The sequence below is a fragment of the Mobula birostris genome, chromosome 18, assembly GCF_030028105.1.
Source record: "Mobula birostris isolate sMobBir1 chromosome 18, sMobBir1.hap1, whole genome shotgun sequence".
In the NCBI taxonomy this organism is placed as follows: Eukaryota; Metazoa; Chordata; class Chondrichthyes; order Myliobatiformes; family Myliobatidae; genus Mobula; species Mobula birostris.
The window spans coordinates 32,241,852-32,313,940 of record NC_092387.1 but is presented as its reverse complement, the minus strand read 5'-3'; the positions used below and the strand labels follow the sequence as shown (position 1 = coordinate 32,313,940).

The following is a 72,089-nucleotide window of genomic DNA, read 5'->3' as shown; positions in this document are numbered from 1 at the left end:
ATTCTAATCTTCCTCTGGATAAGGAAATGCCTCCTGAATTTCTTATCCGTTCTCCTACCTTTATGATCCTGAAGATTCTTTTCAAACTTCTTCATAATTTCAAAGACCAAACTTTTGCTTTCTCTTTTCTAAAGGGTTGCAGCCTACTCTGCCCTTCCTAATTATCTTCTTTGGAACAGAATCCTTGTGGAACCAAATCCCTCTCCAGACTTCACATTTTGGTGTCAGTACAGCTGAGTCCACATCCTCACTTTGAACCGAAACTTCAGCGTCACCTTCTACAACATTACAATGCGTCCGTGCCATTGCTGAGGAGAGCAAATCATTAGAGCGGCAGTTTCACTTGTAGGGTTTGATCATTTGTAATTTGAAGTTCTATGCTTGGTGTCTGAGCAGCTGCGATAGGCCAATGGTTTGATGCCATGTCGACGCAGTACTAGGGAGAGATATGGTAGGGCCCAGTGGAAGGGCTGCCACTGGGCAAGTCACTAAATCCAAATCTTTCGTCCCAATTCAAATTCTCAACTAAACTGAGTGATCATACTTCTCTGTCCAGTTTTCCTAACTTCACTAACAAGATCTTGGTACAAGTTAATGGCTTTTATATGCCATTAATTTTTGTAAAATCTTTCTTCAAGCAAAATAGTAACTTCATTTTTTTCTATTTATGAATAACACTGTACTAGACTGAGATATTCACTGTGTAAAACAATTAGAGATTAGCTAGGTAACTTAACCTGTCCTGCTGAGTACAAACTTGGTGTGATTCTTTCTCACCCCACTTTACTTTTAATTGATTTTAAATTACCTACAATAAGTAAAAACCGCTGAATAACAGGACAATTATTTTAGCTCTAAAAGCTGCCTTTGAGTGAAGACAGATATAACTTGATCATTTTTTTGTTGCTGAATTGGACACCACTCTGCTCCAAGAGGGAGAATGACCCAGGGCTTTTCTATCAGCTTCTGACACAAGACAAATAGCACCTGACCCACAGGCCTTAAAAGGTGAGGAACCTCACAGGCAACAGCAAAGCGGACATTAGAAGCTCTTCCTGTCCATGATTCATCAAAGCAAGCCATCTGACTCCTGGGGCACACTACCCACCAGGGAAAGAACTGCAATCTTGATTTAGTGCAGTTTAAAGGATTAGGTGTCAACTTTACACCATAAACATGCCAGGAGCTATTGAACAAGACTTGATGTCTCACTGTATCAGTTCTGTTGTTTGAAAAATCCTGTATAAAAAATGAGTACAAGTGTTCTTGATTCTGTGTCTATTTAACGTTTAAACGTTGATGTTCCACTGGGTTTAAACATGTGAGGCTCTTGCAACATGGGGCACACTACAGCGGAAGTGTTATGAATTTAATCCTCATCCACTCCCGGGGAGTGGTGCACTGAGACAATCTATAGTAGAACCAGAGTCTATTGGGTTTTCTGACTGTGAAGTTATAAATGCAATCAAAGATGCTAAGCCCTATCCGATATAGATAGCTATGGGTACCCTCACTAAAAGGAGGTTATACTCTAGCTGTCTACTCTTCAAAGATCGGTTCTCTTTCCTGTGTATCTTTCACAGTGAGTTGAACTGCCAATACCCACTGCTTGAGTGGTTCATCCCCCCTCCCTACCAAGGAGGAGGTACTTGCTGCTAACAAAGTAGTTCAAATACAGTTAATTTATTTTTAATGATACACATCTAAATTTAGATAAAATTCTTAGAATACATTTAAAACTCACAGAGGTTTTTTATTTTATAAACGATTTTGAAATTACAAACCAGTTCTAAAACACAAAGGATTTCTAAAATTCAGGTACAATTCCTATAAGCTAAAAATACATATCAACGAGTTGTAGATGAAAAAGTCATGCGTCACAGAAACTGAAAGCAGAGGAATGGACTTTAGTTCAACCCATGCTTCTGTCATTCTTGCTGTTCCTTGACCATTCCTAAGCCTTACTGTTCTCTTAAATCTATACATCAATAATCTATAAATAAATGTAGAAGGTATGATTAGTAAAATCATGGATGATGCAAAGACTGCTGTTGTTGAGAGTGAGGAGACTGTCCTTTGTGCATTTTCTGTCATTGAATAAGATGAATAATTGAATACACAAGGAAGATTAATTTCCAAAACCTATCCACCTCTGTATTCAATGATTGAACAGATTTGGGCAGAGGGATAGGATACAAAAAGGATATAAATAGATCGGGTTTCTGGGCAAAATCATGGCTGGTTGATCATAATTTAGGAAAATGTGACTTATTTACTCTGACAGAAAAAATAGAAAACAGAAGTAGAGAGGGATATGCTGCAGAGGGGTGGAAATGTCATAATATAAAATCCACAGCAAGTTAGTATGAAGGTCCAGCATATACAAATAGGATTGATTGTAAAGGAGATTGTTCTTAAAATGAATGCTGCATCAATGAGAACAACCCTGGAGTGCTGCAATGCCTTTGACCTCCATATCTGAGGAAGGATCTGTTTATACTGGAGGCAGCTCAGAGAAAGCTCACCAGGCTGATTCCTGTTATGAAGAAAGGAGTTCATTGGAGTTCAGAGTAACGTGATCTTATTGGAACTTACAAGTCTTGGAAGAGATTCATCAGGGTAGATGCTGAGACCATTACCCTGAGGAGGAATGCAGGACTACAGGACATAATTTAGAATTTGGGTTGCTTATTCCTGATGGGATATAGAAGATATTTCTTCTGAGGGTCCTGAAATGTTTGAGTTCTCCATCTCGAACACTTGAAATATTGAGGACTTCAGGTTTAGTTTTCTATAGGGAATGAAGGGTTGTGAAGATGATTTCCAGATATGCTGCGAAATACTCAGATTGTGTACGCCTAATCTGCCTGTATATCCACGTATCCTCAAGGTGAAATCACATACCATTTCAGGATTACTTGTTCACTCTGCATCAATGGTTGTTGAAAATTTCAACATCAACACCATTGCCCCTACACATGGCTTGGTGGCATCATGGCATGGGACAATGATTCAATACACAGGAACATAAGAAGCTGCAGAGGCTAGTGTACTCAGCCAAATCGTTGGTATGTATTTCCCTTCTCTTGGAAGCATCTACAGGAGGTGCTGCCTCAAGAAGGCAACATTATCATCAAAGTTTCGCACCAACTGGGCCATGCGATCTTCTCTCAGCTACCTTTAGGCAGGAGGCACAGAAACCTGAAGTTTTGTATCACCAGGTTCAAGAATAGCTAGTTTCCTTCAACAATTCAGTTCATGGTCCAACCAGCTCAACCCTAATCACTATCTAAGTATAACAGCACTATGACCGCTATGACCATTATGCACTTCAACAGACTTAGTAGTTTTCTGCTCTAATTGTATGAATTTGTATAATTTATGTTTTTTCTGAATGTTCTATCTTTGATGCTATATTCCTGTGATGCTGCTGCACGTATGTTTTTTAATTGCACATGTGCATGCATTTACTTGCTCATTTGACAACAAACTCAACTTTTAAAGTTTGCAACTTAACTTTGACTGCAGATTTCTGTGGGCCCAGCCAGGGTTTTTTTTGTTGACTTCTATGTCAAAAGTCATGAGTGTTTATATTTGTTTATTTGTGTTCAATGCTACAAAATATCAGTCTGTGGCAGATTCTTGAAAATTCTCTTTCAAAGCATTTTTTTCTTTAAGAGATGATGGACAATAATCTTAATTTTGTTGACTGCCTTCATCACCAGTTGGGGTGTATTGGGAGGTGTTCTGTGTGGATAGATTGTAGGGCTGGTGAATATTTTGAACATGCTTGAACTCTGCAGCCATCATGAGTACATATGTCAACTCATACGGTTGTCATTACATCACACTCATGTCTCATTACATACTTACATACAAGTATACCACACTGCTGGATCAAATCTCCCAGGTCCAGGTGGTATAGCCCTTGAACTTCCATCCCAATTGAAAGCTGAAGGGGACAAATTTATTTGGTCTACGAGGAGTCAATGGCACTCAGAGGATGAGTAGCAACAGCACTACAGTTTTGCACAAAATTTCATGTTGCTCATTAATATTACTATCCAAGTAGCCAATGAGGTGTGTCAGAAATAGAGGTGGAGTATCTGAGAAAAGGAGTGGCTATCCATTTATGCATTCTTAATTTCAGGTAGGCAAGTGGAGAATTACACTTCAAAGATAGGGAAAAGAAAGACCAGCTGATGCCACTGCCATACAGCAGAGTGCTGGACAGAGGGTGACTATAAGATCTCATTGACTGAATTAGTGACACTTTCTATGTAAGCTCCCATATAAAATCACCAGTTTTGTCAAAGATGCCGAGGAGGAATGAAACATCATAAGTGTTGTTAAAGAATCTCGGATTAGGGAAACTCATAGGGCTAAAAGCTGATAAGATGGCTCAGGTGGGATACATCACAGAATCATAAGAAATGTGGCTGACAATATAGTGGATATAATTAGTTACATTTTTCCCAAAATCCCTAAATTCTGAAGATATGCCTGAAGATTGGAAAATGCAAAGGTGGCAGCCCTATTTTTAAAGGGAAGAAAGTTTAAAAAAACAGAAACCTCTAGGCTGAATAACCTAACATCTATTGTTGACAAAATTGGAATCAATTACTAAGGATCTGTACTGGAATATTATATTTACAATGTGCATAAGTGACTTGAATGAAGGAAGCAAATGTATCGGAAACAGATTTGCAAATGATACAGAAGTAGCTAGGAAGGCAAGTTACACAAAGGATCCAATGAGAGATTAATAGGTTGGGTTAGTGGGCAGAAAATTGGCAAATTAAATAAAATGTGAAAAAAAACATGAAGCTGTTCATTTCAGAAGGAACAGCAAAATATCAGGGTATTAATTAAACGAAGGAGAATTTCTTACTGCACAGAAAGCTAGAACAAAAGTGCAGCAAGTAACAGGAACAAATTCTAGAAAGTTGGCACGTATTTCAAAGAGAATTGGACTGCAAAAGCTATAAAATCTTTTCCCAATAAGTGAAAACTAAAAAAAAATAACTGCAGATGCTTTAAATCTGAAATAAAAATTAGGAATGCTGGAAAACTTCAGCAGGTCAGGCAGCGTTTATTAAAAGAGAGTAGAGTTAACATTTCAGATCAAAATCATCCCTACGTTCACAGTCCAAACCCTTTGAAATGTTACTGTTCCAAATAAAACAGCATTTTCTGTTTTTCTTTAGGTCTTAATTCAACTTACAAAGCACCAGTGAGACCAGATCTAGTGTGATCGGCCCCCTATTTGAGGAGAGATATGATTTCACTGAAGGCAATTCAGAGGCTTATTAGAATAACTCCTACTATAGATTGATTGCCCTATGAGCAAAGTTTAAACAGGTTAAGACACAAATTGCTACAATTTCAAAGAAGGAGAGACTAAATTATTAAAATCTTTCAAGGATTAGACACGTACTCGAAGTGCTGAGATGTTCCCTCTCATGGGGGATCCTAGAGCCAGCGGCTATGGCCACAGATAAGGGGCTCCTATTTAGGACTGGGATAATGAAGAACTTTTTCACTCAGTGTGTTGTGGCCTTTGGAGCTCCTTGTCACAGAGATCTGTGAGACGGAATACTTGAGCACACTTAAGCAGGATAGAGAGATTTCTAATCAGAAAGGAAATAAAGATGTTCTGAGGGGGGTAGGGAGCAGGAAAGTTGATTTAAGGAATGTCAGATCTTCCACGGTCATACTGAATAATGGAGCAAGCTCAAGGGATCAAATGGCCGACTGTACCAAGGGCAGCTCGTAAATAGGAGAAAATGAGGATGATCAATTTTGAAACAATAGAAAATCTGCAGATGCTGGAAATCCAAGCAATACACACAAAATGCTGGAGGACCTCAGCAGGCCAGGCAGCATCAATGGAAAAAAGCACAGTCAATGTTTCAGACTGAAACCCTTTGGCAGGACTAGAGAAAAAAAAGCTGAGGAGTTGATTTGAAAGGTAGGGGAAGGGGAGAGAGAAGCACCAGGCAAAAGGTGAAACTTAGAGGGAGAAGGATAAAGCAAAGAGTAGGAAGTTGATTGGTGAAAGAAACAGAAGGCCATGGAAGAAAGAAAAAAATGGGGAGGAGCACTAGACAGAGACAATGGGTGGGCAAGGAGGTGACATGACAGGGGGAAAAGGGGATAAGAAATGGTGAAGGGGATGAAGGGGAGGTCTTACTGGAAGTATGAGAAATCAATGTTCATGCCATCAGGTTGGAGGCTACCCAAACGGAATATAAGTTGTTGTTCCTTCAACCTAAGTGTGGTCTTTTCCAGACAGTGGAGGAGGCCATGGATGGACATATCAGAATGGGAATGGGAAGTGATATTAACATAGGTGGCCACTGGGAGATCTTGTTTGTTCTGGCGGAAGGAGTGTAGATGCTCGGAGAAGCAGTCTCTCAACCTACATTGGGTCTCACCAATTTACAGGAGGCCATACTAGGAGCATCGAACGCAGTATATGACCCCAACAGACTCACAGATGAAGTGTTGCCTCACCTGGAAGGTCTGTTTGGGGAAATGCAGAGTACTCCCACGGATGGAGAAGCACTGCTCTTGGCATCTTCTGGATGTGTTGTCATCCAGAACAGTGCATGGTAAGTTGCTCAATCTGCTAATCTACCCCAGGCCACTAGACAAAGTTTTGAGCCAGCACATTAATTTTGCCCACACCCAGATGACCACCATATAGCTCCTCCAGGACTTTAGCTCTCATCTTAGATGGTACATCAACTCTCAATCCCAACATATGGCCCTTCATCTTGTGCTGGTAAAAGTGTAGGAACTGGAACTTTTGCTGCACATTCCAGCCATTTTGGGTGGTCATGTAGACCTGAGACCGTGTGGGGTCTTTTCTGGTTTCCCTCTGGATCATCTCTGCCATAGTAGGGAGTCTTTCAATTTGGCATGAGGGAGAATATGCCAGGAGGAATGTCCTCTTTTGTAAATTTTTCAGATATTTCCTTTTCCAAGGGTAAACTGGACAATCCATCAGCATTTCCATGATTTGTTGTCCTCTTGAATTCAATCTTGTAATTGTGTCCTCCAAGAAACAGAGACCATCACTTCCATTGTGCTGCTGCTGATAGTGGAACACCCTTCTGTGGATTGAAAATGGACACTCGTAGTTGATAATTTGATAGGGACAAAGTAAAGTCTGATGTAGCAGTATTTCAGTGGAGTAAAGGCTGATTTATACTTCTGTGTCAACTCGAAGCCGTAACCTACGCAAGTGGCCTATGCGCGTTGTGAGCATTTATACTTGTGAGTTGGTGTGTCTGTGTCGCTCTGCAATTCGCGCACGTCACACATGCGCACACACCTGCCCATGCAAGGCTACATGGTCATGGTAGTCTTTCTCAGGGTAAACAAGTTTAAAGTGAGCATCTTTTTTTGTAAAAGCGAAATGTGTCCTCCATAATTTCGGAGGTCTGTAAAGCTTTATGGAAAGCATTGCAGCCAGAGTTCCTTCCCTGCCCTTCAGTCGCCCAATGGGAAGCTACTGCAGCGTAGGAGGAAATGCGATGCTACCAAGCGGACCAATCCAATCACAGTTGTTCTGTCTGCGTTGCTGCGATGTGTAGTTACATTTTGGGAGAGGTTCGCGTCAGGCTACGGCATAGGGATCCACGTAGGCTCTGCGTAGGGTTCACGGTGACACCGTACCTACGGCGTCGAGTTGATGCAGAAGTATAAATCAGCCTTAAGGGAAATTACAGCGGTATGAGAGAGGAGTTCAAAAGTCAAAGTCTGTCCCAAGCCTTTGTGGCCCATCAGGCTGGTGCTTATGCCGGTTTCTGTGGCATGAAGCGACTGAGAGTACGAGACTCCCCCCCCCCCCCCCGATAGGACGCCAGTCTATCGTGAGGTTAACCCCCAGCATTTGCCCGTACGCATTTTCAGCTGGGTGGACTGGAGCCTTGCTCAAAGACACAACACACTGCCTTGGCCGAGACTCGAACCCAAGACCTTCAGATCGTGAGCCCAATGCCCTAACCACTTGGCTATGCACCACAAATGAGAGAGGATTTAGGCAAAGTAAATTGGAAGGAGCTGTTGGCAGGGATGTCAGCAGAGCAGCAACGTGTGTGTTTCTGGGAATAATGAGGAAGGGCAGGGCACGTATATTCCAAAAACAAAGAAATACTCAGATGGCAAAATAGTACAACTGTGGCTGACAAGGGAAGTCAAAGCTAATGTACAAACAAAAGAGAGGGCATATGACGATATATAGGTGATTCTGTGGACGCAGTCTCCCGGATGGTAGTTTGCCTCCCTGGTGCCAGGGTCCAGGATATCTCTGATCGTGTCCAAGATATCCTGAAGTGGGAGGGTGAGGAGCCAGAGGTCGTGGTACATATAGGTACCAATGACATAGGTAGGAAAAGGGAAGAGGTCCTGAAAGGAGAATATAGGGAGCTAGGAAGGGAGTTGAGAAAAAGGACCGCAAAGGTAGTAATCTCGGGCTTACTGCCTGTGCCACACGACAGTGACAGTAGGAATGCGATGAGGTGGAGGATAAATGCATGGCTGAGGGATTGGAGCAGGAGGCAGGGATTCAAGTTTTTGGATCATTGGGACCTCTTTTGGCGCAGGTGTGACCTGTACAAAAAGGACGGGTTACACTTGAATCCTAGCGGGACCAATATCCTGGCAGGGAGATTAGCGAGGGCTACTGAGGTGACTTTAAACTAGAATGGTTGGGGGGTGGGAATCAAATTAAAGAGGCTAGGCGAGAGGAGGTTAGTTCACAACAGGGGGATGGGAACCAGTGCAGAGAGACAGAGGAGTGTAAAGTGAGCGTAGAAGCAAAAAGTAGTAAGGAGAAAAGTAAAAGTGGCAGGCTGACAAATCCAGGGCAAGCATCAAAAAGGGCCACTTTTCAACATAATTGTATAAGGGCTAAGAGTGTTGTAAAACAGCGCCTGAAGGCTTTGTGTGTCAATGCAAGGAGCATTCGTAACAAGGTGGATGAATTGAAAGTGCAGATTGTTATTAATGATTATGATATAGTTGGGATCACAGAGGCATGGCTCCAGGGTGACCAAGGATGGGAGCTCAACGTTCAGGGATATTCAATATTCAGGAGGGATAGACATGAAAGAAAAGGAGGTGGGGTGGCGTTGCTGGTTAAAGAGGAGATTAATGCAATAGAAAGGAAGGACATAAGCCGGGAAGATGTGGAATCGATATGGGTAGAGCTGCATAACACTAAGGGGCAGATAACACCGGTGGGAGTTGTGTACAGGCCACCTAACAGTAGTAGTGAGGTCAGGGGATGGTATTAAACAGGAAATTAGAAATGTGTGCAATAAAGGAACAGCAGTTATAATGGGTGACTTCAATCTACATGTAGATTGGGTGAACCAAATTGGTAAAGGTGCTGAGGAAGAGGATTTCTTGGAATGTATGCGGGATGGTTTTTTGAACCAACATGTCGAGGAACCAACTAGAGAGCAGGCTATTCTAGACTGGGTTTTGAGCAATGAGGAAGGGTTAATTAGCAATCTTGTCGTGAGAGGCCCCTTGGGTAAGAGTGACCATAATATGGTGGAATTCTTCATTAAGATGGAGAGTGACATAGTTAATTCAGAAACAAAGGTTCTGAACTTAAAGAGGGGTAACTTTGAAGATATGAGTCGTGAATTAGCTAAGATAGACTGGCAAATGACACTTAAAGGATTGACAGTGGATACGCAATGGCAAGCATTTAAAGACTGCATGGATGAACTACAACAATTGTTCATCCCAGTTTGGCAAAAGAATAAATCAAGGAAGGTAGTGCACCCGTGGCTGACAAGAGAAATTAGGGATAGTATCAATTTCAAAGAAGAAGCATACAAATTAGCCAGAGAAAGTGGCTCACCTGAGGACTGGGAGAAATTCAGAGTTCAGCAGAGGAGGACAAAGGGCTTAATTAGGAAGTGGAAAAAAGATTATGAGAGAAAACTGGCAGGAAACATAAAAACGGACTGTAAAAGCTTTTATAGATATGTGAAAAGGAAAAGACTGGTAAAGACAAATGTAGGTCCCCTGCAGACAGAAACAGGTGAATTGATTATGGGGAGCAAGGACATGGCAGACCAATTGAATAATTACTTTGGTTCTGTCTTCACTAAGGAGGACATAAATAATCTTCCAGAAATAGTAGGGGACAGAGGGTCCAGTGAGATGGAGGAACTGAGCAAAATACATGTTAGTAGGGAAGTGGTGTTAGGTAAATTGAAGGGATTAAAGGCAGATAAATCCCCAGGGCCAGATGGTCTGCATCCCAGAGTGCTTAAGGAAGTAGCCCAAGAAATAGTGGATGCATTAGTGATAATTTTTCAAAACTCGTTAGATTCTGGACTAGTTCCTGAGGATTGGAGGGTGGCTAGTGTGACCCCACTTTTTAAAAAAGGAGGGGGAGAGAAACCGGGGAATTATAGACCGGTTAGCCTAATGTCAGTGGTAGGGAAACTGCTGGAGTCAGTTATCAAAGATGTGATAACAGCACATTCGGAAAGCGGTGAAATCATCGGACAAAGTCAGCATGGATTTGTGAAAGGAAAATCATGTCTGACGATTCTCATAGAATTTTTTGAGGATGGAACTAGTAGAGTGGATAGGGGAGAACCAGTGGATGTGGTATACTTGGATTTTCAAAAGGCTTTTGACAAGGTCCCACACAGAAGATTAGTGTGCAAACTTAAAGCACACGGTATTGGGGGTAAGGTATTGATGTGGATAGAGAATTGGTTGACAGGCAGGAAGCAAAGAGTGGGAATAAACGGGACCTTTTCAGAAAAATCCTAAAGGAATTGGACAGGCTAGATGCAGGAAGATTGTTCCCGATGTTGGGGAAGTCCAGAACGAGGGGTCACAGTTTGAGGATAAAGGCGAAGCCTTTTAGGACTGAGATTAGGAAAAACTTCTTCACACAGAGAGCGGTGTATCTGTGGAATTCTCTGCCACAGGAAACAGTTGAGGCCAGTTCATTGGCTATATTTAAGAGGGAGTTAGATATGGCCCTTGTGGCTAGGGGGAATCAGAGGGTATGGAGGGAAGGCTGGTGCATGGTTCTGAGTTGGATGATCAGCCATGATCATAATAAATGGTGGTGCAGGCTCGAAGGGCCGAATGGCCTACTCCTGCACCTATTTTCTATGTTTTCTATGACAAAGCAAAACTTAGTGGGAAGATAGAGGATTGGGAAGGTCTTAAAAACCTGCATAGAGCAATTAAAAGAATCATTAGAAAGGAAAAGATGAAATACAAAAGCAAGTTAGCATATAATATCAAAGTGGATAGTAAAAGCTTTTTCAAGTATGTAAAAAATAAATGAGAAATGAGAGTGGATATAGGACCGCTAGAAATGAGGCAGGAGAAATAATAATGGGGGACAAGGAGATGGCAGATGAACTAAATGAGTATTTTGTGTCAGTCTTCACTGTGGAAGACACTAACAGTGTGCCAGATGTTGTAGTGTGTGAAGGAAGAGAAGTGGGTGCAGTTACTATTACAAGGAAGAAGTTGCTCAAAAAGCTGAGAGACCTAAAATTAAGTAAGTCACCCGGACCAGATGAACTGCACTTTAGGGGTCTGAAAGAGGTAGCATTAGAGATTGTGGTGGCTTTAGTAATGATCTTTCAAAATTCATTGGACTCTGGCATGGTATCAGAGGACTGGAAAATTGCAAATGTCATTCTACTCTTTAAGAAAGAAGGAAGGCAGCAGAAAGGAAATTATAGGCTAGTTAGCCCGACCTCAGTGGTTGGAAAGGTGTTAGAGTCAATTGTTAAGGATGAGGTGATGGAATACTTGGTGACACAGGACACGATAGGACAAAGTCAGCATGGTTTCCTTAAGGAAAAATCCTGCCTTACAAACCTGTTGGAATTCTTTAAGGAGATTACAAGTAGGATAAATAAAGGGGGTGCAGTGGATATTGAATATTTGGATTTTCAGAAGGCCTTTGACAAGGTGCCAAACATGAGGCTGTTTACCAAGTTAAGAGCCCCTGATATTAGAGAAAAGTTACTAAGATGGTTAGAGCATTGGCTGATTGGAAGAAGGCAGTGAGTGGGAAGAAAAGGATCCTTTTCTGTTTGGCTGCCAGTGACCAGTGGTGTTGCGCAGGGTCGGTCTTGGGACCACTTCTTTTTATGATGTATATAAATGATTTAGATGATGAAATAGATGGCTTTGTTGCCAAGTTTGCAGATGATATAAAGATTGGTGGAGGGCAAGTAGTGTTGGCGAAACAGGTAGCATGCAAAAGGACAGACAGATTAGGAAAATGGGCAAGAAAGTGGCAAATGAAATATAGTGTTGGAAAATGCATGGCCATGCACTTTGGTAGTAGAAATAAATGTGTGGACTATTTTCTAAATATGGAGAAAATCCAAAAATCTGAGATGCAAGGAGACCTGGGAGTCCTTGTGCAGAACACCCTAAAAGTTAACTTGCATGTTGTGTCGATGGTGAGGAAGGCAAATGCAATGTTAGCTTTCATTTCAAGAGGTCTAGAATACAAGACTAGGGATGTGATGCTGAGGGTTTATAAGGCACTGATGAGGCCTCATCTTGAGTATTATGTACAATTTTGGGCTCCTCATCTTTGAAGAGATGTTCTGGCATTGGAGAGGATCCCAAGGAGGTTCACAAGGATGATTCCAGGAATGAAAGGTTTATCATACGAGGAACGTTTGATGGCTCTGGGTCTGTACTCACTGGCATTTAGAAGGATGAGGGGGTATGTCATTGAAACCTTTCAAATGTTGAAAGGCTTAGACAGAGTAGATGTGGAAAGGATGTTTCCCATGTTGGGGGAGTATAGGACAAGTGGGCACAGTCTCAAGATAGAGGGGCATCCATTCAAAACCGAGATGCGGAGACATTCCTTTAGCCAAAGGGTTGTGAATTTGTGGAATTTGTTGCCATGTGCAGCTGTGGAGGCCAGGTCATTGGATGTATTTAAGGCAGAGATAGATAGCTTCTTGATTGGACATGGCATCAAAGGTTATGGGGAGAAAGCCAGGAAATGGGGTTGAGGATGAGAGAAAAAAAGGATTAGCCATGATTGAATGGCAGAGCAGACTTGATGGGTCAAATGGCCTAATCCTGCTCCTATGTATTATGGTCTTATGATCAGTAATAAGGGTAAACTCTCTCCTGTACAAGTTCTGGTTGAAATGTTTTACACCCCAAATCAGTGTGTACTTTTTCTCTGCAGCAGTAGGGGAACATAATGTAAAGGCTCTGGGGCATTCACTTCCATCACTAACATCATGTGACATTTCTACACCTATACCATAAGGAGAGGCATGACAGGCAAGCTTCGATGGACGGTATGGGTCATAATGTGTGAGTACCATGTCTGTCACTACTATTTTCTGGGGAAAGGGAGGACATTAGAAATTGGAGACCCACCTCTCTCCTGAATGTGGATTACAAGATCCTGTCCAAGGCTATCGCCAACAGGGTCAAGTCTGCTCTAGGACAAGTGATTCACCCAGACCAAACCTGTGCTGTACCGGGCAGGAAGATCTCAGACAGCCTTGCGCTGCTGAGGGACACCATCGCCTACATGCGGGACAGGGGGGTGGACGCCTGCCTGGTCAGCCTGGACCAGGAGAAAGCCATCGACAGGATATCACACACGTACATGGCAGACGTGCTCTCCAAAATGGGATTTGGGGAGGAAATCCGGAATTGGATTAGACTGCTCTACACAAACATCCGTAGTGCAGTCCAGGTCAACGGGTGGGAAACAGACAGCTTCCCCATCAGGTCTGGAGTCAGGCAGGGCTGTCCCCTCTCCCCTGTCTTGTTTGTCTGCTGCATAGAACCCTTTGCGGAAGCCATCAGGAGGGATGAGGGCATAAGAGGGGTGACGCTGCCAGGCAGTGGAGGGACCCAAGTGAAAACCTCCCTGTACATGGACGACATCACCGTCTTCTGCTCTGATCCGAGGTCAGTTCGCAGGTTGATTGGCACCTGCGAACAGTTTGAGCTAGCGTCGGGGGCCAGGGTCAACCGCACGAAGAGCGAAGCCATGCTCTTCAGCAACTGGCCCGACCAATCCAGCGTCCCCTTCACCATCAGGTCTGACCACATAAAAGTGTTGGGGATCTGGTTCGGAGAGGCTGAGGCGTGCAACAAGAACTGGCAGGAGCGGACTGCCAATGTGAAACAGAAACTGGGACTGTGGGGAGGGCGCTCCCTGTCGATAACGGGCAAGAACCTGGTCATCAGGTGTGAGGTGCTCTCAGGGCTGCTGTACTTGGCGCAGGTCTGGCCCTTCCCCCGCTGCTACAGTTCGGAAATCACCCGGGCTGTCTTCAGATTCGTCTGGGGATCCAAGATGGAGCAGGTGAGACGGACCGTCATGCACAAGTCCCTGGACAACGGGGGCAAGAACGTCCCCAATGTCACCCTCACCCTGATGGCCAGCTTCGTATGTGGCTGCATCAGGTTGTGTGTAGAACCCAGGTATGTGGGCACCAAGTACCACTATGTGCCCAGGTTCTACCTGTCGCCCTGGCTACGAAGGATGGGTCTGGCCCCACTCCCGCGCAACGCCCCAGTCAGCTGGTCGTTGCCGGCATACCTGTCCTACATAGCAAAGTTCTTCCAGGAGAACGCCTTTGACCACAGGGCCATCAGGCAGTGGTCGTCACATAGTGTCCTGCAAGCACTGCAGGAGAAGGACGTGATGGACACAGTGGGGTGGTTCCCTGAGCAGACTGTCCAATTCATCTGGCAAAATGCCTCATCGCCAGATCTCACCAACAGGCACCAAGACCTCACCTGGCTGGCGGTGAGAGGGGCCCTCCCAGTCAGAGCCCTCCTGTACGCCCGGAATGTCGTCTCCGCACCCCATTGCCCACGGGAGGACTGCAGTGAGGAGGAGTCTGTGACCCACCTCTTTGCACACTGCCAGTTCGCAAAGAGGGTTGTGGAGGAGGATGGACGGGCTAGTGTCATGTTTTATCCCCAGCAGCTGCATAACAGAGGACTCTCTGATCTACGGGCTGTTCCCGGGGACGCACACGGAGACCAACAACCGGTGCTGCTGGCAGATCATCAACTCGGTGAAAGACGCTCTTTGGTTGGCCCGAAACTTGATGATCTACCAGCACATGGAGATGTCCGTGGGAGAATGCTGCCGACTGGCACATTCTCGGCTGCAGGAGTACGTGCTGAGGGATGCACTGAAACTCGGTGCAGCCACCGCAAGAGCCCGGTGGGGAAGGATCACAGTATAGGTTTCTCCACCCGTGGGAGTGGGAGGGGTCGGGGGGTGGGGAGTATAGCCCTCAACAATGATGTGGTAAGCTGAACTACTGGAGTGCCACGTGGGTGGCTATAAATACGGATATGTACTGACTATAATGGAAACGTATGTAAAGGATGAAAAGTTATTGAATGGTTTATTGTATATATTTATTTTTGAATAAAGTATATTTTGAAATTTAAAAAAAAATTTTCTTTGTCTTTTGGAAAGCCACCTCAACAGCTTTGTTCATTGCCATTTCTTTTCGATCTGTAGCAATGAGTTCAAGCGGTGGAGCACAGTGGCCAGGTTTGTCTGGAACCTGGTATAATAATTGGCAAATCCTAAAAAGCTCTACAACTATGACATGTCCTTTGGCCTTGGGGCATCCGCTACCACTTGAATTTTTTTCAGTACACTTGTGTAATCCTTGTGAGTCAATGGCGCAACTACAGTAAGTGATGCTTGGTTTAAAGAGTTTATACTTGTGTCATGCTCTGACCATAAGACCATAAGACAAAGGAGCAGAAGTCGGCCATTCGGCCCATCGAGTCTGCTCCGCCATTTTATCGTGAGCTGATCCATTCTCCCATTTACTCCCACTCACCCGCCTTCTCACCATAACCTTTGATGCCCTGGCTACTCAGATACCTATCAATCTCTGCCTTAAATACACCCAATGACTTGGCCTCCACTGCTGCCCTTGGCAACAAATTCCATAGATTCACCACCCTCTGACTAAAAAAATTTCTTCGCATTTCTGTTCTGAATGGGCGGCCTTCAATCCTTAAGTCATGCCCTCTCGTACTGGACTCCCCCATCAAGGGAAACAACTTTGCCATGTCCACTCAGTCCATGCCTTTCAACATTCGAAATGTTTCTATGAGGTCTCGCCTCATTCTTCTAAACTCCAAGGAATACAGCAAATGTTCCTCATATGTTAACCTCTCATTCCAGGAATCATTCTAGTGAATCTTCTCTGTACCCTCTCCAATGTCAGCACATCCTTTCTTAAATAAGGAGACCAAAACTGCCCACAGTACTCCAAGTGAGGTCTTACCAGTGCCTCACAGAGCCTCAACATCACATCCCTGCTCCTATACTCTATTCCTCTAGAAATGAATGCCAACATTGCATTTGCCTTCTTCACCACCGACTCAGCCTGGAGGTTAACCTTAAGGGTATCCTGTACGAGGACTTCCAAGTCCCTTTGCATCTCAGAACTTTGAATTCTTTCACCATTTAAATAATAGTCTGCCTGTTTATTTCTTCTGCCAAAGTGCACAACCATACACTTTCCAACATTGTATTTCATTTACCACTTCTTTGTCCATTCTTCCAATCTATCCAAGTCTGTCTGCAGACTCTCCGTTTCCTTAGCACTACCGGCCCCTCCACCTACCTTCATATCGTCAGCAAACTTAGCCACAAAGCCATCTATTCCATAATCCAAATCGTTGATGTACAATGTAAAAAGAAGCGGCCCCAACACAGACCCCTGTGGAACACCACTAGTAACCAGCAGCCAACCAGAATGGGATCCCTTTATTCCCACTCTCTGTTTCCTGCCAATCAGCCAACGCTCTATCCACGTATGTAACTTTCCCATAATTCCATGGGCTTTTATCTTGTTAAGTAGCCTCATGTGTGGCACCTTGTCAAAGGCCTCCTGAAAGTCCAAATATGCAACATCCACTGCATCTCCCTTGTCTAGCCTACTTGTAATTTCCTCAAAAAATTGTAATAGGTTTGTCAGGCAGGATTTTTCCTTTAAGGAATCCATGCTGAGTTCTGCCTATCTTGTCATATACCTCCAGGTACCCCATAACCTCATCCTTGACAATCGATTCCAACAACTTCCCAACCACCGATGTCAAGCTAACAGGTCTATAATTTCCTTTTTGCTTCCTTGCCCCCTTCTTAAATAACAGAGTGACATTTGCAATCTTCCAGTCCTCCAGAACCATGCCAGAATCTATCGAATTTTGAAAGATCATCGCTAATGCCTCTGCAATCTCCACAGCTACTTCCTTCAGAACACGAGGGTGCATTCCATCTGGTCCAGGGGATTTATCTACCTTTAGACTATTCAGCTTCCTGAGTACTTTCTCTCTCGTAATTGTGACTGTGCACACTTCTCTTCCCTGCCACCCTTGAGTGTCCGGTATACTGCTGATGTCTTCCTCAGTGAAGACTGATGCAAAATACTCGTTCAGCTCCTCCGCCATCTCCTTATCTCCCATTACAATTTCCCCAGCATCATTTTCTATCGGTCCTATATCTACTCTCACCTGTCTTTTACTCTTTATATACTTGAAAAAGCTTTTAGTATCCTCTTTGATATTATTTGCTAGCTTCCTTTCATAGTTAATCTTTTCCCTCTTAATGATCTACTTAGTTTCCTTTTGTAAGCTTTTAAAAACTTCCCAATCCTCTGTCTTCCCACTAATTTTTGCTTCCTTGTATGCCCTCTCCTTTGCTTTAACTTTGGCTTTGACTTCTCTTGTCAACCATGGTTGCATTCTTTTTCCATTCGAAAATTTCTTCTTTTTTGGAACATACTTGTCTTGCACCTTCCGCACTTCTAGCATAAACTCCAGCCACTGCTGCTCTGCCGTCTTTCCCGCCAGTGTCCCTTTCCAGTCAACTTTGGCCAGTTCCTCTCTCATGCCACTGTAATTTCCTTTACTCCACTGAAACACTGACACATCAGATTTCGGCTTCTCTTTTTCAAATTTCACAGTGAACCCAATCATGTTATGATCACTGCCTCCTGAGGGTTCCTTCACCTCAATCTCTCTAATCACCTCCGATTCATTACACAATACCCAATCCAGTACAGCCGATCCCCTAGTGGGCTCAACAACAAGCTGTTCTAAAAAGCCATCTCGCAGACATTCTATGAATTATCTCTCTTGAGATCCAGTGCCGACCTGACTTTCCCAATCCACTCTCATGTTAAAATCCCCCACAATTATCATAACACTGCCCTTCTGATAAGCCTTTTCTATTTCCTGTTGTAATTTGTAGTCCACGTCACTGCAGCTGTTTGGAAGCCTATGAATAACTGCCATCAGGGTCCTTTTACCCCTCTGATTTCTTAGCTCAACCCATAAAGATTCTATACCTTCCAATCCTATATCACTTCTTTCTAATCATTTAATATCATTTCTTACCAATAAAGCCATGCCTCCCCCTCTGACTACCTTCCTATCCTTCTGATACATCGTGTATCCTTGGACGTTCAGCTCCCAGAGACATGCATCCTTTAGCCACGTCTCAGTGATGGCCACAATATTATACCTGCCAATCTGTAGCTGTACGACAAGATCATCCACCTTATTCCTTATGCTGCGTACTTTTTGCTTTGATTTCATTGCAACTTTATTGCACTGCAACTCATCCCAATGGCTACAAATTTGCCCCATCACCTGCCTGTCTTTCCTGACATCTTTACTGCTCGCTATCTTCGATTTATTTCTGTTTTCCCCTTCATCCGCTCTATCATTCCGGTTCCCATCCCCCTGCCAAATTAGTTTAAACCCTCCCTAACAGCTCTATTAAACTTTCCCGCCAGGATGTTGGTCCCCTTCGGGTTTAGGTGTAACCTGTCCATTTTGAACAGGTCATACTTCCCTCAGAAGAGATCCCAATTATCCAAGAATCTGAAGCCCTGCCTCCTGCACCAGTCTCTCAGCCACACATTCATCTACCTGATCCTACCATTCTTGCCCTCGCTGGCACGTGGCACAGGTAGCAATCCCTGTCTTTTAACACTGTCTTGAGATTTTGGAGATGCTCCTTGTCATTCTGACCAGTAGCATTGAACTCATCCAGGTAACGCATTTCCTGGACAGCCTTACAGCTCCTGGCTACTTTACCACAGATGGTATTATAAGCCTAGTCCTCAGCTAAGTCTATTTTGCTGAAGTGCTTCCCTCCAGAAAGGTTTGCAAAGATATCCTTTATCCTGGTCAGAGGGTATTGATCTACAGTGCTTGCAGTTTTGGGTTGATGGTGACATTAATATCACCACAGATCCTGACAGACCCATTCTTCTTCATTAGTGGAACCACTAGATTTGCCCTTGGAATCTACTCAAACTTGCAAATTATTCCTTTGTAAAACTTGGATGTAGAATTTTTACTAAACACTATTTTACCCTTGATTTGTTTGTTTTCCAATGTCATCCTAAATCTTTCTTAATTCACTTTCAGTTGACTCCATCGCAGGGGATGTGGCATGTAAATGGTGGATGAATTTCCAATCAAGTTGTAGTTCTCTCAGCCACTCATGCCACACAATGCTGCCACCCCACTCCCGTTTTTACTCCATACAAGGCCAAGGTGGCTTTTTGGTTGTTGTATTTCATTGTTATGAATGATATTCTCAGAAGGATTATCTGCTCTCCTGCCTAAGTTGTCAATTGGATATATTTCAGTTTATCTGAAATGTTATTAAAACTCATTTTGTGGAATGACTGAAACAACTGAGACAATGTCCAATTCTATTTTAGAATTTGTTGTTCACTTCTGGTGTAAGCCATATTGCTTGTCTCCCGTTGGTTTTCACATTGTTAATCTTAAGGCTTCTCAGTCCTGTCTCATTCTCATCATTATCAGATTTTTCATCAACAGCATGCAAATTAGTGCTCTTTTTGAAACTGCAATTTGATTTTATCTTTTTCTCTTTCCCATGCAGTCTATTTGCTTTTGTGTGCCCAAGATGCGCTTAGTATGTATCTACTTTGTTGCACTTTTTGTAAGTTTCACTTTTAAATCTGCATTGGTCTGGTGAATACGCACCCCTGCCATAATAGTAGCACCATTTGTTCAGACAGAAAGACGTCTGTCTAGACCAAGGATTCCCAACCTTTTTTTTATGCCATGGACCAATACAATTAAGCAAAGGGTCTGTGTACTCCAGGTTGAGAACCCCTGGTCTAGACACTGCAATGCTTTTCATTCTCACTTTCATTCCTGACTACAACTGAAATGCACCTTTAGCTGCCACTTGCATTGATACAATTTCAACTGCTCTTTTAAATATGAGTAGTGCTTCATTCAGGAGACAATTTTGAATGCTTTCATATATGATTCCACAAGCTAAATGATCCCTCAGTGCATTAATAACCCCATCACTGAACTTACAGTGTTCAGACAAACTCTTTTATTCAGTCACCTATGAAATGAACTCCGCTTCCTTTTGATTGCATTTATAAAACGTGAAGCATTCTGCAATCAGCAATGGTTTGATTCTAAATACTCCTGCATTACTTTCATGATATCAGCAAAGTTCATTTCAGCTGGTTTCGTTGAGCAGTTAAGCAGACTGGATGCCTTTCCACCTATTGCACTCAGCAAAACTGGCATTCACTTTTCATTGGCCATTCCATTTGCTTCAAAATACTGCTTAATTTGCTCAGTATACAATAACTCTTGAGCAATCAAAAGCACTTATCTTTCTGATGTAGCTAGCCATTTCTGCGTTTTTTGAAAAATTTACCATTATTATCACCTGGTACTCACTCTTTATGAATCTGTGAATTTTACCTATTTTCTGCCTTTTTTTAAAACTCAACCATCTCTGCACCTTCCCGAAGAAGCAAGTGGTGTGCTTCTATTGTTACTTGAATGTCTTGCTGCACTTCAACAAGTAGATAGTTATCTCGGATTTGTATAATACTTCCTTGTCAACACCCCAAAACATAAAACTAATTGAATGAAAAAGACAGAAGCCCAGGAGAATATTTGAGTTTAGTTTTGTTTTACTTATGCTATGGTGGTGTAATGACGTATGTCATTCACATACTTTTACATATAACCCATAATGAATTATTTATACAAACAAATAATGCTTAAATTTTCAGTGCTCAGTGTCTCCACATTGCAAGTAACATAGGCCCATCTAAATTACAATTTCCTGCTGCCGAATTGTCATTTGTTAAGACAAATTTTTGTGAGTAAAAAGCAGGTTTTATTTTGTAATCATTAATTTAATAAGACTACTGCTACTGTAGTGTGATTGTGTATTCATCAATGTGTTTACAATATTACTCAAATATTTCTGAAATATTAAAAACATGAGTTCTTCCTGCAGTTTGTGTGTGTTGCTTTGTTATTCGGTCTGATCCAAATTTGCCATCTCATTCCAACTTCCTCCCCATTTCTCTAAGAACAATTAGATCTAAGAACGATATCTTAACTTTTCTTGAATATACTCAATGATTTGGCTTCAGTTGCCTCCTATGTTAGAGACAGAGAATGCTGCAGGTTCGCATCTCACTCAGTTAAGACGTTTCTCCTTTTGATAATGCTTTATCATTCATCAGTGAGCCCAGTCCTCGAATCCCTTGTCACTGAAAAGATTTTTCTGCTGGTTCCTGTTCGGATTTCTTCGGTTTCTATGAGCTCCCCTCTCATTCTTCTAAACCCCAGTGAATAGAAGGCTAATCAACCAGATCTCTCTAATCCATCATCCTTGCTCTCCCAGGAATCAGTCTGGAGAGTCTTTGCTGCATATTCCCTGTAGATGAACACCTTTCCTCAGATAATGAGAGTATATCTGCACACAAAACTTAAGGTGAGATCTTTTCAACCTCCTGTATACCTGCAGAAAGACACCTCTGCTCCTGTGGTCTCAACTTCACGGTCAGAAGACTGACATACAATTTGCCGCCTTACCTGCCTGCTTAACTTTCATGTTTACTTTCAGTGACTGGTGATCAAAGGCATCATGTCTTGTGGCACTCCATCCCCACTTCCTAAACAATTAGATAAATATATAAGAGTTCAGATCTCAGATTTTGAGGGAGGACATAGCTTTGTCTAAAGTTTACAAGTACCTGCCATAGTGGTGAGATACTGGTGCAGATGAGCAGCAGTTGAAATGGCTAGTTGATGTGGGTGAAGGGCATGTGATGCTTTGCCATTGACCAATTGTACTGATAATAGAGAAAGTGATTAAGCCTAGTGAGAGCTTGGCTGTGGTGCTTTCATCTGGTCCCTACATCTCATTCTGAGAGCTCCATCAAACCAAACCTTGAATACACAAAGTACAATTCAAGTGCTATAGCTGTAATATATCCTTGCATAGGTCTGGCCCCAAGACAATTTATTTCACAACCGCTATGTCTTGGGGTTATGATTACCCTAATAAACCCTACTGACAGGGATTTGGTGTCAGTGAAATTGACCATAAATTTCTTTGTGTTGTAAAGCTTCCCCCTCCTCTTGATATTGCATGCACAAAAATGCTGAAGAAACTTAACAAAGCAGGCAGTATCTATGGAGGAGAATAAACAGTAAATGATTTAGACCAATTCGGGTAAAATGTCTCAGCCCAAAACATCGACTGACTATTCCCCTCCAAAAATGCTGCCGAGCTTGCTGAGTTCCTCCAACATTTTATGTGTGTTTCTCAAGGTTTCCAGCATCTGCAGAATCCCATGTTCCCCCTTTATATTCTCATTCACTATTCTAAAACATGTTGCACTTTACTTTAGCACCTTTCCTTTGTGAATGTGAAGCAAATAGCCAGATAAGGCCCAAGGTTTTCAATCTTATGAAGAACTTTCAAATCTTCTTGCCATTGGCAACTCAGCTGGATGTGGGGAGGTCCAGAGGGAGCATAAACACCAACTCCATCTAACTAAATGAGGACAATATCTTAGGGGCCTGACATGCCCACTCTCATCCTCACTACCCCTACTGGGTTTACAAAAGCCTCACAGAGCAATGACAATATAAGCTGCTAAACTTTAAAACTTGTATTTACTCCCTATAGATCTTTACTGTGGATCTTGCTCCGTCTTAAAATCTTAGCTCTTCAACCAAACTTTTGATCAGCTGCGCAATCTTTGTTTGGTAATTCCCTCGTGAAGGCCTTGGGACATGTTACTAAGATAAAGGCACTATGTAAATACATTCTTGTGTTTGCCAGTAGGCGCAAGAGGTATCTGCTACAGTATACCTTTCAAGTAACGAGAGGAACAGTATCTGATCCACAGCTGAGCTTGAGCAGTTTCAGAACTGGTTGGTGTTAAACAATTGCTTTCCCATTCAGTTAAAACATAGCCAGAGGCAAAATCACATCACCAATAATGGAGCTCAGTTCATTACAGCTTAACATAAAAAGATCAGCCACTATTGATCCATAATTCAGACAAGTGCCACATTTATTCACAGGAAGACTAAGTATGTAAGTCTAGCAATGTTTCAAAACTTCTGATTGTCCGTTCAATCAGGAAACACAAATTGCCCTGCATGTGTTATTAATGCACTGTGTTTTCATTGCTGAGTGAAATCAATGGTGATGCAAAGTGAGTTTGTCCTGCAGAACATTTTAATCTTCTAGCTTTTAAACCATGTGTGTTGTCCCTGTGGAAAATTTCGAACCACAGTGGCTTGCAGGATTCCAGCTCTCGCTTCCAGGCTGAAACTATCCTTATCAAAGGCAAGGCAAGTATCATTTCCTGCAGGGTGAAAGATGAGTTTGAAGTCCATGATGACACCAGCTGACAGTCATGTTCAAGGCATGTTCAAAGGTTCAAAGGTCCATCTTATTGTCAAAGTATGCATGTACAATACAATACTGATATTCGTCTTCTCCAGGTAGCCATGAAATACAGAAAAACTATGGGAGTTGTTGAAAAAAAAGATATCAATCCCACCCCTGTATGAAAAAGTAAAAGAAACAAATTTCGCAAACGTCAAATCCCCACCCCCAATACCCTCCCTCACACAAAACAGCACAGATCACCCACACAGAAAACAGCAGCTAGGACATCAAATCCCAACCTCCAACCCCCTCCCTCGCACGGAAACTAGCAGATTGCACACCCAGAAAACAGCAGCTAGAACATCAAAAATCACGAGCCTCCAAACCTTCCCTCGTAGAAAACAGCAATAATAACATCAAACCCCAACCCCTCCTTCACAAAAAAGAACAGTGACAATAGCATCAAACTCCCAACCCGTCTCTCACACAGAAAAACTAACAGATTGCCCACACAGAAAAACACTAACAAGAACATCAGACCCCAAATCCCCAACCCCTCCCTCGCACAAAAAGGAATATATTGCCCACCTGCCGATCAGCAACAGGAAAGCAGACACAAAAAACTAAAGGAGAGCAAGATAAACCACAGTCTAAGAATGACACAAATCTCAGAATTTCAAAAACATCCTTCCAACAGCATCGAGCAGAGTGGCCACAGAAACCCTCAGTCCTTCCGTGAAGAGCAATGGACATACTGGGTCCAAACGCTGTCGACCGCATGGTCTCCGTGGAGACTGACCGCCATCGACCCCATGGTCTCCGTGGAGACCGACCGCCGTCGACCCCATGGTCTCCGTGGAGACCGACCGCCGTCGACCCCATGGTCTCCGTGGAGACCGACCGCCATCGACCCCACGGTCTCCGTGGAGGCCGACCGCCGTCGACCCCATGGTCTCTGTGGAGGCCGACCGCTGACCTCCTCCGCATTCACGTTGATGCTTCCTCTTCAAAATATTCGAACTGATCGGACTGGACTTCCTCCTCACAATGCCATGCTGACTACCTTTGTTCATTCTCTGCATTTTCGAGTGTAGATTAATCATGTTCCTGAGAACACTCGCCAATAATTTCCCCACCACTCTTGTCAGATTCACCAGCCTGCATTTACTTCATTTAACCCTACTGTTCTTCTTGAATAAAAGTACCTCATTGACTGTCCTCATTTAGCACTCTGAGGCGAGAAGAGATTTCAAAATTTCTTTCAGCATTCTCCTCCCACGTCTCCTCACTTGTATTCCAGTCTGGAATGCACCTCAACTGAAAGTCCTAGTCTAAAGTCAGAAAAATGGGATTAGTTTGGAAAGGCATCTTGGAGGGCACGAACCAGCTTGGTCAAAGTGCCTGTTACCAAACTGTACAACTATATCTGTCTATCTGTCCCAGGTGATTTAATCACCTTTAAGCCCACTAAGACATCTAATAACTTTTCATTTTTAATGATGGAATTTGACCATTCCCCTTCCTCACATCTGAACTCTCTGATTACATTGTCCTTCTCAGTGAACACAGATTCATTTGAAACCTAATCTACGACCTCCACTACTATAGACAGATTGTTACCCCCAAAGCTAATAGGGCCTACCCTTTCTCTGATACACACTTGCTATTAATATACATTAAGTGCTCTAGGATCAGAAAAAGCTGCAGAGGACTGCGAACTCAGCCAGCTCCATCATGGATACTAGCCTCCCCACCATTGAGGACATCTTCAAAAGACAATGCTTCAAAAATGCAAAATAATCATTAAGAACCCCAGTCACCTAAGGCATGCCCTTTTCTCATTGCTACTATCAGGGAGGAGGTGCAGGAGCCGAAAGATACACACTCAGTGTTTTAAAGAACAGTTTCTAAATAGCTTACGTTCAGATTTCTGAATGGACAATGAACCAACCCATGAACATCACCTCACTATTTTTGCTCTCTTTTTGCACTACTTATTTAATTTATTTTTATAGTATATATATTTCTTATTGTAATTTATATTTTTATGTAATGCACTGTACTGCATCAGCAAAATAATAAATTGTGCAACCTATGTCCTTGATGTTAAACCTGATTCTGATTCTGATAGGATTTCCCTTAATGATATCCACCAGTGATATTTTATGCATCCTCTTTATCCTTCCAAATTTTACATCCCTTTCTATCCCAATAAGTATACCATTTTGGATACTGTTGAAGGGAATGAACTATAGGGGGAACCACAGAGACTAGGCCTCTGGCACTGGGTCTGGTGCTGTGTTTCAGAAGGGAAGAGGGAACAAGAGGACTGCCAAGGTGATAGGGAATTCCATAGTTAAGGGAGTGGGCATGAGATTCTGTGGACACAATAGGGACACTGGGATTGTATGTATGTTTCCTCCCAGGAGCCAGGGAGATGGAAGTCTTGGATCAGATCCGTGCCATCCTAAAGGGGGAGGGTGAGCAGCAAAAGTCTTGCTACATATTGATACCAACAACATAGGTAAGAAAAGCAAAGAGGTCCTGAAAATAGAATTTAGGGAGCAGGAGCCTCAGGGTAGCAATCTCTGGATTGATGCCCGTGCCACACATCTGTGAGGGTAAGAATAGGATGATTTGGCAGAAGAACGCAGGATTGAGAAACTGGTGCAGGGGCAGGGGTTCAGATTTATGGATCATTACGATCTCTTCTGGGAAATGTATGAGCTGTACTAAAGGGACGGGTTACACATGAACCTGAGGGGACCAATATCCTTGTAGACAGGTTTGCTAGAGCTTTTAGTGATGGTTTAAAATAATTTGGCAAGGGAATGGGAATTGGTACGATAAAGCTGCGGACAGGGCTATTGGATTACAAGCAGAGTGAGTGTGTAATGAAACTGTCAGGGACAGGCAGATAATAGAGCAAAATTGCAGTCAATGGGTGAGTTGCAGTGAAAAAGGAGGATAAAATAGAAAAGGGAAATGGATGTAGGACTGAAGATGTTATATCTGAATGCTTGCAGTATGCAGAATAAGGTAGGTGATCTATTTTTGTAGCACAGTTAGAGATTGGCAGGCATGACGTTGTGGGCTCCACTGAGTCATGGCTGAAAGAAGATCATAGTTGGGAGCTTAACATCCAACGATACACATTGTAACAAATGGACAGGCAGGTAGGCAGAGGCAGTGGTGTGGCTCTATTTGTAAAAAATGAAACCAAATCCATAGAAAGAGGTGATAGGATCAGATGATGTAGAATCCTTGTGGGTAGGTATGAGAAAATGCAGGGCTAAAAAGACACTGATAGGAGTTATATACAGGCCTCCAAACAGTATCTAAACAGACTAAACATTACAATGGGAGATAGAAAAGGCATGCCAAAAGGAAAATGTTATGATAGTCATGGGTGATTTCAATATGCAGTTACTTTGGGAAAATCAGGTTGGTGCTGTATCCCAAGAGGTGAAATTTCTAGAATGCCTATGAGAAGGCTTTTTAGAACAGCTTGTGGTTGAGTCCACTAGAAGAAGGGCAATTCTGGACTGGGTGTCGTGTAATGAGCCACATTTGATTAGGGAGCTTAAGGTAAAGGAACCCTTAGGGGTGAGTGACCATAATACGATAGAATTCATCCTGCAACTTGAGACAGAGGAGCTAAAGACATATGTATCCCTATTACAGTGGAGTAAAGGGAATTACACAGACATGATAGTGCAGCCGGCCAAAGTTGATTGGAAGGGGACATGATCAGGGATGATGGAATAACAGCTATGGCTGGAGATTCTGTGAGCAACTCAGAAGGCACAAGTTAGATACATTCCAAAGAAGAAGTACTCTAAAGGCAGGAAAACACATTCATGGCTGACAAGGGAAGTCAAAGCCAACATAAAAGCAAAAGCGAGGGCTCAAAATAGAGCAAAAATTAGTAGGAAGTTGGATAGGTGGTGGGTGGCCCTGATGGTGGATGCAGCTACATTAAGTTTTGAAATCTATTGGAATTTTTCGGAGTCTTCGTGCAGGAATCCCTAAAGATTAATTTGCAGGTTGCCATGGTGGTGAGGAAGGCCAATGTAATGTTAGCAGTCGTTTTGAGTGAGCTAGAATATAAAAGCAACAATGTACTGCTGGGGCTTTATAAGGCACTGGTGAAGCCTCACTTGGAGTATTGTGTGCCATTTTGGGCCCCCTACTTAAGAATGGATGTGCTGACGTTGAAGAGGGTTCAGAGGAGGTTCGCAAGAATGATTCTGGAAAAGAAACACTTTTCGTATGAGGAGCAATTGATGGCTCTGGCCCTGTACTCACTAGAATTAGGAAGAGAGGGAATCTCATTGAAATCTATGGAATGTTGAAAAGCCTAGATAGAGTAGATGTGGAGAGGATGTTTCTTATGCTGGGGGAGTCTAGGACCAGATGTCACAGCCTCAGAATATAGGGGTGTCCATTTCAAATGGAGATGAGAAGGAATTTCTTTAGCCAGAGGGTAGTAAGTCTGTGGAATCTGTTACCACAGGCAACTGTGGAGGCCAAGTCACTGGGTGTTTTTAAGGTGGAGTTTGACAGGTTCTTGATTAGTCAGGGCATGAAAGGTTAAAGAGAAAAGGCAGCAGATGGAGTTGAGAGGGAAATGAATCAGCCATGATGAAATGCCAGAGCAGACTTGATGGGCCAAATGGTCTAATTCTGCTCTTATGTCTTCTGATTTCATACTTTCTATACTGTTGCTCGGTCTCCCCTGTTTTCAGTTTTCTACCTCATGAGCTTCTTTCTTTTATCCTTTAACCAAACTTTACTATCCCTGGACATACAGAGTTCCTTGAACTTGTATCCTTAACTCTCTTGCATATGGGAATACTTTGACCCCATAATGACTACTATTCCTCGGAAGTAGACTTACCTGTAAGTAGCTGATCCAAGATGAACCTCTCTTTTCTTGAATAAACTAACTTAGGCCTCTAATTTCTCAGAAGGGTAAAGAAATGTGGCATGTGCCTGAAGATACTAATTTTTAATGATGTACCATATCCTATCCAGATGCGTCACAACCTAGTATGGCAACTGCTCTACCTAGGACCATAACAAAATTACAGAGAGTTTTGAACATAGCCCAGCACACCACGCAAACCAGCATCTCCTCCAGTGACTGTGTCTACACTTCCTGTTGGCTCGGGAAAGCAGCAAATATAATCAAGGCCCCTTCCCGTTCCCGTCACTCTCTTCTCCCTCTCCCATCAGATAGAAGATGCAAAAGTTTGAAGACATGTACCACCAGACTCAAGAACAGCTTATCCTGCCAGATTCTTGAATGGATATCTCATACACTAAAGATGAATTATTGACCTCCCAATTTACCTCAGCATGGCCCCTGAGTTTTATTTGTTTATCTGTGCTGTATGTTCTCAGTAACTGCTACACTGTGTTCTGCACTCTGTTTCCGTGTCACTCCTTACTTATGACATGATCTGCCTGATCCATGCAAACATCCCGTATCCAAGACAAAAATAAACCAATGTTCCAAAGTCTAAATATTTCATCTCATTTGAAGAGCCTTATTCAATATCATCCCTCTTACAGAAGTAATAGACTCCTTAATCATTGTTGCAGTGCCACAGGAAAAAATTACAAGGGTGCTGCTAAGTCTTGAGAACTTGAGTTGTAGGGAAAGGTTGAATAGGGTAGGATTTTACTCACTATAAGGAGAATAGGAATGTAGGAGAATGAGGGGAGATTTGATAGAGGTATACAAGTTGAAGGGTATAGATAGGGTAAATGCAAGCAGGCTTTTATTACTGAGGTTGGTTGAGAGCAGAACTAGAGGTCATTGGTTAAGGGTGAAAAGTGATGTTCCCCCCTTCATTCAGAGTGTGGTGAGAGTGTGAAACGAGCTGTCTGCAGAAGCGTTGGATACCAGTTTGATTTCAACACTTCAGAGAAGTTTGGACAAGTGCAGGCAATCCAGGCGCAGGTCAATAGGATGAGGCAGAATAGTTTGGCACGGACTAGATGGGCCAAAGTGCCTGTTTCTGTGCTGTGTTCCATGATTCTATGACACCCTCTCAGGAGATTCTATGCCCTGAAGTGCTGCGTTGCCAGTCCCAAACTTCTTTTAACCATGTGTGTACAATAGCAAGCATATCATATTCTTATGTACAGATTGATGTTTGGATGAAGTTCATCTCACTTACTAATTAGACTCCTTGCATTAAAAAAAAATTAATTTAGCTTCAGCAACATAGCACTGAGTGGCCCTTATGATAAGGTCAAAGGTACCTTGTGAAGGAGCAGTTTGGCATTTAATGAAGTATAACTCCATAAGGACAATTCTGACATATTGTTACTTGATTAGTCTGTGGCATCATTTCCCCAATGTAGCCACTACCCTCATAAAAAGAACAAACAATTGCAGCCGGGTGGCACAGCTGGTAGAGCTTCTGTCTCACAGCTTCTGGTACTTTGGCTTGATTGTAACTGGTAACACCTTCTACATGAAGTTTGCACATTCTCTCACATGGATTCTCCTGGGTGTTCCAGTTTTCAAAGAACTGAGGACTGGCAGATTAACTGGCCACTGTAGATGATTCCTTCTGTGCAGACGAGTGGTTGAATCTGGAAGGACTTGAGTGGAATGTGGAGAGAATAAAATGGAATTTACCTGGGCTTTGCTGTGTCCACATTTGTTGACTCAGTTGATGCCAGGTGGTCTGTCCAGTTGTATTTGTTCTCTGCTTTGGCGTAGCCATTTACTTCACAACTCAAAAGTGTGCCAAGCCTTTTCAGTTTTATCCATGCCAGTGGGTCTAGAGTCACATGAGGCAAAGTGAGCTCAATTGGTTTTGACAAGCAATCCAATACTTCTGTGATTATTGCAATAGAATGATGATAAATTTGAACTTGAACCTGAACTCTTGCTTCCAAACTTCCACTGCTGCTGTGGTGGGATTTGAAAGTCGGGCCATCCACAGATGCCAGAGCAAAGTTCCAAAGATCCACCATCCTCAAATGATAAAATTTCACATTTCAGTCTTAAATGGCTGATTCCGACAGGAGTAGTTCATAAAATTATAGGCCGGTGAACCTCACATCAGTCGTAAGGGCACTATTGGAAAAGATTCCGAGTGACAAGATTTACTGATATTTGGAAAAGCACGGACTCGTTAGGAAAAGTCAGCATAGATTTGTGTGAGAAATATCCTATCTCACAAATCTGATTGAGTTTTTTGAGGAAGTAATAACAATGATTAAGGAGGGTAAACTGCCTGATTAGTAAATATACAGACAACAGGAACATTGATGAAATAATTCATGTGAGGAAGGTTGTCAAGGGATACCAAAAGATTTTAATCAGTTAGAAATATGGGCAGAGAATGGGCAGATGAAGTTAATCCAAACAAGTGTGAGGCAGAGCATTTGGGAGAACCAAAGCAAGAGCAAAGAATACAGTAAATGAAAGATGTTTGAAAAGCATCAATGTACCAAGGGGTCTTGGGGTACATGTCCATGGCTCCTTGAAAGTTGTGAGACAAATGCATAGAGAGGTAAAGAAGCCATGAGGCATGCTTTCCTCTGTTGTTCAGGGTGACATGCATAAAAGTTGGAAAGTCATGTTACAAGAGTATAAAACTTCAATTAAGTTACATTTAGAACATTGGGTGCAGGACCAGAAATGACCATCACATTTTAAGAAAGATGTAGGAGCTACAGAAGAGGCTTACTAGGATACTGTTTGCATTGGAATGTATTATCTATAAGGAAAGGCCAGTCAAACTTGGATTGTTTTCTCCGAAGCATTGAAGACTGAAGGGCAACCTCAGAAAAGTGTATACAATTATGAGAGATATAGATAGGATAATATTCAGTCTTCTACTCCCAAAGTGGAACTGTCAACACTGTCAGAGTTAAGATGAAGGGAGAAAGAGCAAGACAGGTTTTTCACACAGAGTAATAGGAACCACACACCGCTAGAAGCAGATATGATTGTGTTTAAGGGCATTTAAACAGGCACGTGAACAGGCAGGGAATAGAGGGGTATGGACTATGTGCAGACAGATGGGATTAGTTAGATTGCCATTGTGGTCGGCACAGACATGGTGGGCCAAAATATCTTTTCCTAAGAAGTAGGCTCTTTTACCAGAAGAAATATCCTTCCTGCAATCATTTGTAAATTTCACCAGTGCAATGTCTCATTCTTCTCAACTCTAAACAATAATTCTGTTCATCTGAGAATTCCACATTCCAACACTCAGTCCAGAGGATCATTGCTACATTCTTTTAATACCAAGTTTGTTTAGTTAAGGAGATAAAAATTGTACACAATGCAGGAAGTCTAGCCTCACCAGGATCCTGTATAACTGCAGTAAACTTATTTGTTGTTGCACACTTTATTGTTCTTGCACTCAAAGCTAACAGAGCAGATGGTGTGGCAAGTGACCGACAACTGTGACACGTGTGGCTGCTTCAACACTGTCATAGCCATCTACAGACCAAATACTAATCCTCCACCACACAAAAGACAGATAACAAAGGTGAATGTGTCAAGGGCAGGGAGACAGTGATCACCTTCAGGAAGAGGTAGATGAGCACAGAAAAAGATTCAAGGATTAGTCATTAGTCTTCTGAATAGAAGCATCCTCACTGACTCCAGGGAATCCTTAGCACTGACCCCTCACCATGGTGGAGATGTCAGGGTGATATTGAGGATTTCGAGTATATACGTGTATTCGGTGCGCAGGAGCTCAGCATAAAAAGTGAAAAGAGCAGATCATCTCCCACTGTTCTTATTGGACACTTTTTGCCCTGTCAGTGAAAGAGCTGGTGGTTCCCACAAAGACCTGACCAGTTGCCTCAGAACCCAGAAATTGGAGCAGAAGCAAGTCACCTCTGATTGAGGGGTAAGTGCCTGAGATGACAACATCAGGTTGCGGTGTATCAATCAGACACCGGCCACGAGAGTCAACGTAACTGGGATCGGTACTGAGCCCAATATTTTGCATTTATTCTACCCTTGATTTGGTTTTGCTACTCACTTTGTTTTGAATGATTCATAAATCAGATATTGGTCGAATCAGGAAGCAAGACTAAAGCCTTTGAATTTCTACATACAAGTCAATACTCATATCTTTTTCCCAGGGTTGAATGTCCAACAGTAGAGGGCATGCATTTAAGGTGAGAGAGGGTACGTTCAAAGTAGATGGGGGGTGGGGGCAGGTTTTTTACACACAAAGTAGTGGGTGCCTGGAATGTGCTGCCGGTGGGGGGGGGGGTGGTGGTAGTGGAGGCAAGTATGATGGAGGTATTTAGATAAGCGTACGGACATGCAGAGAATTGAGGGATATGCACCTTATTTAAGCAGAAGGGATTTAGCTTGACATTTAATTACTAGTCCTAATAAAGGGCCTTCTCGGCCAAAAATATCGACTGCTTACTCTTTTCCATAGATGCTGAATTCCTCCAGCATTTTGTGTGTGTTGTTTGGATTCCCGGCATCTGCAGATTTCCTCTTGTTTGCAATTACTAGTTTAATTAGTTTGGTATAACATAGTGGGACGAAGGGCCTGTTCCTGTACTGTACTGTTATCTGTTCTATATTAATTATAACGTCCTGACTATAGGCTTTTCAGTGACTAAGAGTCCTGAGAAGTCACACAACAGGATACCAACAGATGTTATCAGAAGATGCAAGTTCCCAACGTTCAATCATTCTACTGCGTGGAAAACTCACAAACAGCAGGGCACAGCAACAAAGGTGAACTTTGTGATCTTGTGGAAGGTGCGAGGTTTGTTAACCTGGAGGAAGAGGGTTCTCCTCCAAAGGTTTTATTTGCTTTGCCTTGTGCCTTGAACTTTGGAACCTATTTGTCATGCTTCTTCAAGCAAAAAATAATTCCTATTGTAAGAGTAAGAGGCAGCATAAATATGTAAATGAAGGTAGACATAAAGAACTCTACAAGTTAAATTATATGGGACGAATCTTGAAAACCACACAGAGCAGTGTCATGTAAAACGGTGAAAGCTTACCACCACCACCAAAATAGTGGCTCATTTTTATGCTATGAAGTTGTTTTTAAGTAGAATAGAAATTAGTACACATTGATATCATTTTAAACAGCATAGTGTTCAAGGATCTCGAACAGCCAATGGAAGCTGAACTTTGTTCCCTTACATCCATCTGACTGATCACCCTGTATTGTGGGGGGTGGCTGCTCAACTCTTGTTGACTTTTAATGTCATCCCTCGATATTTCCCAGTGGGCTTTCAGCATTCACTCCATAGTAATAGAAGGACCCCAACCACGTGTGCATGAGTCACAAACCAATTTGGATTCTATATAAAAATATGTACGTACATACATACATGAAATGATAGAAGAACAGAGTGTTTCTGATCAGCACAGCTATTAAATAGTCCGCCTCCATGCTTTGTGGTCACTGCGAGGAGCTTATTGCAAATCAACAGTGACATCTAGAGTTCATTAAGGGTAAAATTGTACCAAGGCGAAGCTGAAAATGCAGCTCCAGTCACTGAGATGATTTTGTTTACTTGCTAAAAATTTCTGTTGTTTTGAAAAGATTCAGCAGGGATGAGATACATCTGCCAAAAGCGGAACTTTCCGGTGGCCAAACATTTTAATTTTGGTTTCCATTCCTCTTCCGACATGTCGGTCCATGGCCTCTTCTTGTGCCAAGATGAGGCCACCCTTAGGGTGGAGGAGCAACACCTTATATTCTGTCTGGGTAGCCTCCAAACTGATAGCATGAATATCAATTTCATAAATAAAAGATATTTTCCCTCTCCCTCCCTCTTCTTCTATTCCCCACCCCGTCCCCTTACCTCTTCTCACCCGCCTGTCACCTTCCTCCTGGGTCCATGGCCCACCTCTCATCAGATTCCTTCTTTTCCAGCCCTTTACCTTTCCCACACACTTGCTCCACCTATTACATTCTAGCTCGCCTCTTTCTCCTCCCCCCATCTTTTTATTCTGGCATCATCCCCCCTTCCTTCTCGGTCCTGAAGAAGGGTCTCAGCCCAAACATCGACTATCTGTTCATTTCCATAGATGCTGCCTGACCTGTTGAGCTCCTCCAGCATTTTGTGTGTGTTGTTTTGGGTTTCCAGCATCTGCAGATTTTCTTGAGTTTATGACATCCTTTTTTTGCCTGTCTGAGTTCACAAACAAAACTAAAGACAACTCAGACTAGCATTTTAAACACACACACTGTTAGCATTCACAAGTGAGAGGGGAGAGAAAATAAAACCTATTCCAATAAAGAAATTAACCGTCATTTACGGTTAGCTGTATTCTGGCCCGCATTTTACACTCGTCCTCAGAATCAGAATCAAGTTTAATATCACTGGCATATGTTGTGAAATTTGATATCTTTGCAGCAACAGTACAATGCAACATACTGTAATAATAGAAAAACAACTGTGACTTCAATAAAAACTATGTTTTTATTAAATAGTTAAATATGCAGTGCAAAAATAGAAATAAAAAGGTAGTGAGGTAGTGTTCATGGGTTCAATGTCCATTCAGAAATCGGATGGCAGAGGGGAAGAAGTTGTTACTGAATTGCTGAGTATGTGTCTTCATGCTTCTGTACCTCCTTCTTGATGGTAGCAATGAGAACAAGGCATGCCCCAGGTGATGGGGCCCTTAATGGTGGACACCGCATTCCTGAGGCATCGCTCCTCGAAGATGTCCTGGATACTACAGAGGTTGCTCATGATGGAGCTGACTGAGTTCACAGCTCTCTGCAGCTTATTTCGATCCTGTGCAGTGCCCCCACCCCAATACCAGACTGTGATGCAGACAGTTAAAATGCTGTCCTTGGATTCTTCAGTCAGGTGAATGGGCTACAGCATGAAATAAACAAGTTCAGGAATATCACCCTCAGACAGGATGAGATAGATTATGGTGGAGTATGAAATTGTGGGAATAATATTAATGGATTAGTAATTCAGGGAGTAGAAATCGCAATCGCTTCATCAGTTTGAGAACATAACTTCAGTTTAGAAGTAAGTCCGGAAAATGAAATCTTGGACTAAATCAACTGCAGATTCTGTAAATCTGAAGAATAAACAGAAATACTGGAAACACTCAGCAGGTAGGGCAGCATCTGTGGAGAGAAAAACAGATAATGTTACAGGTCTGAGATCTCTCAGCAGAGCTGACTCACTCATTTGAGTCGAGCAACTCCTTATCTGTCAGGACTACGTGTGAATCAATCTTACTCCAACATGTTTGGCTTTTGTTTTTCTGCTGAAATGTTATGGGATGCCAGCTGTCATTATGCATTGCAGTGGTACAATGTGATACATCACGAAATGCAAGAGCAACATGCTTGCATAATACTAGCCAATTTTGCCAACTATACCCTAAACTTGAGAGTGAATAGTTTAACTGAATCACCAACATGAACTAGGAAGCACAAAACCTGTTTCATCACCACAGAATTCACTTCTCAAGGGTTTATGTGTCAGATGATTACAGAGATTACTGAAAGGAAAAACAACTGGTTGGGAGTTGGGAGCAGCAGCTGTGGAAAACAGTGTCGTCTATCTTATCTCCATTAGCAACCCTTAATCCAGAGTAAAACATTTCTCTGCCTTCCCTCCATCCTTTCTCTCAGTATGGATTAGGGTGACGATCCTGTGTGAAACTCTCACTCTACTTTTGTTCTTCTTTTTACTGCATTGACAGAGCACCAGATTTCCAGGATTTCAGTACAGGGTCTAGGGCACTAAAACAGCCCATCAAGTCCAATTAGTCAAATCCACTCTTTATGCTTTACCCAATCCAATTATCTCTGTTATTTCGCCATATTCTCTCCTTTTCACTTTGGGGATTAATCCCCAGCAAACAAGTGTCAGTTTGATAAGTACCTGATGGTCAGCATAGATGGAGTGGGTTGAAGGGCCTGTTACTGAATTGCATGACTCTATGACTCTTCTCTACATCCATATGATATGTGCCAACCACTCACTGTAGATAGAAATTCCTTCTGAATACAGAGAGACCTTGAAGTGTTACAGACTAAGTGAACTAGAGATTGTAAATGGGGAAGAAAATGTGAGATCCTCATCTTCCTTGAAAAACATGGAGACCTTTTGTCTAAATGGTGAGGGATTGAAAATTCTGATGAAAGGCCTTTGGCTTAATATATTAGCTCTGATTCTCATCCCACAGATGCTGCCTAACCTGTTAAGTGTTTTAAGCATTAGCTAGCATCTGAAGTTTTTTGACAGTTTTGAGAGGATATCTAGCATCTGAAGTTTTTTGACAGTTTTGAGAAATTTACGGAGTCATCTGGATAACCTCATAAATAGATCACTAAAAACCCAAGAATAACAAACATGAGGATGACCAACACCAGTTTGGTATGCATTACAAGATCTGAGTACAAGACATCCTGTTATAATTATAGGGGACCCTGGGAACTCTGTAGCTGCTCATAGATTCTGTCTCCCTACCTAAGAAAGGTTATATTTGTGATTGAGAGAATGCAGTAAATGTTCACCAGGTCAACATCTGGGATTTGGAAATAATCCCATGAGGAGGTATTCAGCAGAGGGGCCCATAGCCCTCAGAGTGTAGGAAAATGACAAGTGCACATTTTACCCTAGAATTATCATGGGGCTTTAAAAGATAGAAAGCTGGTTGTTTCCCAGTCTGGTGTTAATGGAACTAAGGATTACATTTTAAAATAAAGACTCGCTGACAGAAGGTGGGATTCTTTGGAATTCATCATCCAAGAGAGCTGTGGTAACTCAGTCACTAAGTATATTCAAGACCAATGGAACCAAGGGCTGAGGGGCTAGTGCGGGAAAGAGATGTTGAGGGAGAAGCTTGCACAATTTCCTTCAGTTCAAGTTTCCCCAGATCACAGTTCTCCCTGACCTTCTCTTGCTTTCTTCACATCTTGTGGCCATGGTGGATAATGGATGTATCCAAGATACTAAATCAGGGAACATGGAACAATACAACATAGGAATAGGACCTTTGGCCTATGATGTCATGCTGAACAAGTAAAACTAGTAATTAAACACCTAACTAAACTAATCCCTTCTGCTTACACATCTCCCCATTCAGTTCAGTCCAGTCTTTACATACTGATGTGCTGACTTAAGAACCTTTTAAATACCTCCACCACCATGCCTGGCAGCACATTCCCAGCACCCACCACGCTCTATGCAATAAAAATGCCCACACATCTCTCTTGAACTTAACCTCTCTCACCAGAAATGCATGTCCTCTCATGTTAAACATTGAATTGAACGATGTGAATGAACAATTACTGTATAGCTGCAAGCAACAGACTGAAACACACTGAGCAACAAAAATTTACGATAAAGTAACGTCGTGCAAAGTGTCCTGGTGGTCCTGGAACTGAATGCACGGTCGCTCATGGTCGAGTTTGAAAGCTGGGGAGGTGCAAGAAGCCAGCCAGAACTGTAGGGGTACAGAGACCTAGGGGTTGGTTGGACTGGTGAAAGTTAGACAAATGCGAAAGGGCTGTTTGATATCAGCATCTTACATAGAGATGAACAATTGAAAGAGGAGTGAGTCCTTTCCAGGGTGGACTCCCAATAGGTGTGAATGCATATAGAGGTGACAACTGCAAAGAACACGGACTGAGTCAAAAGGCACAGCGAGGCACTGGACAAAGCCTGTGGTAGTGCGAGTAAAATCGCCCACAGTTCTCTTACCTTTAGCGACAGAAAATAATCAATACGAGACATTTACTGACTTTGTGTCGCCTAACTTCGCTGCTGATAGTTCACTGATGTATCTGTCTGACCAGTACAAATTCACAATTTCAGATCCCAGTTTCAAGGCACATGGCAATTCCACTGACAGCTCACAATTTCAGCTCCCAGAGTGAGGACAAATATAGCAAGAATAATGTTAACAAAGAAAACCTTACACTTGTCTACCACTTTTATAGTTCAGGACAGCGCAAAGAATTGCTAATTTATTGCTCATTTCTAATTGTCTCTGAGAACTGAGTGGCAAAACATTCTCCTTTATCTCTGCAGTCCTGGGCAAAGGTATTCTTGCAGTGTTGTTACTCCGAGGTTTTACTGAACAATAAGAAACAAGTGCTGTGCTGAGCCCACTGCTGTACACTCTGCTCACACATGACTGCACAGCCAAACACCCGAGCAATCACATTGTCAAGTTCGCCACTGTCGCCAACAGTGGTGGGGCTCATCAGCAACAACAATGAGATGGCCTACAGAGAGGAAGTGAAAGAGCCCAAGGCCTGTTAACAGGCAAGTAACCTCTTTTTCAATGCCAACCAGACAAAGGAGAAGGTTATCAACTTCAGGAAAACCCACACCACTCACACCCCTCTTAATATCAGTGACACAGCAGTGCAAACTGCGAGCAGTTTCAGATTCTTGGGAGTACACAACTCGCACAACATCTCAAGGTCCCAAGCCACATTCTTCACAGTTAAGAAAGGTTATCGCACCTCTGCTGTCTGAGGAGGCTGAAGAGAGCTGGTCTCTGCACATGTACACTCACAATCTTCTACAGATGAAAGCATCCTAACCTGCTGCATTACAGTGAAGAGGAGAGCTCAACAACGGGTAGTTAAAACTGCCCAACACATCACTGGCACCAGCTTACCCACCATCAACTAAAGGTGCTCAGCAATTTCATGAAGAATTCCATCCACTCTGCATATGGACTATTTGTCCCTCTTCCCATCCAGAAAGAAGCTACACGGCATCTACACCAGGACAACTGGACTAAAAAATGGTTACTTTCCCCAAGTCATCAGGCTGATGAACACTCCAACCATTAACCCACCTCATCAAATTCCATCACCACTACATTCACATATCCATACAATCAGTCCATTTACTTGTACATTTTTAAGGTTTCCTGTTATAGTTATATTTATTGTGTGTTTCTTTAGTGTTTTTTATTATTGTTTTGTGTTCTTTATGCCTTTTTTTTTAATGCCGCACTGAATCTGGAGTAACAATCATTTCATTCTCCTTCACAGTCATGTACTGAAGAATGACAATGGGCAATCTTGAATCTTGAAGTTTGAAATATATTTCTAAGTTGGGATGGGCATGATTTGAGAAATTTACATTTGATGACATCACCAACCAAATGCCCTTGTCAATCTTTGTACTGGAGGTTGCTGGTTTTGCAATGTTGTTAAACAGGTTTTGACAGGTTTGCAACATGTAGCACTGTAAATGGCCCTCGCTATTGCTGCGGTTGAAATAAACAGTTAGAGTGATGGATGGCCGAAGATGTTGCTTATCATTGTGATACTTGACTGGTTTTTTGTTGGCAAACTGATTATTCAACCCCACAATCTTCACTTACACCTCATTGTTGGCATCAAGACTTTATAGAGTCAAGTGAGCTAGTCTCCACAGGATACTAAGCCCAATTTCATGTATGTACTGGTCATTATACTTCAGACGAAACAAGGCCCTGTAAAACCTTGACAGTGGGGCATCTACTGATGGTGACTTTGAAGGATGTGAGTTAGATTCTCACTTGTTGGAAATGGTCATTATTTCATACCTGTTGGCTATGAAATCTACTCATAAAAAAAGTTTATAATTCTAATTCCTGAGAAAGACTTGCCATGGGAGTTACATTACTACCTGGGGAGTTGCAAATGAAATTATGCAGTCATTGGATTTTATGACTGAGGGAAGATCATTAACGTAGCGGTTGGCATTGATTGATCCTGGAACATTGTCCTGAGGCAACTCTGTCCTTGACTATTGGTTAAGACTCCATCCAGTGGAGAAATTACAGTCTGATTCTCAGTTGACTTTTCATGTTGGCTATGTGATAAGTATAGAGACAGCAGCAAAGGGAACACACTCATTCTGCAAGGAAGTCTGAAGAGACCTTTTATTTTATCCTGAATAGGCAAAATTGGCCTCACTAAAAAGTCTCATCTGCGGGACAGACAATATAGTTTTATCTCAGCAGAATCAGAATCAGGTTTACTATCACTGGCATATGTTGTAAAACTTGTTACCTTTACAGCAGCAGTACAATGAAATACATGATAAATAAATACAGAGAAATAAACAAGTTACATTAAGTATATGTATGTTATTTACATAGTTAAATTTAAATAAATAGTGCAAAACAACAGAATCAAAAAGTAGTGAGATGGTCTTCATGGTTTCAATGTCCAATTAGAAATCGGATGGCAGAGGGGAAGAAGCTGTTCCTGAATTGCTGAGTGTGCGCCTTCAGGCTTCTGTACCTCGTTTCCACAGGTAACAATGTGAAGATGGTATGTCCTGGTGGGGATTGCTAACGATGGGTGCTGGCTTCCTAAGGGACTACTCCTTGAAGGTGTCTTGGATATGATGGAGGCTAGTACCCATCGCTGACTACTTTTACAAGTTTTCCATGGAGCTGACTACTTTAACAAGTTTCTGCAACTTACTTCAATCTTGTTCAGTAGACACCACCCCTACAAACCAGACGGTGATGCAGCTAGACAGATTGCTCTCCATGGTACATTTGTAGAAGTTTTCAAGTGTTTTAGTTGTCAAACCAAATCTCCTCAAATGCCTGATAAAATCTAGCAGCCATCTTGCCTTCTTTATAGCTGTATTAATATGTTGCATCCAGGTTAAGTCCTCAGATATTGGCAACCAGGAACTTGAAACTGCTTACTCTTTCCACTTCTGATCCCTTTATGAGAATTGGCTTGTGTTTCCTTAGCTTACCCTTTCTGAAGACCATAATCAACTCTTTGGTCTTGTTGAGTACAAGGTTGGTGCTACAAAAACCACTTAACTAACTGGTATATCTCCTGTACACCCTTTTGTTACCATCTGAAACTCTATCAACAACGGTTGTATCATCAGCAATTTTATAGATGGTATTTGAGCTATGCCCACACAGTATGGGTGTAGAGACAGAAGAGCAGTGGGCTAACCACGCATTCCTGCAGTGCGCCAGTGTTGATTGGCAGTGAGGTGGAGGTGTTATTTCCGATCTGCACAGATTGTGGTCTTCTAGTTAGGAAGTCGAGGATCCAGCTGCAGAGGAAGGTACAGAGGCCTAGGTCTGTAGCTTTTTGATCAGGACTGTAGGAATGGTGGTGTTAAATGCTGAGCTATAGACAGTAAACAGCATCCTGACATAGGTATTTTCACTGCAGTTCTTTCCACACTCCAATGAACAGATGCAACCTACACCAGAACTTGTTGTGGTGGTTCTGGCAGGGTGCACAAGACTGTATAACGTGCCCATACTATAATGTCAGGGAGTATGTCAGTCAGTTAGATACTTGCTGCAAGGACTGAGGGGACACTGAGGGCAACAGACCATATCTCAGACCTACTATGATGGAGTCTGAGCCACATGATTTCTCCAATACTGACACCAAAGTCTGGGTGCAAATGTGATAGAGAAAAGATTCTCAGAACCAAAATGTCTTATCCAACAATTCAGGATCCAGCCAAGATTCTGTAAACACCCAACACTCCAGCAGAAGTTCTAGAAAAAATCTTGACCCAATGCTGGATACAGTATGTGGAAAGCTCAGTTCATCTACAGATTCAGATGAGTTTTTTGTCATGTATCTCCTCAAGGGTTCTTCATGGACTAGTGGGGGCATGGAAGAAACATTGGATGGTTTCCACAGAAACAGGAAATATCAGAACATTAGGTTTCTGATCTTGAAGCTATTAAGATTCTCTACTGATAGAAGATGATGTGACCTGCTATGCAGACGCCCTCTTTGAAACATTATCACTGGTTGCAATTAAAGTTAGCAAACTTGCATTCTGCCCTGCAAAGAGGGATCATGGTTAGCACTCATGCTACAAAATAGAGTAGCAGCAGAAGCATCGGTTGCATAACACACCCCCAATCTGAGCAATGTAGCAGATGTTTGGCCAATTGACAGAAAGGGAAAAAGGACAACTGTTGTCAGAACTTGTAAGGTGAGAGGGTGGTTTAGGCTGTTTTCAATGCTGGAGTCCCCAAGGCTCACTCCTGTTCTCTCTCACTCAAGGCTCAAAACCAGCCACTGAAGCGGAACCAGCAACAGTATTGATCCACCTGATCATAAACCCAGTCTGTGGGCAATGCCAACCAGCAGGATCCAATTGCACCAACCCGGTGTGTTGGAGTCTCTGTCGCTAAGCTGGAAAATATCAGAAGGCAGCTCTCATTCTGTTGAAACACCAGAGATACTCTGTGTCTATTCTGGTACTAGCCAATTAAAGAATAGTGTTTACAAGAGATCTGGTTGCACAGTGCATTGTAGCAACATACCTAATTGCTGCACTGCTGAGATAAAGATTTAATTCTCAGCACTGCTGAGTTCCTTGGAGCAGCCACCCTGCTATGATGAGATTTAAACAGTGATCAAACTCATCGCCCTGAGGGCCAGTTTCATAAATTGAAAGGAGGCTCATCCATGGACAGTTCTTACATGCCTCCCAAGGGCTGCCTCAGAACAGCAGCAGCAGAAATCAAGAAACAAGTTGTTATGGCTAATTCTGGTTATCCAGATCCCATGCAATATCATTGTCAGCACTGGGGCTTGCTGGAAGGTAGCTGAGTGTCTGATTAAACGGAAAGTACTGCCACTTGGATTCAGAAATAATAGGTACATTAAGGTTTGGACTTGTCAAGATTAGAGGTAAAAGGAGAATATAATCTGTCAGGTAACGACTGGTTTGCATGGATGTGTAGAATGGGAGTGTGTTGAAGGAGAGGACAAAGAAAATCCTGGAAACCTTCACCATCTAAAGGTGTGGGAATAGTTTGGTTTAATCTTAGAAGAATGATTAGCTAAGTAGCATCCTGATCCTTAATAATCTCAGAATTGTGTACTCACTCAATAATTTGCCAAGGATTACATGAGTTTATCAATTTCCTCCAAATCACTGCTGCCTCTGTTCATTTTGTTGCTAATCATGTTTTTGTACACCCTATGGAAAGCTATTTTCAGGGTGAAAAAGCAATTTGGATTGAGGTTGGAGATAGAATCAGATGCACATCAGCTCTGGCAGAGTTTGTAGGGCATTACTTTCTTCAAAGCAAGACCTAACATCATGAAAATATATAATGCATTCTTTGAAAAGGGAAAATAAGACTACACCTGTGTGAATCCCTGCAGAATCTGATTATCCTGTGATCTCTGCCTCGGAGGCCGACATCAGAACATCTTTCAAGAGGGTAAACCCTCATAAGGCATCAGGCCTTAATAGTGTACCTGGTGGGACTCCAAAAACCTGTACCAACCAACTGGTGAGAGTGTTTAAGGACATCTCCACTCTCTCTCTGCTGTATTTAGAGGTTCCCAACTGCTTCAAAAGGGTGACAACCATAAAAGTGCCCAAGAAGAGCAGGATGAGATACCTCAAGAGCTATTGTCCAGTGGCAGTCATATCAAATGTGATGATGTGCTTTAAGAGGTCGTCATGGCCAGAGTTAACTCCGGCCTAATCAAGCACCTGGACCCTCTGCAATTTGCCTATTGCCGCAATAAATCTACAGATGATACAATCTCACTGGCTCTCCACTCGGCCTTGGATCACCTGGACAACCACAATACCTACGACAGGCTATTTATTGACTACAGATCAGTGTTGAACACAATCATACCCTCAGTTTTAATTCACAAGCTCCACCACCTGGGCCTCTGTACCTGCCTCTGCAACTAGATCCTTGACTTCTTCATAGAGAGACAACAGTCTGTGTGGATTGGAAATAAGATCTCCTCATCATTGACAATCAACACTGGCGCATCTCAAGAATATGTGCTTAGCCCACTGCTCTACTCTCTCTACACCCATGTGGCTAGGCACAGCTTAAACACCACCTATAAATTTGCCAATGACACAAATATAGTTGGCAGAATTTCAGGTGGTGATGAGGCAGCGTACAAGAGCAAGATCGATCAGCTGGTTGAGTGGTGCCACAGCAAAAACCTTGCACTCAACACCAGCAATATCAAGGAATTGACTGCAGACATCAGGAAGGGGAAGGTAGGGGAATAATCTCTCCTCGAGAGATCAGAAGTGGAAAAGGTGAGCAGTTTCATGTTCCTGGGTATCAACATCTCTGAGGATCTATCCTGAGCTGAACTTTTTGATGTAGTTATAAAGAAAGCATTGCAGTGGTTATATTTCATTAGAGTTTGAGGATACTTTGTATGTTACTAAAGACACTCGTAAATTTCTACCGATGTACCATGGAGAGCATTCTAACTGGTTGCTTCGCTGTCTGATATGGAGGGGCCATTGCACATGATTGGAAAAAGCTGCAGAAAGCTGTAAACTCTGCCAGCTCCATCAGGGCATGTTCAAAAAGGTGCCATTCACCATTAAGGACCCCTGTCACCCAGGTGACACTTTCTTGTCGTTGCTACCATCAAGGAGGGGGTACAAGAGCTTGAAGGTTTTACCTCTCCACCAGCAGCCTTTGCCTTTTTGCCTTCAGATTTCTGAATGGACAATAAACCTCAGCATTTTTTTTCTTTTTTTACACGATTTATTTAATTTTCTTTTTTATATATACTTCTTGTAATCTATAGCTTTTATTATATATTGCAATGTACTGCTGCAACAACGCAACAAATTTCATGACATATGCCAGTGATACTAAACCCAATTCTGATTCATGCTCTACCTCATACAATGATGCTTACCCATCAGCCCTGAAAATGAAATACCCCAGATAGCTCTTTTCATAGCTTCAATCCTCCCTAAATCTATAACTTTTTTCAGACCGACAACCCTGAGGTATCTACATTTTTTCTTCTTTTTGCCGTATTGCCTTATAGTTTCTAGTTCAACCTCCAATTTATATGATAGCATTCTTGCGAAGTTATGTGAAAAATACTAGAAAAATATGTGATTTGTTAATATTATTAAGACACTAAATTATACATTTTGAATATTTTCTATGTTGTCTAAGAATTAGTATATTGATATATTTGTCACAACCACGGATTCAGCAGTACAGCAGATACGCCAATTGCGCTCATGAATATACACGTGTTATTATTATTTCATTGTGATAGTATTTAACTCCATTCTTTTTGTTATAGCACTTGTCGAGACTTGAGCAAAGCATGACAACGTTCTGCTGCCTGCTTGCATTCGGCCTTACTTGAGAAATTGGACTGTTGAGTCAACTGATTCTGAAGACCAGCAGTATTAATATTAATATTATTAATATTTTGGGCAATATTTTGAAAAGTAAAGACATTTAATTGTCACCTATAACTTATACCATCTTCTATTAGATTAAGAACTTCCCTAAGCTTACTTTTCTTTATAAAAAATTGCAGGATGTTGGTATCATTGGCAAGGGTAGATTTAATATCAGTTCCCAAATACCACTGAATAGTTGGGTGTAAGCCACCTTCTTCTGGTGAAAGCAGTCCTAAAACAATATTAGGTAGACATTCTTAGACCCAGCAATAGTGAAGGAACAGTAGCATATTTCTGCAGCAGGATACTTGCAGTGCACTGCCTCTGTAGCTGTTAGACTTTATTCTGCATCTGTAATTGTTTTACTTTGCACTACCTCGATGCACTGTGTAATGAATTGATCTGTATGAACAGTATGCAAGATAACCTTGCTATATTTGACAAAGACGTGTAACAACAATGAACTAATTCCAATATCAAGACGTGTCATGGGGTGGGGGCTCTCTGCATGTTGTTTCATTCTTCAAGTTGGTGGAGGGAGTGGACATATATTTGAAACTTCTAGATTTTTAATGTATTTAATGCTTTAGTGTGACAAAATGGAACCTACATAATTCCAGAGTGCTTTGCTATATGCTATGTGTATATGTGACAGGAAACATGTAATGTTCTGATCATTGTTTGGTGTGTAACTAAGGGAAATTCGGTACATTGAGTGGCTCTGAATAAAAGCACTACAGCTGCTAAGTGAAGGTCAAAGATAACAGCCAAAGAGTAGCCTGACAGCTTATATAAAAAAAAATGAACTTTGTAGGCTGTAAAACAGAAGCCACCTGCCATCCATTTGAGGAATAGTTGGTGGTCTTCTCCTTGCAAGTAATAAGCATGCTTATAAACAGATCCACTCTCTGTGTTTTTCTTTGGCTCTTTGTCATAAAGAGTTGTGTCCTGAGTCCCTTCCTGTACTTCCTTTACACCCATGACTGTGCTGCCACACAGAGGTCAAATTTGCAGATTACATAACATTGATCAGCCTTATTTCTAGCAGTGACAAGACAGCCTACAGCCTACACAGTGGTGCCAAGATAACAACCTCTCCCTCAATATCCAAAGAACAAAAGAGCTGATCATGGATTACAGGAGGAATAGAGACAGGCTCACAGCTGGTGGGACTGTAGTTCAAAGGGTGAATAATTTCAAGTTCCTCAATATACACATCACCGAAGATCTCACTTGGACTGTATACACCAGCTGTGTGGCAAAAAAAGCGCAACAGTGTCCCTTCCACCTCAGACGACTGAAAAAGTTCGGCATGCGCCCCCACATCCTCAAGAACTTCTATAGGGGCACCATTGAGAGCATCCTGACTGGCTGTATCACCACCTAGTACAGGAACTACACCAATCATGATCGCTGGAGCACTGCAGAGAGTGGTACAGACAGCCCAGTGCATCTGTGGATATGAACTTCGCTCCATTGAGGACATTTACAGCAGCAGGTGCAGAAAGAAGGCCTGGATGATCATCGGGGACACCATTCACCCCAACCACAAACCGTCTCAGCAGCTTACAAATTCATATGTCTGTACATAGTGACGGAGTCATGACACAAAGATTTTTACTCCCTCACATTGTGGGATGGATGTAAGTTTAAATAAATTCGATTCAATTCAATAAGGCCTAGCAAAAGGTACATGACAAGGGATAGAGGTCATGGGCTGTGAGGGAAGTCTTGACAACTTGCTCCAGTGTAATTTGTAGATATCAGATGTCGTCGCCATGGTGGTCAGTATTGGAAAGATTTAAAGTTTGTATAGTTGATCACATGCCAACCAAGTTAGAATCTTTCTCTTAGAGAATATTGAGTTTCTTTGATGTCATAGTTCTAGTTGGAAACAATTTCATCACCATCCTGACATGTCCCCTGATGACAGTGGAATCGTTTAGGGATGTCTGTGGCAAAGTCACTAACTGCAAGATATCCAGCCTGTGACTTACTCTAGTAGCTGTGGCTAGTTAAAGTTCATAATGTTATTACAGTAAAGAAGGCAGCTATTCAACTATTGAGGTTTACTTCTGGTCAATGGTAACTTCAGGATGTTGGTAGATGATAATGCTGTTGAACATAAAGTGAAGTCAAGCATCCTGTTGCAATGGTGCATTCTCTCCCCATTGGATTCCTGTTGATTGGTTTAATATGCGTAAATAGAACTGCGCAGAAACAACTAAGCATGCGTTCCAATTCGATGAAAATCCAGAAAAGATTGGTTAAGATAACTAACAATGCTAACTTTCCATTGATTACGTGTATTTAAATAGGAAATAGATTTGAACCAATTGATATGCATAACCTGTAGGGCAGAAAAATACCAAAATCCAAAGCTTAAAAGCTACTTCTCACACAAAATCCTTACCTATAACAAATCTGGTCCTTGTTATGAAAATTGGCAGCCATCTTGGACAGCAACATCCCCTCCAAAGCTTCAGTCCATTGCAGAGTTTTCATTGCTAATTAGAAATATTCTAACACCAAACTTCGTTATTTTATAGCCATTTTGTAACTCATAACTAATATATAGCAGCATAAACATTGATCCACACCTCGGACTATAAATTGTCTTGTACTCACCTCCAAATAGGACATTACTGCTTTACTGGAGTTCCAATAATCATGTATGATGAAGTGCATGAGCCTGAATTCTATCAGCTATTCAGCTTTTATTTTATGCTCGTAGTGTTACTAAAGGATATGTTGCATTAACATTTATCATTTTTGCATATTTTGGATTGGAGTGAGAAAGAATGAATTGTTGTTGGAAATGATAAATGACAGGAAGATATAATGATCTGCAATAAGTTAGAAGCTCTGGCGTTAAATATTATCAAACAACATTATACATAAGATCGATGTCCTTAATATTAAATATTTTAATGAAACAAGTTACTTTTTCCAAACCTCACTACAAATCTCTAGTTAGATTACTGTAGTTAACTATTGGGGCACCACTGAGAAGGCAACATATTTCTGATGATTATTTCTGTGTTGGAAACATACACAGCATTGAAAGGATCACAAAACTCCTGATTTATTGGGAACTTCATTAAACAAGAAAGAAATTTGAGATGGAGCTCTTAAGTAAGAAAGCTGCAATTATATTGATGGAATTATATTACAGGCCTCCCAATAGTCACTGAGAGATGGAGAAACGGTTTTGAAGATGGGTTATGGAAATGTACAGAAATAACAGAGTTGTCATGAAGGGGGACATTAAATTTCCCAGTATCAAATGGAACTTCCTTAGTAGAGTTATTTTCATTGTATCCAAGAGCAATTCTTGAAACAACTTGTGGAGAGCCCAACTAGAGGAGAAAACATAGTGGATCTGGTTTTTAGAAATGAGCCAGGCTCGGAGACAGACCTGTAGCAGTAGCACATTCATTCACTGTGATGAAATGCTTTGAGAGGTTGGTGATGAAACAAACCTCCCCTGCCTGAGAAATGACTTGCGCCCACTCCAATTTGCCTACTCTCACAACAGGTCACAGCAGAGTTGGTTTTTCACTCAACTCTGGAAAAAATGGATAGTGAAGATGAATATATTAGGATGCTCTTTATCAACTACAGATCTGCATTTAATACTATTATCCCCTCAAAAATAATCAATAATCTCCAAGACCTAGGCCTCAATACCTCCTTGTGCAATTGGATCCTCATTTTCCTCACTTGCAGACCCCAGTCAATTTGAATCAGTAATAATCTCATTCAAAATCTCCATCAGCACAGGAGCATCACAAGGCCGTGTGCTTAGCCTACTCTGTTCTACTCACTTTATACTTATGACTGTGAGGCTATGTACAGCTCCACTCCCATATCACAGTTTGCTGACAATACTCCTGTCATTGGTCAAATCAAAGGTGGTGACAAATCAGCATATAGGAGGGAGATTAAAAATCTGGCAGCGTTGTGCTGGAACAACAACATCTCACTCAATATCAGCAAGACCAAAGAGCTGGTTATTGACTTTAGGAGAGGGAAACCAGAGGTCCATGAGCCAATCCTCACTGGCTATCAGAGGCGGAGAGGGTCAGCAACTTTAAGTTCCTCAGTGTTACTATTTCAGAGGATCTGTCCTGGATCCAACACAGAGGTGGCATAACAAAGAAAGCATGGCAGTACCTCTACTTTCTTAGAAACTTGGGAAGATATAGCATGTCATCTAAAGCTTTGATAAATATCTATAGATATGTGGGAGAGGGTGTATTGACTGATTGCTTTATGTCCTGGTATGGAAACACCAATCCCCTTGAACTGGAAAGCCAACAAAAATTAATGGATATGGCCCAGTCCATCATGGGTAAAGACCTCACAACCATTGAGTCCATCATGGGTAAAGACCTCACAACCATTGAGTGCCGTTGCAGGAAAAAGGCATCCATCGTCAAGGACGCCCACCCGCTGCTGCCATTAGGCAAAAAATACAGGAGCCTCAGGACCCATACCACCAGGTTCAGGACCAGATATTAGCCCTTAGCCATCAGGCTCTTGAACCAATGGGGATAACCATTCAAACTCACTCACCCTGTCACTGAACTGTTCCCACAAATATGGTCTCTCTTTCAAGGACTCCTCATCTCATGTTTTCAATACTTATTACTTATTACTGTTCTATTTTGTATTTGTCCTGCTTGTTGCCTTTTGCACACTGGTTGTTTGTCTGTCCTGTCGGGTGCGGTCTTTCATTGATTCGACTATGTTACTTAGATTTTCTTTGAACTTTGATAGCGGGTGAATATTTTGGGAAAACTGACCAAATCTCATTATGTTTAAGATGGTTATAAGGATAAAATCAGATCTAGCAGGAAGGTACCAAATTCAGGGAGGTTAATTTTTGACAGGGTAAAAGTGGAGCTAAGAGGTCTTGATTGGGAGCAGCTGCAGCTGGGCAGGTCCACATCTGACATGTGGGAGCTATTTAAAGACCAGCTGATCAGACTTCGGGGTCAATATATTTTGGCAAGGAGTAAAGACAAGGGAACCCTTGATGACCCAAGAGATCCTAAATTTAGTCAGGAAGGAAAAAGACATACATATTGTTTAGGAAGCTAAAATGAGACCAGGCCCTTGTAGGATATAAAGATCATAAGAAGGTGCTCAAGCAGGCCAAAAGAAGCCATGAAATGTCCTTGGTGACACCAATGTCCACTTTCCTCACCCCAATGTCCAGTCCCCTCACACCCAACAACCAGTTCTCTTGCACTCACCATCCACCTCACCCCAATGTCCGCTCTCCTCACCCCAATGTCCAGTCCTCTCACACCCACCATTCACCTCACTCCAATGTCCACTCTCCTCACTGCAAGGCCCAGTCCTCTCACACCTAATATCCAGTCTCCTCACCCCAATGTCCAGGGCTCTCACACTCACCATCCACCTCGCTCCAACATCCCATCTTCTCACACTCAATGTCCAGTCTCCTCACCCCAGTTTCCAGTCCTCTCACCCCAATGTCCAGACCTCTCACCCCAATGTCCAGACCTCTCACACCCAATGTCCAGTCCTCTCACACTCACCATCCACCTCATTCCAACATTCCTTCTTCTCACACCCAATGTCCAGTCCTCTCACACTCAACATCCAGTCCTCTCACACTCAACATCTCGACCTCTCACACACACCATCCACCTCACCCCAACATCCAGTCCTCTCACATCCAACATCCAGTCTCCTTACCCCAAAGTTCAGTCATCTGTTACTTTAGGAGATGTAATAGCGATGCTATTACAGCTCGGGGCATTCTGCATTCAGCTGCTGCTCCGTAAGGAGTCTCTGTACGTCCACTCCGTAAAATACATGGGCATTCCCAAGGTGCTCCGGCCCCAAAGATGTATTGGTCATTGTAAACTGTCCCATGATTGGATTAAGGTTTATCGAATTTGCCGGAGGTTGACGGGGTAGTGTGGCTCAAAGGGCCAAGGGGTTTACTCCATGCTATAATTCTAAAATAAAAAAATTAAACTCTTTATGCAAATGATGCACTTTGATGTGGATTTATTGTTATGATAGAGGAAATATTACATGCAATTTGTTTACAAAAACATCTCACAGTCAGTAATGCATTGATGAATGATCATTCATTTCCTGGTTTTCTTCAAATAATACAATGGAATCTGTGCTGCTCTCTTTGCGTGTGAAGCAGGAAGTACACAATTCATCAGTAAGCCAAACTCCACTCAAATGAACATGGGAGTCAGGATGTAGTGTCCAAGCTCCAGATGCTCTATTTGGGCAGCACACACACAAACAATTGAGTAAGAGTAAAACCGAGAACGAACCAGAAAACTACCGACAGTACTTAATACAGCAAGCTTATGACAATTAAGTCAGACATTCATAAGAAATTAGGAATATATGAAGCTAGACTTAAATGTAAAATATTCAAAATCGTTAACAACATGTGTAAGCAAAGTTTTAAAGTAATGCAGCAGATTAATATCATATATGTATTCATTAAATTACCAAGGCTTGTCAAACACTATACCGATAATTGGGAATAAACTTTTACGTAATATTAACACAAAATATTGCTCAGGTAGCGTTCTCCTTTATGAACTAAAACATGGCTTAAAGGCAATGATTTATCATGGCACAAACAAAGAAAAGACAATGTAGGACTGTGTAAATGTGCTTCAGTCTGGCTGAAAAACCCTGCCAAAGCCAAATAGCTGCTCTCCTCATGTTGTCCAACTGGTGTTCGAATTTAAAGGCAATGAGTCATCAGAATAAAAGTCAGCAGGGCTTTTACTTCAAAGTAAAAGCCTGAGAACTCCTTGCCTGGCATCTATAAAGATGTCACAAATAATTAATTGAATGGGTTATAAAGTCCAGTCTTACTTCTTCAGAAGGAGAACAATCTCAGACGCAGACCTGAAGAACTTTTTTGCTTGATGCTTGCTTTGTCACCTTGAGCTCTACTTTGTGAACTCCCCCATTTTCACTTGGAAAGGTGTGCATTTCTAATGCCATGGGCCAGTCATTTCAGGCTACTCTGCTATCCATCGGAAGCACAACATCACCTTATTCAATGTTAGAGCATGACTTTTCCCATTTCTGACAACAACTTGCAGTGTTTGCAGATATTCTTGTTTCCATTGCCTCCAGAATTAGACCATAGACCATAAGACATAATAGGCCATCTGGCACATCGAGTCTGCTCCGCCATTTAATCATGGCTGATCCTTTTATCCCTCCTCCTCAAGCCCAGTTCTCGGCCTTCTTCCCATAACCTTTGAGGCCATGTCCAATCAAGAACCTATCAATCTCTGCCTTAAGTAAACCCAACGACCTGACCTCTACAGCTGCATGTGACAACAAATTCCACGAATTCACCATTGGCTAAAAAAATTTCTCTGCATCTCTGTTTTGAAAGAGAGCCCCACTATCCTGAGGCTATGCCTTCTTGTCCTAGATTCTCCACTATGGGAAACATCCTTTCCACATCTACTCTATCTAGGCCTTTCAAAATTCGAAAGATTTCAACGAGATCCCCCCCCCCCCCACCATCCTTTTGAATTTCAGTGAATACAGACCCAGAACCATCAAATGTTCCTCTTATGATAGCCCTTTCATTCCTGGAATCATCCTTGTGAGCCTCCTCTGGATCCTCTCCAATGCCAGCACATCTTTTCTAAGATGAGGGGCCCAAAACTGTTCACAATACTCAAGGTGATGCCTCACCAGTGCCTTATAAAGCCTCAGCATCACATTCTTGCTCTTGTATTCTAGACCTCTTGAAATGAATGCTAACATGGCATTTGCCTTCCTCACCGCTGACTCAACCTACAGGTTAACCTTCCGGGTATCCTGCACAAGGACTCCCAAGTCCCTCTGCGTTATAGATTCCTGGATTTTCTCCACATTTAGAAAATAATCCGCACTTTTATTCTTACTACCAAAGCACATGACCATGCATTTTCCAACACTGTATTTCATTTGCCACTTTCTTGCCTATTCTCCTAATCTGGCTAAATCCTTCTGCATTCTACCTGTTTCCTCAACACTACCTGCCCTTTGCATCATCTGCAAACTTGGCAACAAAGCCATTTATTCTATCATGTAAATCATTTAAAATCAGCATGAAAAGAAGTGGTCCCAACACCAACCCCTGCGGAACACCACTAGTCACTGGCAGCCAACCAGGAAAGGATCCTTTTATACCCACTTGCTGCCTCCTACCAATCAGCCAACGCTCTAACCATGACAGTAACTTTCCTGTAATACTATGGGCTCTTAACTTGGTAAGCAGCCTCATGTGTGACACCTTGTCAAAGGTCTTCTGAAAGTCTAAATATACAGCATCCACTGCATCCCCTTTATCAATCCTACTTATAATCTCCTCAAAGAATTCCAACAGGTTCATCAGGCAGGATTTTCCCTGAAAGAAACCATGCTGACTTTGTACTATCTTGTCCTGTGTCACCAAGTACTCCATCACCTTATCCTTAAAAATTGACTTTAACATCTTTCCAACCACTGAGGTCAGGCTAACTGGTCTATAATTTCCTTTCTGCTGCCTTCCTTCTTTCTTAAAGAGTGGAGTGACATTGGTAATTTCCAGTCCTTTGACACCATGCCAGAGTCCAATGATTTTTGAAAGATTATTTCTAATGCCACCACAATCTTTAACACTACCTCTTTCAAAACCCTAGGCTGCAGTTCCTCCGGTCTGGGTGCCTTTAGGTCTTTCAGTTTTTTGAGCACCTTCTCTCTTGTAACAGTAACTGCACCCACTACTCTTCCTTCACACACTACATCATCAGGCATACTGTTAATGTCTTCCACAGTGAATTGATCAGCAAAAGTCTGTACTTGATGCCATTGCTGTTTAAAGAGGTCCTTTTCTGAAAAATCTCCAGCTGGGGACAGAGCACTGTGTTTTTATGTGAGGAGTATAGTAGGTGTAAGAATGCAAGGTGTGTCTGCATCTGCAGAGAGTGGGAGAAATGGCCTTGAGTTGATAATTGCCATTACTTCTGCCATGAGAGTGCACAGAACCTCATGACTTAAGATGGAATATGCTGTGCGCATCAGCATAGAGTCAAAGATTCTCCTCAACATTCCAATCATGCACTCCCATGCACCATCCATACGTGAGGAGTATGGTGGATTAAACTCCCAAGTGCAGCCTTGGCTATTGATATATCTCTGCACCTTGGAGTCCCTCACCGCATTTTGGACTGCTGCTGGGCCATTGTAAACCACACACTCTACACAATACACTATGTTGACATTCTCTCCATTTACTGCTATCTGATCACACTGTTGTTCTTCTACATACCTTTTGCATCTTGATGGCTACCCAGATATAATTTCACTTCTGGTACCAGTTCCATTAGTCTTCGGAGATTTTCCATCATACCCTGGATTTCCCCTGCAGTTTTGCCTAGCAATTGGGCTTTGGTTAGAGAAGCTCCATTTAGCTAATTCTTTTCTCTGCCAAAGCCCAGCGTCTGCCACATCTTCCTCAGGAGCCAGGCTATTCTGGGATGTTCTATTGATAATAACACTTTGTGTGAGACCATTTTGAGGCCATGAAATGGAATTTACTTTTTCTTTAAGGTTAACATGGCTTGTACAAGGGTTGAACAGTGAAGGCCTCCTGTTTTCTAAAATGTTAGTTTTAAGTCTGTGAACAGTGGGCCTGTGGGTGTTGTCTGAAAACACATCACCAATGAGGACTCATCCTAGATCTAGCTTCTGTGCAAAGGGTGCATGACCAGGACCATTGATATGCTTCCTCATCTTATCTGCAGTGAGCGTTTCTCTCCCAAGAGGATTTAGTAGGATTTCAGCTTTATTGTCTAGAGGTGGGATCTGTTCAGCAAGACACTTGAGGTGGGTGTGATAGAGAGCAGCCTCAGGTGTCAATATATCTTTGCAATTGTTTGGAATGTCATTACACTCAATTAGTGTAAGAAGTGTAAGATTAATGCAACCATTCCATGTTTTAATCTGATAACCCATCGCTCTTCTCCCTGATCTCTCCATTACACTAGCATGGCTCTTTAAGATGTTGAATCGCCATGGATACCAAACAGATTAAAGAAATCAAACCAGGCGAAGGATCTGTTGCTCTGCTCATTGAACATAGAGTATATCTTGAAAGCATTCATTCGTTGCCCTTTTGGATACACATTTACTGAGCATATCTTGGAACAGGATTTATTGGCTAGACTGCTGTTACAAACCTCTGTGCATAAAGTGTTCACAGGCAGCAGAGTTTCTTCCTCTTCCTTCCCGCCGTGCTCTGAAGAGTGATCTGAAGCATTGGATGACCAGGGAGGAGGACCAGGATGTAGAGCTGTAACATGACTGCCATTGCTGTATTCATTACTCTTTAATATGACCTTGCAGGTACTTGTGAGATGTGATAGTGAAGAACAGCAAATCCCTTGCTTTTTCAGATAAGCCTTGCATTCCTCAGTGGTTTTTAACCTAAAATCACAACACTTTTGCAATGGGTGAGATTTATTATGAATATGGCAATGTTCTTCTGGGCTATCTTGAAGTAGAAATTCATTCTGAGCTGTAGGTTGGGAGACTTTGGCCTTATGAACTGACTCTGGAGTCCTAATGTTTGTGTGCTTCAGCGGAGACTTCCTGCTCCACGATGAGCTCTGGCTGGGGAGAGCGAAGTTGGGGCCATTCTTATTTTATCTTGTTGGCTGACAGAATCAGTGAAGAAAGAAAAGAAATCTATTTCTCTTGCATCGTATGTGACAGCTTTTCAACAATATGACTAATGTTGTGGGCAGTACCTAAGTAAGTGAAGCTTGGCAGGTAACCATCTTCCTTTGCTGAAAGCAGCTCTATTATCAGATCCCCAAGTTCCCTTAACTTTAAGTTAACCTTATTTGAAATCTTTGGAAAGCCATGCAGCTTCCTGAAATCTGTGCTTTCTATTACCTCTGGCACACTGTAATATTTGTTGAGCCTGTCCCAAGCCATTCTTAAAGCTGTAGCCGGGTCATTTACATGAACTGCTCTAGTTTGAAGATTCCTTCCAAGCCAATTTGACAGCAAGTCCAATTCCTCACCAGCAGTAAGATTCAGTTACTAAAAGATGACTTCCATGCTCTATAACTTTCTGGACAGTCATCAAAGTGTGATAGGCTGCTGCTCACAAGCTCTTTGAGTGCCAGATACTTTGCCACATTCATCATGATGGAAGACTGGATGGCCATCTATTAAACTACGTTTGTACTGAGGCATGTTAAACCTTGGCTGTCAGTGTGGATCATTACCGTCAAATCCTGGCATTGTCTCCTCTGTTTTAACCACTGAGGAATTCCTTGTTTACTGCTGGACAGGTAAGAGTAGTGTAACATATGTGCAGGATTATGTATTCCTGAGCTTTGCTATAAGCAACTTACGAAGAGGGGAGAGCTGACCATTGGCTAGAGTGTGCTGATTGCTGTCTTTTTCCAAAGGGTTAGGGGAAGTGTGAGAGGTAAATTGAATGGAGTGTTGTGACCATTGATTCTGTGTTGTCTTGCAGGCAGACTCAGACTTCTGGCTCAGACATTTGGCTTGATCCCTGACATAATCACTCTCATGTTCATGTGTGCCCTGTATTGTTGCGGGGAGGGTTTTTCTTCTCAGCTTCTTGCTCTGCTGCTGCTTCCAGTATCACTACCTGCCGATAGCAGTTGAAGCCCTTTTTTGAAGATGAGAGCTTCCAAATTAGTCTCTAGCTGAACCTTGTCTGTTTTAATGGCAACTTCTCTCTCTGCAGCTGTGGCGTGTGCTTGTGCAGCCTCTGCCTTCGTTCTTGATTGTGCTGCTGCAGCTCCAACTGAGGATCTGCACGATCGCAATGAACTGCAACGAGAACTGTTGTCAGATGCTCCGTCTGTTGAGCTCCCTCTTTCCTGTGGTGTTGTGTGTTTTGAATACCTCTCATCCACAATGCTTGTAATTCACCGCTGTCGACTGTTCGTACGCTATCTGGCTAGCCACGTTCTCATCTTTTTACTCTACTGCACTTCTTGTGTGTGAAGTAGGAAGGAGACAATTCATCTGTAAGCCAAACTCCGCTCAACTGAACATGGGAGTCAGGATGTAGCCTGATATTATTTGCTAGCTTGCTTTCCTATTTCATCCTTTCCCTTCTAATGATTTTCTTAGTTGCTCTCTATAGGTTTATAAAAACTTCCCAATCCTCTATCTTCCCACGAATTTTTGCTTTGTTGTATGCCTTTCTTTTGCTTTTACAATAGCTTTGACTTCCATGCTCCAGGTGCTTCATTTGGGCAGCACACACACAGACCGTTGATTAAGAGTAAAACTGAGAATGACCCAGAAAAATACCAAAAGTACTTAATGCTGCAAATTTGTAATGATTAAGTCAGACATTCATAAGAAATTAGGAATATATGTAGCTAGATTTACATGTAAAATATCCAAAATTATACACAACATGCGTAAGTAAATTTTTAAAGTATGCAAGAAGATTAATATCATGTAAGCATTCATTAAATTATTTACCAAGGCTGGTCAAACACTATATTGATAATTGGGAATAAACCTTTACGTAATATTAACACAAAATATTGTTCAGATAGTGCTTTCCTTTACGAACTAAACCAACACTTACAGACTATGATTTACGACGGTGCAAACCAAGAAAAGACAACTCAAGATTGTGTAACTGTGCTTCAGTCTGACTAGAAGCCCCCACCAAAACAAAATGGCTGCTCTCCTCACGTGGTCCTACTGACTTTTAAATTTAACGGTGGGTGGCAGCGCCATCAGAATTAAAGTTGGCCACACAATCAGAATAAAAGGCAGCAGGGCTATTTTTCAAAGCAACACCCTGAAAAGAATCATTGATTGAAAAGGAAGATGCTAGAGATAATCAACCGGTCAGGCGGCATCTGTGGAGACAGAGTTAATGCTTCAGATCATGGAGCCTTCATCAGAACTCAATGACCATTCTGATGAAGTATATGGACCTGAAATATTATTGTCATTTAGATAGATAGAGAGATACATTATTGATCCTAAAGGAAATTATATTGGCACAGTAGCATTACAAGTGCACATATATACAAATATTAGAAGAAAAGAAAGAATTAAAAAAAAGTTACCTTAAAAATAAGATGTTCAAGATTTACAAGTCAAAAATTACAACATTTCCAAGTTCATACTAATAAAGTGGTACTTCTCTTTTTACAGATGTTGCCTGCCCCAACAGATTCAGTAAGATGGTTAGGGCTTCATTTTGCTGGCTCACCCAAAAGGCAGCTGCTGCAACAGGCCAATACCAGCTCCCTACTGACCCAGAGCCAAGAGTGCCACCTTCTTAGCCAGAGATCACACTCGAATATCATCAGCAGGTACACAGAGTCATTCTTCTGCTCTCCTGTTACACAAAGATCAGGAATAAGAATGACAAGAATCCAATGTGGTAACTCAAGCAATAGTCCAGATGACCAAGAGCTAAGTAGATTTCTTTTCCCTCAGTTTGCCAGACTCTCTGACATGCAATGCCAGGCTAGCCTGGGCTACACCTATCAGCATAGCTGAACCTTACATTAAAGAAGCAGCATCCTGATTAATTCAACAACTGTCTCCAGCAGAAATTACTGCTGTACTACCCAGAATCATGTGCTCAGTTTCATGAAATCACTGGGCATCGATACGTGCTACTAATTTCACTTAATATCAAGCCAATGTCCTGAGTCCATTGGCATATATCTGGACAGAGAAGTCATATCTCTTGACAGAGAATTGTAACGGAAAAACACACACAAAATGCTGGAGGAACTCAGCAGACCAGGTAGCATCTATTGAAAAGAGTGCTGTTGACGTTTCAGGCAGAGACCCTTTGGCAGAACTCTTGTGTCGCTTGGATTTCTAGCATCTGCAGATTTTCTTTTGTTTGCGATTGTAATGGAGCAGTCTTGATCAGTCAACTAGACTAGTAGGTGGTGGGCAGACTTCAGCAAGCTAGAAGCTGAGTTACTTTCATACCAACTCTAGTAGCCACATTGTGTACTTGGCTAGTCCCGTTCAATTTCTGGTTAACAGTGATACCCCAGGATATTGACACTGGAGGGTTCAGTGATGGTAGTGCGATTGAATTTTGGGAGTGGCAGCTGGAATTTCTTTTGTTGGACATTATCATTGCCTGGTGTGAATGTTAATTGGCACCTCTCACCCCAGACTTGGATATTGTAAAATGTCTTACTGCATTTGGATGTGGACTGCTTCATGATCTGAGGAACTGCAAATGGTGCTGAACATTGTACAGTCATCAGCAAATGTCCCTACTTCTAACCTCAGGTATAACTAATCTCATTTACCAGGGCTTAGTCTGTAGATTACTATATATTGGAGATCCAAATGTATGTCTTTATAAGTTTAAATCTTTGAGAGCTTCCATCTCCATTAACCATTCAAGTAGTGTGTTCTAGATTCCAATCACCCTTTGGGTGAAATATTTCTTCCTCAGATCCCTCTCAAATTTCTAGCCTTTGTCTTAAACCTATGCCGTCGGGTTCTGGACAGCCTCTGCTATGAGGAAAGGCTTCCTACTATCTACCCTATCTTTGCCCCTCATTATTTGCATACTACATTCACGTTCTTCCTCAGCCTCTTCAGCTTCAAGGAAAACAAACTCAGCCGTATCCAATCCCTTATAAGTGAAATGCTCCACCCCCACCAGGAATCTTCTCTGCACCATCTCCAGGGCAATCATATCTTTCCATCAGTGGGGCAACAGAAACGTACACAATATTTTAGCTTACAAATGTGTTATAAAGTTGTATGATAACCTTCCTGCTCTTATTCTCTGTGCCCTGGCTAATAAAGGCAAGAATCCCATATATCTTCTTAACTGACTAACCGACCTGTGCTGCTTACCTGCTGTGACTGATGTACCTACCTTCAGGATCTCTTGAACATAAATCCAGTGTTCAAATCTTAATACGGCCTAGATCCCTACCATTTATTGTGTATGTCCCAACCTTATTAGTCCTCAAACTTGTTTCACTTTGCATGTCAATATTAACCCATTTAATAGCTAATCAATGTCATTCTGTAGCCTAATTATCTTTCTCAATGTCAACAACATGACCAACCTTCATATTACCTATGAACATATTAGTTATACTTCCCATATTCACATCCAATTAATTAATTTATTCAGCAAACGGTATGGGTCCCAACACTGATCTCTGTGTGCCACCTCCTAGTCGGAGCACTCCAATTACAAAAGCAAAACTCCAGTATTGCCCTCTCCCCGCTATTACCAAACTAATTTTGGATCAAGTTTACCATCTTGCCTTGGGCCCTTTCTAAGCCAGATTGCCATATGGGATCTTATAAAGTTCTAATCCTAATAAATTCGCTGTAAATAACATCAACCGCAGTACCTTCATTGAAACTCTTTTTTGCCTCTCTGAAAGATTCACTTGAATTGGTCAGAAAGGATTTTTGCCTTTGGTGCCACGATAGTGTGGCGGTTAGCATGACACTATTATAGCTCGGAGCATCAGAGTTCAGAGGTCAATACCAGCAGCTTCTGTAAACAGTTTGTATGTCCTCCCTGCGAATGCGTGTGTTCCTCCATGTGCAAAAATTTGGGATGATGGAGGGAACTGGAGCATTCAAACGAAACCAATATAGTCACAGGAAGAAGGTGCAGAACAACACAAACAGCACCAGAGGTCAAGATTGAACTTGGCTCTCTGGGGATGTGAGGCAGCAATTACACTGGCTGCAGCATCCATTACTTTGGAAGTCTCGCTGACGGCAGACGTTGAAGATGAAATTTACCATGGCCATCAGAGCACAAGCACAGCCTTCAATCAACTGACTTTAAAGGTGTTTGACCTTAAATCTGACATAAAACCTACTGTTTAACCAGACAGCAGTTAATCCCTGCCCTCCTGTCCTTCCCCATACATCTGAGACCTCACTGCAAACAGTGGAGAGGTGCAACTAACACTGAATCTTCCTAATGAATTGCTAATCGGTAATTGTTTACGATTGTCATGTGGTACATTGTAAAGCTTTTGCCTGCATGCCATCCGGGCAGATCATCCCATGCATATGTACATCAAGATAGTACAAAGGAAAAACAGAATGCAGAATATAGATATAGAGAGAGTGCATTCTGGGTACACAAGTAACATGCAAGGGCCTTGGCAAGGTAGATTAAGAAACCAGGAATTCATTAATGTTGTATCAGATGTCTACTTAAGAGTCTGATAACACTAGGATGGAAGCTGTCCTTGAGTCTGGTGGCAAGTGTTCTCAAACTTCTGTATCTTCTCTCCAGTGGAGCATTGGGTAAGTGAACTGACATCAGTGAGTTCTCCCAAGTCAACACTTTGAACAACTGGATTCAAAATACACTCAGTTGCCTCCTTTGGTCAGGATGTATCATTCCCATGCATATCACTACACTATGGAAACAAATGCACTCTTCTGAGTTCCACCGTGGGAAGACATTATCAGGCAGACAGAATAAAATCTTCAAGGATATTCTTAAATATTCCTTGAGAAAGTGCAAAATTCGCAAAAACTTTGGCACTTGACTGCTAAAACGGAGGAAGAGCATTTAGGATGGTATTGAAAACCCTGAGTCCTGGCATTAAGAGCAGATGGAAGGAAGGCCAGTGTAAATGACAAAGCAAGCACAAAAGCTCCTGCCTCACAGTGGCCTCATCAGCTATCTCACATCCTGCAGGACCAAAGTGCTAAATGGGAAAGGAAGACAACAATCATGGCTTCATTCTGCCCAGTCATCTGCCTATCACGTTGGACCACAAGCCGGAGAACTGGGAGGCAGCAGAAAAGTGATGAATGCTGGAGTTGTTGACATTGGATGAAATACTTCTTGTTAGACATCAGTCGGCAGCTTGGACTTGTTACTATTCAAAACCTTATCGTTTCACATTAAGGATGAGGGTTTGCACAGTACTGTTCCCCAGCTCAGGAGACCCCAAAGCATCTCACCTTGGATTTTCTCCTGATGTTGTAATGGACAAAGATGCATCCAAATTACATCCCAAGCAATGCTGGGGCATTGATAATCTACAGTTTCTGGTTAAATTAATCCATGGATAAAGCACATCAGGAGAACTAACTTTCTCTTCTTCAAAGCAATGCTGTGGGATCTTCCACAACCATCTCAGCTATTAGACAGAGGCCGTAGTTCAACACCTCATTCAGAGGGCAACACTTCCTTGAGGACCGTGGGACATATATGGATCACTGCTGATACTAATGCTGGTTCTTAAATTTCAAAAATCAATGTTAAAAATTGAACATCTACACAGGCATAATTCCCAGCTGTAAGTTGGTATATACTGCCACCCAGAGGGAATATTTTAGAACATACAACTTCTGATAAAGTTCAACGTCACTTCCCAGTGTAATAGAACACACTGAGTCTTTAAAAAAAAAGCCGTACTATGTTCATATAATGGGTTAAAAATGTTTCAAATTTGAAAATGAAATAATATACCAATTTTTGGCAAAAAGTATGCACAAGATTACAACAATAATTTGCAGGAAAAGTGCTTTTAAAATGGGAAAAATTGCACTTTGTGATTTTGGATTGACAGGTGACAATAGTGCAGTCGCATAGGACATCAGCCAGAAACATGAATCAGCGTGCTTAGAGTGAAGATGTCAAATGGGAACAACTAAGGACTTCTGGTGCTTTATTCTTTGCTGGTAAACTGATTCTGTTGATTAGAAAATAAACAATGGATCCTGAGCTGGAGATTTGTCAAAGCATAAAGATGGTAAAAGATGATGTGTGAGGAATCATGTTAACACAGCATTAGTACCATAAGGAGATACCTTTAATAAGAATAAACAGTATTACTACTAATAATCCTATACAAGTAGTATTATAACAAATATATTATAACTAACTATAACTAAATAAAACTAGAGGCGTGGATGACAGCTCCTACCACTCACTCTCCTCCTTCTCCATGCTTTGGGTGAGTGGTGCTGCTTGTCATCTTCCTGGCATTGTTTCTCTGGTGTATAGTTCATTCAAAGTAAGATAGGTCTTCAATACCCAAAATTCAACTCCAGAAAAATTTTCAATTCCTGATCAAAATGAAGACTGACACCATTCACTCACTGAAAAAGTGGCTTTTATTGATATTGTGGACTCTGGAGAGACATTGCATAAAAGGGCAGGCCCATCTTTCCTGCATGTGTAGGTAGGTAGTGCAGAGCCCTCTATAAATCCAGCCAACATTAAGCTGACCCAAACTGCACTCTGGTCACTACATCCATCGCTGGCTGCATCAGGTTCCACTCTAAATTTTAATGGGCCGAATTGCCAGAAGACGTAGTGTAGCAAAGGAAATGGTTCCATTTTTGCTCAATGAGAGACAAATAAAAAAACAGGACAACGGCCTTTGACAAATGACATAGTTGCCTGCCCTTCACCTACACAGATTACAGAGAGAGGCACCCTTCTTGTGGGAACAATGTCTTGGCAAACTCCGTCCCAAAAGTTCATTCCCACATACATCGAACTGGATCCGAAAACCTCTGCTAAACCCTGTGCATCTGGTGCTTTCAAAGTACCCTGTGTCTCAGAAACTTTACACCTAGATCCCTGTAAGCATCCCTTCTGACATTTTGCTGTCATTAAAAGCAGTGGGGAAACTTCATGTTCAGGTTAATGTCCCTTTCATAGCAAAGGTGGGAATAAGCTAATGTGTGCAGTCCTGACAGATACTTCCCTGTATCACACCTTCCTAGGAGAACTCAGTCAAGCTCTCCTACTTCTATCACTGTAGCACATACTCATTTCTTGTTAACACTCTCCAGCTGCAGAAAGACACCTCTTGTAGAGTAACTCCTCAAATTGCTTGCACTTTAAGATCTGCTGTGAGGATCCGTACTGCAAGAAATCCAACTTGTAACTGAGCAGATGTTACATGAATAAGAGCGCACAACCTTTGAAATGATACTACATCTTTGTAGAATTTTTCACGACAGCATTACAAAAGTTGCTTAAACCATATTTATACCAGAAAACCGGTGCAAGTACCTTTCTAGGCTGATACGTTTATGGACTTTTGGACAATGCTGCACACAGCACAGCGGAGAAGCTGGTTACGTTGGTAGGAAACTTACCAAAGACAGCAGAGTGGACATGGCAGGAATCAATAGCAAAAGGCCTATAAATGGGTGTGAACAGTGACGGGTCAATGGGAGTGGACGTACTGGATCAGGGATCAGAACAAACGGCCACTGAGCACTAGCAGTGATTTCAAAGCATGATGGTGACTGGTGAGCATTTCTCATGGTTTAAATTCTGCTTTATAAACTGAACTGCAGGATTACGGAGTGCCAGTGCAGCTCAGCTGAGCAGAATGTGCGTCCCGTGGTCACGTGTAACATTGTGATGCTCATGGTTACAGAGGCAGTCACCCTTTCAGGATCAAAAGCTCGAACTCTGGAGCAGGAGCAATGGCTGATATCACTAGCACACCTACACAAGCTGAGAACTTTGTGGAGGACATGGTTAGTGAGTTGATCATGCCGCAGTTCACTAGAACGACCTTCCTTTCGGATACTGATGAGGGTGGTGTTTCCTGAGAGAGTGCACTTGGGGTTCCAAACATGGGTGCATTAGCTGCACAAGAACATTAGCGATTGGGTGTTGAGTATTTAGAAAGATAGGTGCTTCTGTGGAAATAGATGTGGCTGCAGAATCATGTATTGCCTCCTCATCATTCTTGTTCTTTGCACTAGTTACTTATTTTGTAATTTTTTGTAAATTTTAAGTCTTTTCATTGTGTTGCTGCGGCAAAGCAACAAATGTCATGTCATGCAAGACACTGATAATAAACCTGCTTCGTTCCGATTCTGGTGCCAGAGTCAGGGATATCAGTGAGCGGTTGCAGAACATGCTGAAAAAGTGGGTGAGTGGCAGAAGCTGTAGTCCTCACTGGTACCAACGACATGGGCTGAAGGAAGGATGAAGTTAGAGTGTTAATCTTAGGGAGAAAATTTAAAAATCCGTGGTGCAAAGAGATTTGGAAATCCTCATGCAGGATTCCCTGATAGTTAATTTGCAGGTTGAATCGGTGGTGAGGAAGGCGAATGCGATGTCAGCGTTCATTTCCAGAGGACTAGGATATAAAAGCAAAGATGTAATGCTGAGGCTGTATAAGGCACCTTTCGAATGTTGAAAGGCCTAGACAGAGTGGATGTGACGAGGATGTTTCCTTTGGTGGGGGAGACTGGGACCAGAGGGCACAGAAAATAGTCAATGCTTTTATTCCTTCTACCCAAGTGCATGACCATACACTTCCTGACATTGTATTCCATCTGCCACCTCTTTGCCCATTCTCCTAATCTGTCTTCTGCTGTCTGTTTGCTTCCTCTACACTACCTGCCCTCCACCGATCTTCATATCATCCACGAACTTGGCCACAAGACCATCGACCTCGTCATCCAAATTAGACAACAGAAAAAGAAGTGGACCCAACAGAGACCCCTGTGGAACACCGCTGGTATCCAGCAGCCCTCTGAAAAGGATCCCTTTATCCCCACTCTTTGCCTCCTGCCAATCAGCTACTGCTTTATCCATGCTAGAATCTTTCCTGTAATACCAGGGTCTCTTAACTTGTTAAACAACCTCATGTGTGGCACCCTGTAAAGGGTCTTCTGAAAATCCAAGTACACAACATCCACCAATTCTCTTTTGTCCATCCTGCTTGTTATTTCATCAAAGGATTCCAACTGATTTGTCAGGCAAGATTTTCCCTTTAAGGAAACTATGCTGATAGGATAAATTGAAAAGTAAACACAAATGACCACAGATGCTGAAATGTTGAGCAAAAAAAAAACACAAATAGCTAGAGGAACTCAGTGGGTCAGGCAACAGCTGGAGTGGGGAGTGGACAGGTGATATTTCAGTTGAGTCCATTCATCTGCACACCCAATAATTTAAAAAAAAACAGGATTCAAGAAATGTGCAATCTATAGTTTAGCCAAGGGAACCAGATGTCATATTTCCATGCTTGCAAATGATGAAAAGCGATATCAGAATGTGAAGAGAAAGAAGGATGCGAAGAAGGTTTAAGGTGATGTGAACAAGCAGCAAGAGTGATTGTGCCAGATGGAACATAATGTGGTAAAGTGTGAAGCATGTATTAAATGATGAGATAATAGGCAATGCTGATATTCAAAGAGATTTAGGTCTTCTAGTACACAAATCACTGAAACTCTAACATGCAGGTGCAGTGAGCAATTGCAAGGACAAATGATTTGTTAGATAAATACTTGAGTACAGGTGTAAAGGTTGTACCAGGCATAGTGAGACCACACCATGGGAGACAGTGCACAGTTACTTAAAAAAGAGATAGAGGGAGGGCAGCAAAGACTCCCTATCCTGTTCCAGGGATGGAGTGTTTCAGGGGTGTAGTGCTAATTTTTTAGGTGCCGGAGATGACAAAAATGCTTGCCATTTCCTATATCCCCTCTATATATATGTCACACCCAATCTGTGTATCTGCTCATTTCATATACCGGGCAACCTCCTTGCCCCATTCATGTAATGACCAGGTACACAAATTGGGTGTGACATATATATATGAATAGGGCTTCTTATAATGTCAAGCACTAAACCAAGGTGAAATAAATATATGAATTCCAGAGGTCCACAGAAATATAGTGATAGTTAAGACATGAACAAGATTATAGCCTATCACTACATTTCAGTGTATAAATGGTACAATAAAACATATAATACTTAATTTAATAATATGACAAAGTATTGCACGGTTGTATTCACTAATTATCATTAAATATAATTATCAAGCAAGTAAAGAAAAAGATGGTAATCATGTATTTTACCAACTTAAAAAGTATTTACCTACTTACCAAATGCCACCAATGAGAAGTTTCACAACAATTTCCACAAAGGGTCAGGCATAATATGTGTTCGGGGGTCTGAAGCAACTCTTGTCCTGGTGTCATCTGCTGATCTGGAGTACCACAGCCATGATGTGACATACGGTTCTGGATTTCACTGAACTAGAGGTCTGTGTAGTTTAACAACCATAAGTGTTGATACATGATTTATGAGAATTCTTGAGAGTGTTGTTGTTATTATCAAGTTCATGTGACTGAATCCTCTCTCACACTCAACAGTACTAATAGGAATAACTTGTGAACAGCTCAGTAATGGGCGTAAATCTTAGGGGATGCTGCATCCACAATCCTCCACATAATCTCTGACGGCAGTTATTACAGAGGAAGAAGAAAGCTTAAACCTCTTACAGAAAGATGATATCGCAGCTTCTCCATAATTAGGCGGTATTTCAGCGGGCCAGTTATCTTTATCAAGGACACATATTTCATTTAGCAGGGATTCAAACATACTTCGAGGTTTAGAAGTTTGAGAACTTTTCAAGGATGTTGCCATGAACATATGGTGCTGCAAATTGTTTATAAGACTATTAAGAAACTGTAAATAATTAATGGAGACAATTTTTTTTTGCTTATTAAGGTAATTTCTCCAAACTTCCCCTTTTCAACTGTCTCTTGAGCTTCTAGAGTTTTTGTACCAGGTTGCTCTTTCAGTCCTTGCAGTGATCTTATGCTCTGTTGGATCAGTTTGTCTGCATAAACAATCGTAGTAAGTGTGTTTCTGTAAACACTCTGACAGTAAACCAAGTTCATGCAATGTGTCATACATTAGAGCTAAGTCCAATAGAAACTGTTCTGAAGAGAGTCTTTTCAACAGACCTTTATAGGTTTTTCTGTCACTTCCAGATCTTGTTTCATCCTTCATTGCTTTTTCAAAATGAAAACACAGTGCTTCGTAATTTTGCCACACTGCTGAAACTGTTCGAAACGAGCTAGCTACCCACCTGGTGTCCAGAACGTGGCCTGTTTTGCAAATTTGTTGTTTTAGTTGAGAGGCACATTCAGACAGTTCCTTTTGATTTAGAGGTGATCTACTGTAAACAGAGTACAATTTGTCCATAAATGATTGAAAATGATTTGTTCCATGAACTTCTCTCACCGAAACACCTACCGCAAGTTCTAATCTGTGATTAAGACAGGGCCAAATTATCACATCAGGGTAATGTTCCTTGAGAATTGTAGCAACACCAGACACCAAGCATTATGCTTGCCCCATCGCCAGCAAATGCTACAAGGTTCTGTTTCAAGTAAGAGTCATCAAACCCATGGTTATTGAGACAGTTCAATAGATATTTAGCAATAGTTGCAGCTTTCTGATCAGGCAGCTCAATTAGATCTAAAAACATAAAATGGGGATCACCTTCCTTATCACTTTCACATTTCAAATAAACTATTGGGCAGTCTTAACCCTCAGGCTTGTTGATTCATCAATGAGAACAGAAAATTTACCATTTATCTGTTTGATATGCTGGCAAATTTTCTTTTTCATATTAATGGCTATGTGATTAATTATCCCTGTAGCACTATTGTGGGAATGCAGTCCAATTCCAATATCAATACCATTTTTTTTGAAGTTCCAATAACCCAAAGCGATCAGAGTATGGTCTATAAATCTGAGCTAAATAATATGCAGAACAAAAAATTGAATAGGTCGCCTTTAGATACGAAGTATTCATGGTATCACATAATTTTCCAAGAGCATCTTCACTAGCTATATTTTCAACACCTAGAGCAACAATGTGAGCTTTTGATAGATTGTGATCAGCATTTTTTTTTCTGAGAGACTTCAAGCGTGTACTTCATTCGGCTCCACAATAGGATACTTGGTACATCAGCCAATGCCGATTCTCCCGTGATCTTTAAGTTCTTGAGACTATAGTGCTTTACATAGCTAGCCAGCCATCCCTTACTAGCCTTAAACTCCTTCCTCTCGCTCTCCTCAACCCCCTCACAGTAGGGCTCATAGAGGCTGTGCTTTTTCGCGCATAATTTTGCATCAACAGGGATATGCTTCTGTGACATGTCCTCTAGACACAAACTTAATGCTTTCTCAGTCTTTGCAACCACTTTATCATGGACCAGAAAGACCATTTTTACCGTTGTAGGGGTAGCACTAACACATCCATGAATTTCAGTTTCTTTCTGCTTTATTGTGCGAATGCTCGATTCGTTCTTACCGACCTTACGGCCCACTTCGGCAAGCGGCATGCCACTTTTCAAAAGATCTAAGATTTTTATTTTCTCAGTGAACAATGGCCAAACAACGAATGCTGGAGAGAGACTGAGGATCTGTGAAATGGTGGGAGGCTACAGCGGGGTATGCTGGGACAAGGGGTCGAGCAAGGACGAATTTCACAAATACTTAAATAAGAACAGTCACAGCACCAGGATTTCGCCAAAAATGATCAAATATCCTAATACATTTGCATTATTAGTGGTATTTTCCCCACCAGCCACCACCCCCTCTCCCCAACCCCCGCTTCCGTAAAACTCCCTCTATTTAATATGCGGCCGCTGTTAAATTCCCCGCTTGTTTATTTTGACTTTTTTTTTGCAGAGGTGCCGGAGCGGCTCTCCGGTGTGCTCCGGCAGCACTGCATCCCTGGTGTGTTTGCCCAATAAGGAGATGGCTAATTCTGCTAATTCGTTAAGATCCTATATGTTTCAATAAGATTACCTCTTATTTTTTCTAAACTTAAAAGAGTTTGGACTCAGCTTTTTTAGTTTCCTGAAAGAGGATAAAGCTCTCATTCCAGGAAGTAGCTAAATAAATCTCTTCTGGACTGCCTCCAATGCCAAGTTCCCGTTCTCTAAACAAGGGGAGGTAAGCTATCCACAGAACTCCAGGTGTGGCCTCACTAACAATCTATACACTTGTAACAGGATTTCTCTATTTCTAACTCCCATAAAGGTCAGTATACCAATTGTCTTTCCAACTACCTGCCAACTTTTTGTAATACAGCACAGGAACAGGCCTTTCCCCAAGTCTATTGAATCAATTCCTACAAATCACACTCTTACCTATTTCCCTCCCCATATTCCCAACACTCCAGATTCTAACATTGACCGGCTCACTTGGGACAATTGATAGTCACTAATTAACCTAACAACTCTACTTTTCTGGGACACAAGAGCTAGCCAGAGCACCTGAAAGAAACCCACAGAGTCACTGGGAGAACTTGCAAACTCCACAGAGACAAATATTGAACCCAGGTTGCTGGAGCTGCAAGGTAGCAGCTCCCTTAGCTGCACCACTGTGCAGCTCATACCCAAATCCCTCTGTACCCGGTTCATTTTAGGTATCTCTTCATTTAAATAATGGTCTGCCTTCTGCATCTTCTTAGTGAAGTGCATGAACTCACTTTCGCATATTAAGCTCCATTTACTTAATTTTTCCCCACACATTCAACCCATCCCTAGCCTGCCGCAGAGTCAGATATACTTTGCCAAATATAGAAATTATTTATGTGCGACAAGATTCCTATAAATTATGTTGTGTTAAAGACACTGGTTAATGGAAGAAGAAGAGAATCAAGGGGCTCAGATGACAATTGCTGCCCTGTCAATGGCACATGAGCTATGGAAACTGAGTACAGAAACAAAGACAAATGTGGGATATAACACACCGAGGAATACACAGTTAATTTTATTGCCAATAAAATAAATAAGTAGCAAAATTAAAGTGTAGGTCACAAAACCATTATACTGAGTTTAAGTGGGAGTAATTGGCTACTTAGTTTGTTAGCAACACTCCTACTCTGGATAAAAAAAATTGTGAGTTCAATTTGTGAGTTCAGTTTGTGAGCTCATACCTTGGTTGGCATTTCAGTGCATTCACTATGGCCATTTGCATGAGCGTTTACCTCTCTGCACTCTTGGATGTGTCCCCTGCATCTGACCCACTTTTCCTTCTGCATCTCTAATAGATCCCTCTATTTTGTCATCCACCTCCGCATTTGATTCTTTGAAATTCTGTCCCTAACTATTCTCAAGCGAGCACCGTAATATCTCAAATGTTTTGAATAACATGTCTATTGTTGCTTTTGTTGTTCCAGGTATGATCCCCCAGAGATCTTAATATAACTGTCCAGAATAGTTGTCCAACACTATTTAAAAAGCAATGGTTCTCCTGGTGTCCTCAGCCAACATTTATTCC

General features: G+C 41.9%; 1 long non-coding RNA gene across 1 annotated transcript; it reads right to left on the bottom strand.

Annotated features, from left to right (window-relative positions):
* Positions 1-35,247: 35,247 nt before the first annotated feature.
* On the bottom strand, positions 35,248-69,545 carry LOC140212032 (uncharacterized). Its single transcript, XR_011889626.1, has 3 exons — positions 68,878-69,545; positions 67,886-68,046; positions 35,248-35,889 (listed from the first exon to the last, which is right to left on the bottom strand). It is a non-coding gene; the product is annotated as an uncharacterized lncRNA (long non-coding RNA).
* Between the last annotated feature and the right edge of the window lie 2,544 nt (positions 69,546-72,089).